The sequence below is a fragment of the Peromyscus eremicus genome, chromosome 9 (genome assembly GCF_949786415.1).
Source record: "Peromyscus eremicus chromosome 9, PerEre_H2_v1, whole genome shotgun sequence".
NCBI lineage: Eukaryota > Metazoa > Chordata > Mammalia > Rodentia > Cricetidae > Peromyscus > Peromyscus eremicus.
This window is the reverse complement of record NC_081425.1, coordinates 10,316,746-10,388,834: the sequence shown is the minus strand read 5'-3', so window position 1 is coordinate 10,388,834 and position 72,089 is coordinate 10,316,746. Positions and strand designations below refer to the sequence as shown.

The 72,089-nt window shown below is 35.6% G+C and overlaps 1 long non-coding RNA gene across 1 annotated transcript; it reads left to right on the top strand.

The window, feature by feature from the left end:
- The first annotated feature begins 27,360 nt into the window (after nucleotides 1-27,360).
- Nucleotides 27,361-46,175, top strand: LOC131919583 (uncharacterized). The gene is made up of 3 exons (XR_009381301.1): nucleotides 27,361-27,473; nucleotides 30,715-30,763; nucleotides 46,002-46,175. It is a non-coding gene; the product is annotated as an uncharacterized LOC131919583 (long non-coding RNA).
- The last annotated feature ends 25,914 nt before the right edge of the window (nucleotides 46,176-72,089 follow it).

The following is a 72,089-nucleotide window of genomic DNA, read 5'->3' as shown; positions in this document are numbered from 1 at the left end:
CTGATATGTAGAACTGAATTGTATTGCAAAATAAAAAAAAATTAATAAAAAAGATTTAATAATGTGAAATAATCATGAAGTTGTTCATAAATTAACAGTATAAAAAATAAATTGTGTCTGTTTTTCTCCTTAAAAGAAACCACTTGCCTTATGAATCTAAGGCTAGTTTCAATGAAGGATAAATATCCTGAATATATTACATTTATAACAAATGTTGATCATATTTTTTAGTAACTATTAGTTGAATTGAATGATTATACAAAGTTTGTTTATAATATATTCTCTATTCTATTTGTCTATAATCCTGAACATTTAGGTGGTTTATTAACTATGGAAAAAAGAATATGCAGTTAATTTGGGAGTGAATGGGGCATGGGTTTAAGAGTTCAATTTATTATTTCTTTTAACTTTCTTAAATTTGTGTTTCCCTCTGTTTCATAACTCTATGTTCTCATTGTGATTAATCTCACTCAAATGATAATTGTTTTACTAAGCAGCAAAAATCCACAGAAATATTGGCCCTTGGAAATTGTCAATATGTACTTTCAGAGGGAGTCTAAATTATAGGTCTCCATCTGGTCCCTTCCCTTAGATATCAGGGAACCTGTGGAAGAGGGGGAGAAAATACTGTACAATTCAGAGAGGATGGAGGATACCAAGGGACCAGGGCCAGGTGATTCAACTAAGCAGGGCTCATATGGGCCACAGAGATTAAAAGCAGCAAGGACAGGACCTGCATGGGTATACACAAAGACATTCTGCACACAAGTTACGGCTATTAGCTTCGAGTTTTTGTGGGACTCAAAGGGTGAGAGTGGGTTTGTCTCTGACTCTTTTGACTGCTCTTGGGACTCCTTTTCTCCTAGTGAGCTGCCTTGTCCAGCCTCGGTATGAGGCATTTTTTCCTTGTCTTATATGTTGTTTTGTCATGTTTGGTTGTTGTTTCTTGGGGGCCTGCTTCCTTTGTGAAGGGAATGGAGGTGTATTGGACATGGGGAGAAAACAAATGGTGGAGAGCTGGGAGGAGTGGGGGTAGGAGGAACTGTAGATGGGATGTATTGTATGAGAGAAGGATCTATTCTCAATGAAAAAAAAAGAAAAATCTAGGTGGGGAGATGACCTAGTGTATAGTGTTTGCTGCATAAGCATGGAGACCTGAATGCAGATTCCCAGACCCTACATGAAAAGCCAGGCATGGCGACACGTACCTGTAATCTCAGTTCTGGGAGGCAATGACAGGGGTATTCTAGAGGGTTTCAAGCCAGTCAATCTAGCCAATCAGTGAGTTCCAGCCAACCAGTAAGAACTCAACTAAGAAATATAGTAGAATGCATTGGAAGAAGATGCTCAGTTGACATCCTGTGCCTTCCACAGATGCCTACACAGGCATACATACTTTCCTGCACAGATATATGGTGTGGGATATTTGTATACTGTGCAAAGATATATTGCTGTGATTAGTGTAATAAATAGCTGAAAGGCCAAAATCTAGGCAGGAAGTATAGGAAGGTTTTCTGGGCCAGAGAGAGTATGGGGAACCTAGGTGCACAAGATAAGCCAGGAGACACAGAAAAGAATCAGGTGGTGCAAGACAGAAGAGAGGTAATACCACGTGGCAAGGTGTAGATTAGTAGAAATGGATTAATAAGTTATCAGCACTAGTTATGAATAAGCCTAAGCTAAAGTCAAGCTTTCATGATTAACAAGAATCCTCCATGTCATTATTTGGGAGCTGGTGGGACAGAGAAAGACTCATTACATGTGACATTCAACATGGGGGCACATATTTCCACATAGGCCCCGAGATGGCTTTTAAAAATGTTCCAAACACTCAAACATGGAACAGACATGGCTTCCTAGTCCCACAGTCTCTCAGTTTGACTGTGGCATACAGAGACACTGCTCATGGCTCATGGCTCAAGTCCACTGCCTGTGGACTTGAGCCAGTCAGCACCATGTGCAGAGCCGTTTGGTTGGTTTAAGGCTTGGCTCAGATGGTCAAAGAAGGCTTAGGAATGCAATAAATTGGTCCAGACCAAGAAAATCTTTAAACAGATACAGTTTAAAATGATTATAAACAGTCATAGAAAAAATAGTTAAAAATAATAAAGTCTTTAAAGAAAGAGTATATATATATATATATATATATATATATATATATATATATATATATATATATATATATGCCACGTAATGATGGAAAATATACAGGGCATCTGGATCCTGTTTGGTGCTTCATTGACTTTGAATTTTTAAAATTTTTAAAAATGTTAATGTACAGAAATCAATAGCTGCTGGGTGCTGTGGAATAATCTTTCTATACATTGTGGATATGCATTATTCTCATTGGTTAATAAAGAAGGTGACTGGCCAATAGCTGAACAGTATAAAGTTAGGTGGGAGAGACAAACTGAGAATGATAGGAAGAGGAGAAGAGGAAGGACAGAATCAGAGGAATCACCAGCCAGATGGAGAATGCATTGGACACACCAAATGGGATAGAGGTAAAAGCCATGAGCCTTGGGGCAGCACACAGATTAATAGAAATGAGTTATAAGAGTTAACTAGTAACAAGCCTGAGCTATTGGCTGAGCATTTATAATAATTTTAAGTCTTCGTGTTGATTATTTGAGAGCAGGCAGTTGGGAGAGGAAAACTCTGCTTTCAACTGGCATCCAACATCTAGGGTCATGTACATCCACATAAAGCCTGAGAAAGCTTTAAAAAAGAGGTTCTAAACAAACAGAAACTGAGCCAGATGTGACTTCCTAGTCTGTGTCTCTCATACCTGCTGTGATGCACAGATGCATCTCCTGGCAACTACCAGTACACCATGAGCTGAGCCACATGGCAAGTTCCTGCAGTTTCTCACAGGAGCTGCAGTACAGAGGGGCATCTCCCACCCTCATGCTGCAGGTTTAGGGTTTTGCTCATGCAGGCAGTAAAGGTTACAGATATGCAGTAAAGACAAATTCAAATGGGAAAAAACTCTAGACGTGTTACAGTATGTTTAAAAATATATAAGCTTGAGAGAGAAAATAAAAAGGGTAAAGAAAGTCTTTAGAAAAGGAATAGAGTAGTAAAAAATATAATAAGCCACATAAAGATAGCAAATACACAGAGTCAGAATCCTGTATGTCATTGTGTTGTCTTTGAATTTTTTGGCTGCTAAGAGTCTTTGGATTATAAAAAACAGCTGCTAGATTCAATCAACCAATATAATTTTAAAATATTGCAACTTCAAATCAGGTTTGATCAAAGAAGACCCCATGAAAATTCTGGCTATAAACATAAAGAAATAAACTGAAATGAACTACAATACATGTGATGTGTATTTTACCTGCTCAAACACATAATAAAAAATCTTTGGCTGACTTATGTACAGTGTATAATTGTATTAATGCAGATCTGTATGCTTCCTTTAAAAGTGTATGTATTTTCAGAGCAAGGGGACCAAATAGCAATACAAATGGATAATCCATGTGATCCAGCATTACAAAATGCCTCTGTTACAGTCTCCTCAAAATTCTGCATCCTGAACAGTTTTAGGGCTGCTGACTGAGATGATATAACATCACAGAATACCCCAGTAAGGACTTGACCATAATCCTAAATTTTCTCAGGGTCCCCCAAAGATAACAGTGCACACAAACAACAGGAAATAGTCTACAGAACTAGGTCCACATTCCCAAAAGATGGGTGATGTATATTTATTATCATATAAGAGGGGATTGTTACAAGTTGTTGTTGGTAATGGCCAGGAGAAAGCTGAACAAAAGAGATTAGATTAAGGGATCTTGTTCTGAAAAGAAAAAGGGGGGATATAAAATTGATAGAGTAAAAGAGTAGAACATTGAATCTACATTTAAACCAAAAAATTAACTACTAATTTTAAATATTTTATATTGTTATGGTTCATTGTATATTGATACAAATTTGAGATTATTTTTGTTATACTGCATATATGTTTCTACTCTTATTTAAGATATTTCTGTATATTGATACAAACATAAGGTTATTCTTTGTAGAATCTAATGTACATATGTTTCTATTTTTCTTCAAGCTATTATACCAATATACCTCATTTAACAATGTAATGTAAATTTCTAGTCCTTGAAAGTTATTATTACAAACGTCTTAGGATAATAAAGAAATGTAGGTTAATAGTCACCTATTACAATCAAACTTGTAGTCATGTTAAGTATGTTTTGAAAGTCAAATAGAGATATATTTTAGATAGACAGTTGGTCTTCAAACACTTCAGAGATCTACAGAATACGGCTTTTAAGATGTCTTAATAACAAGATTTTTGATGACAATGAGACATGTCTGTTCCTTGGCAGCACCAATCTACATTAAGAGAAGACGATGGTCATCAAAGAAACTCCATATGGAGTTTACTTTCTTTGTGGCAGAAATTATAAACTGGGCAAGAAAGTGCCCTTGCTTTGACTGCTGACAATATGCTGTCCAAATTGGACAAGCAGGACACAAAAGAAAGTGACTACTGAGACAAGATGGGACAGTCCTTCAAAAATCCTGCTTCACAGAAAAATCTGTCAGATATTATAATCCTGAAGGTAGAAGATGGATGGCCCAACATTACTGTTGAACCTTGGGTTACTTTTGAAGCAGCCATCTGTTTCTGTCATTTCTTAGTGTTGGAAGTCCCTTGCTGTGCACTTCCTGCTTACTTGGGTAATATTATATCCTTCTTGGGTCTGTAATGGAGTTGAAGACTAGATAGTTATAATGTTTTTTCTTAGTTATGATATACAGGTAGATTAGAGGTAAAACTTTAGATTCAACAAGATAAGTTAGATAAGAAAGTATTTTCTCTAATTTTGCCAAATACAAATGAACTGGATATTGTAACTGTAATTCTTCCATGCTAATTGTTACTCACGTACTATTATAACCTTCTCAGGGCCTTGAAGGAGTTGAAGACTAGTTATAGCTACAATTTTCCTCATTACCAAAATTCAGAAAAGAAACTCCCAGAAGAGGTGTAAAATGTATAAAGTTGAGAGATATAAAAGCTTAAATTGTTTATCTAAGAAAATGTTTTGAGGTCAAAAAAGGTACTTCTGTATTGGTAATACAAGTTAGGAAAGAAAGTGAATTAAGTACAAAACATTAAACTCACTAAGATAGAATAAATAACACAGTACTTTCTCTGAATTTGCCAAATATAAATGGACTGGACACTATGAATGAAATTCTTACCTGATAATTGTTGTTATTATATATAGTTTTATTATGTTAGAATTAAAACCTTTTTCTTTTTATTTAGACAAACACAGAGAAATGTTGTGAGATGCTTGTTCACTGTGTGAAGATGTACTGCTGTGATTGGTGTAATAAAAAGATGAATGGCCAACTAGGTAGAAGATATAGGTGGGATTTCAGGCTGGAAAGAGGAAGAGGAATCAAGGTGCATAGAAGCCAGGAGACACAGAGAGGAAACAGGAGGTGCAACAAGAAAGAGAAGTAATACCATGTGGCAGGATGTAGATTAACAGAAATGGGTTAATTTAAGTTAAAAGAACTAGTTAGCAACAAGCCTAAGCTATAGGCTGAGCTTTCATAATTAATAAGAAGTCTCCATGTCATTGTTTGCTAGCTGGTGAGACAGAGAAAGACTAGTTATAGATATATGTATGAAAGAGAGAAATGTATCTGATACTTATGATTGAATACATGAACGTAGCAGGTCTATTCGTGTTAGGAAACACAAAAAGTCAAGAAGAGATAGAGGAAACACAGAAGCAAATGATAGAGCATCAGGTACCAAGTGGCTTTTTGTTTCATTTGCTGTTTCTTAATTTCCCAAAACAGATGGCTGTAGCAGAATTGTTAGAAGGTCTTATTAATAAAATCAAACCTGGGGCCAGGTATTGGGATGAATGCTGGAAGATCAGAGAGACAGAACAGGCCACAGCTACCTCACCTCACCCATTCTTCAGCTGATTTGTTTACTCAGACTGGAAGCCTCTGAGTCTTCATCCAGAATGAATCTCAGCTGAACTGTTGATCAAAAGCCTAAAAGCTTAACCAGCCCTAGTTCCTGGTCCTCACGCCTTATATACCTTTCTGTTTTCTGGGATTAAAGGCTAACTTCCTGGGATTAAGGTGTGAATAAAACATGCCTGGCTATTTCCAGTGTGGCCTTGAACTCACAAAGATCCAGATGGATTTCTGCCTCTGGAATGCTAGGATTAAAGATGTGAGTGCCACCATTTTCTAGCCTCTGTATCTAGTGGCTATTCTGTTCTCTGACCCCAGATAAGTTTATTAGGGTGCACAATATTTTTGGGAACACAACATCACCAAATTTCCCCTTTTTTGTCTAAACTTTTAAAAAGCTTGTAACTAATACAAGAAAAAATTATCCAATAAGTATATACAATATATACAGTCAAGAATTACATTAACAATGTCTAGTCCACCAACATTTGACAGATTCAGACGAAAAACTCCATTAATATATAACAATGTCCATTCCAGTAACATTTGATAAACTCAGACAAAAAATTACATTACTTATCCTATTTAAAACAAGTAGTTCCTTTTTAAAAGTATATTCAATAATCTCCCTTTCTATCTTATTATTTCCATATTCTCTCTTTTTTTTGTTTTCATAATAGATTCAATAATCTACCTTTTGTCATTTTTATATCTTCTCCTGTTTCTTTTAGAGTAGATTCAATGATCTACCCATTTATCTTATTATTTCTTTTTTTTTCAAACAAAAACTCTGAATCTAATCTCCTTGTTCAGCTTTTTTCCTGACCATTAAAATTAACAATTTGTAACCAACCATCATAAACAATGACAATATCCATAACTTATTAAACAACCAAAACCTCCCATCCCACATCTTGGGAATGTGGGCGTCATCTTCTTAAAATTACTTCCTGCTTTCTGGGGGTGAAGACATCTTTAGGGAATCCTGAAAAGAAAAATTTTGGGTTAATTGTCAAGTCCTGTATCATTTGTCCAGTTTCTACATAATGGGAAAGTTCAGGGCTTATCTTAAGTGCTTGCTCCAGTAGTCTGAATCTGGATCATCTCAGCTAGCCATCTCGAAATTGTCCTGAGTAGTTTGTAGTTCAAAGTCAATCTTTTGGTGGTGTTAATCAGCTTAGTGGCTTTACCATAGTACTTGTGAAATCATCATTGTGGAGTCCTGTCATCTTTTTGAAGATTTCAAAGTCACTGTTAGGCGTGGTAATGATTCCCTTTAGAATTTTTTTTTTGTGTGTGTGCCTCCTCTGTGGTTTAGAGCAATCATAGTCTGATAAATATCTGCCTCTTGGAACCATGAATGTTCTTCCCTAGAAGAGAAAATCTTCACAGCAATTTCTCCCCACCATTTGTCATGCCAAACTTTTCCAAACTGACCTTTGTTGATGCTTTCTTGTAACATGATGGTCCTGGCAATTCTTCTCTGAACAAGCAGCAGTAAACCCTTCATCCCAGGTAGCAGCATCACCGCAGTCACCAACATGATGAAAAGCAGCCAGCAACTCAAAGCAGCAGCCGCTGCCTCCATGGTCCTGCTGCCACCGTTTGTGGAGAGGACTAGACTATGTCTAGTCCACCAACATTTGACAGATTCAGACGAAAAACTCCATTAATATATAACAATGTCCATTCCAGTAACATTTGATAAACTCAGACAAAAAATTACATTACTTATCCTATTTAAAACAAGTAGTTCCTTTTTAAAAGTAGATTCAATAATCTCCCTTTCTATCTGCCGGCCATAGCTTCTCCTTAGCAAGCCTCCTAGGCTGGCCTCAAATTTGGGATCCTCCTGCCTCTGCCTCCTTCAGTAAATCCTACCAGTGTGCCACCACAACTGGCCAAGTGTAGCTAGGGGCAGAGCAGGGGCCTGCAAGGCCACAGGAAAGCAGCTTTTTCATGAATTCATACCACAAACGTTGGGCACCAGATTAAAGGTGTGAGTACCACCATTTTCTAGCCTCTGTATCTAGTGGTTGTTCTGTTCTCTGACCCCAGATAAGTGTATTAGGGTGCAGAATATTTTGGGGAATACAATACCACCACAGATAGCCAACCGACAACTAAAAACAGTGAGAGGATTTCTAAAATTCTGTATTCAAAAACCACAATATGGTACTAAGAACCAATTCCCCATTTTAGTTAGGCCTAAAGGACAAATTGTTTCCCTCTACGCACTGTGTTTCCAGAGTGAGACATGCCTTAGAGGGGGAAAAACGTATTTTAGTAATAGCGCCTCTTTACTTTTCTCATATGCTCTAGGGATTGGAGAACAGTTTACATTCTCTCTTTCTAAGGGAAGGAAGAAGTCCTAAGAGAAATATTTAATATTGTTAAGGCTAACAGTATAGGAGGCCTGATCAGTAAAATGCTTGCTGTAAAAACATGAGGACGTGATTTGGGATTCTCAAAACCTATGGAAAAGCATAAATGCCCGTAATACTAGTAATGGGGAAAGAGAGACAGAAGGATTGGGGGAGCTTTTCTGGCTAGCTACTCTTGACAAATAATTAAGTTTCTACATTTGGTGAGACTTTGTTTCAAAAACTAAGTTGGAAAGCAATAAAGACATCCTCTCTCCCTCCCTCCCTCTCTCTCTCTCTCTCTCTCTCTCTCTCTCTCTCTCTCTCTCTCTCAATCTCTCTTTCATGCACACACACATATGCATTCATAGTCTTGTCAACATGGTATAATATACATCATATATATTAGATATACTAGATATATATAGATACATATTAGAAAATGAGGTCAATTTATGAATTTTGGATTTCATCATTTTACCACTTACTTGAAAACGAGAAGCCGTGTGGTCAATGCCATGAATCATTCAGTAAATTTAGGAGGAAGAAAATCAATCAAGCATATTGCTTCTCTAAAGTAATAAGCTTCAAAGGTAGAAAGTCAATCTGGAAATCCTGAAGAATACACACAGTCAATCATTAGGGATTATTGGAATCACCTATGAAAAGAAAAGCTATACACAGGAAAATTGCAGGTGAAGAAGTGTTTTGTGTGAAAAGCATGCTGAATTAGTAGTCAAGAGACTGCTTTAAGCATAACCAGCACAGATTCAATTAGTGAGGTTGCACAAGAAAAGAACTTTACTGGGCATTACTAATCAAAGTCATTGTAAATAGAAAGTAAAATGAAACAGTTTATAAGGTTATCTAACTGACTTTTATAAGAAATCTAACTTTTACAAGCAGCACAGTGTTTTAGACCTAGAGGCATGGGGGTAGAGCAGTCCTAATGTGCTTATCCCTCTTTGTTTCCTGAATAAACACATTTCCAAAAAGTAAATGAAATTCCATGGACCATTTAGCACTATTTATAAACTTCTCAGTGAGTTCATGTACACCAGTTCAGTCTTTTTTCAGACATTCTTTGAAGTACCTATGAAGTCTTTGAGGAAGAATGTTTTAATCATGTCCCCATTTATATTATGAATTTTAAAGTATGATGAAAACAACACTTTTATGAGTTTCTCTTCATGTGTTGTTTTGTTTCATTATAGGATCTTACTAAAATGCTAAGGCTGGCTGGCCTGAAACTGAAAATCTTCCTACCTCAGCCTAGGAAGTCTCAAGATAAGAGGCATGTACTGCCACTCTTAGTGAAGAGGTTCAATTTCTTCCTTCTCATCCCATTTTCCAAGTAAATCTCATAAGCAAATAAATAAATAAATAAACTATTTATCTGTACAACATTTTGGTTTTCCCTGGAGTCACTATACACAATTTCAAATAACTTAAATGAGTGTCATAGAAAATAAATCATTGGTCATTGTGATGCATAATTTTTCGTGTGTGTGTGTGTGTGTGTGTGTGTGTGTGTGTGTTATTCATGTGTATAATAATACAGAATGATATTGATGATACTGACATTTGATACCATTCACTCTACGTTATCAGGTTGACTGGCCTGCTATCACATTTAAGTGAACACATATTTTACTTAATACTTGCTCCACAATACAGGAGCAGGGTGTTAGCAGTTATAGTGCCGCACATTTCTTTCAATGTAATATTTTATCCTTGTAGTATTTCTCTTAATAAAGATGACATATATCTAACTTTCTCATAATTGCATATGTATGGGAAAAATAGAGAGTTTAGATGGTTCAATGCTTTGTGGTTTCACGCACTCATTGAGAGTTTGGAATAGAACGTATATGGTTAAAGAGAAACTGCCATTTATAAAATATACAAGAAAGACGATAGGTTGGTACCTGCTAACTAAAAAATGTAGACTATGTAACATTTTAAGAACTATATTGGGATAAGAGATTGATCAGCGGCTAAAGCATCTGTTGCACAAGAAAGAGAACCTTAGCTTGAATCTTAAGAACCTACATGAACCTGGACTCAGAATCATGCATCTGTAATTCCAGTGCCTCTTTGAGATAGGAAATAGAAGACAACAGAATCTTTAGAAGATATTGAACATAATCATGATGTTGGACTTAAAGGCAACCCTAACTATTGCAAAACAAGTAAATATCGTTTTCTAGATACATAGAAAGAATGACTCTGTAACTTTAAAATGCTGAAAATCCTACCAGCAATAAAACAAAGAGGAAAAAGAAAAGACACATTTGGAAGTCCTGCCCCTAAACTGTGGATTCTTTTTATTATTGGAATAAAAGAGATCGAAGACGAGCTTGGTTGTGCATGCCTATAATTGCAGTGGTAGGGAGACTGAAACAGGAGATTGTCTTGATATTTAGGTTTGCACTAGTCATACAATGTGTGCCAAGCAAGTCAAGGCTACATAGCAATACCCTCTGATTAAATGATACATTGATACATTATATATAAATAAATATTAAAAGTAAACCCAATCAGTGATATGGAAAAATAATGTTATTTATTTATTTAAAAGTAACTGTCTTAGGAAACTCAGTCTTGCCTTGAGAGAAAACATTCAAGAGTTCAAGTAGTTATTCCACTACTTACTCTAAATGTACATAAATGTAATATGTATATCTTTGTAATGTGCAGAATAATTACTGTCTAATGATGTGAGCATCTTACCACCTAGAACCTACAAACGTATCAAAGCAAATGAAAAAATGTTTTGGCAGGAGAAACTAAGGTTATAGATCATTAAATTCAAGAAGACTATTTTAGATTATCTAGACAGGCCAAATATAAACCTCAGGGTAATTAAAATACATTAGGAAGGGAAATTTTCAAAGACATGTGGCAACCATAATGTAAATCAATTTTGTTGACTTTGAAAGTGAAAGAAAAAACAAGAGTCAGAGAGACACTAGCTTGCCGATAATTCATTTTTTTTATCAGTAAGTTGTACATATGAAGCACAATGAACTATTTTGATAAAATTACATTGTAAAGCAATTAAACCAGTTAACAAGTTGCTATCATTATTCATATACTTATGATTCAGTGGTAAAAAAATTAAAATCTTAAACAATGTTTGTTGCTGCATGAAATGCTTTATCATTTAATGATGATGGTTCTGTTCAGTAGATCTCCAAAGATGATTCTAATTGGAATTTCGCGTCAGTAGATTAACACCTTTTCTTTTTAAAATTTGTCTACTGTCATAAGTTAAAGTTTGTGTGCTGCTAGTAATTCCACTTATGAGAACATGCACACAGAAATTGAAGTCAGTATGTAGAAGAGATATCTGAGCTCCAATTATAGCATTATTCTCAGTTCTAAAGATAAGAAAAACATTTGTGTGGATATGTCCATGAAGTAAGGATACCCAACCCCTGAAAAGAAATTCTGTCATCTCCTATAATATGAGGGACACAGAAGATATTACGCTTAATGTAATAAGCCAAACATATGACCACATCCTTACACAGAAATTTAAAAATGCCATGATTTTAACCTAATGAGATGCATGTCTTACTTCTTACTCATCTTCTGAGACATAATACATAATTTTTGTTGTTGTTTCACATAGTAATTATTTTATGGAAACAATAAAAAATATTGTACATACAAATTAGCATTTCAAATCTATAGGAATGAATTAAAAACCCCTCAAAAGAAATGTGCTTTTAAATCATACAATAAAAGCTTTAAAATTGTAAGTTCAGATCTGTAACAAATCTTATTACTTTTCTATGCATTTAGATATGTAGATATGTTAAGTAAGAGCAGTTTGGCTGCATGGCAAGACTGTCAAGAAGAAAAGGAAAATAATAGAAGGCTTGATTCTGGAAAGGTGGCTTAACATTTACGAGGACTGTTTGCTCTTCCAGAGGACCTGGGTCCATTTTCCATTACCCTCAGGTGGCTCACAACCATCTGTAGTGTCAACCTCATGAGATCTGAGGTTCTCCTCTGGCATCCTTGGGCATTTTGCTCATGTGGTACACATACATACACACAGGCAAAACATTCATACACATAAAACTTTTTTTTTCTACTCAAGTAATAAAATGGGACTCTCAGTTAAGAGTGGAGTTTAACAGAATCATTAACTTATATAACTAACTTAGACAATATAAAAATTTTCCATTATGATGATAATGAAATATGATGACAATTAATATATTGAAAATCTATATAATTTCAGATTAGGAATGTAGGAGAATCAACATTTCACAAGATAGTTCAGTATGAAAATATTATATATATATATAATATTTAGAAAGAAATATGTGCAAAAATATGTAATGACATTGAAATCAGTATATTAAAAACAGAATCCTACTTAGTAGAAATATTTGTAAATTACTATAATGCAATGGAATCTAATGGAGCATCAAAGATCACTTGAGAATTTTCTAATGTAGTATTACAACTGTCTGAATTGATGAAGAGTTTTAGGAACTGGATACATAAAAGAATTTACCTTAATAAATCTCTGATCATCAAATAGACAAAATGAGAACAAATTCAATTTCAAATATTATATACTATAAAATAAACTATTAAAATAGAACACAGGCAGGGTATTCATCTCTCACTATCTCCCATTCTTTCTATGTTATATTAGTCTACATTTCTTTCTTCATTAGAATATAGATTGGAAATATTATGAAGTGTCATATAAAAACTAAAACAAAAATGTGTAGGGAAAGTATCCTTAATTTAGTCTCTGAACACCTTTGTCAACCTCAAAACGTGTTATAAAATTCACATGTGATTTAGGATGCAGTAGCTTAGTTTGAATTACATAGTAAGGTCTTGATTTCCAGTTTCTCCATGGCAGCATTTGAAATAACAGAAACAGATGTGCAAACATTAGCTCCACATCAAAAATACTTGACATGCCATTTAAATGATTTTTCTTCTACTTAAAATTTATCACCTTAAATAAATAAAACATAAATACTATTAAACTTTATTGTCATACAGCCTGAAAATTAGCTCAAAAATTAGTGTCTATGTTAATCTGATTTTTGAAATCATTTCTGAAAATTATACTCTACTCAATGTGCTTGTTAATCAGCATTGGCACCACCTTATAATACTGTTTTTAATGTTATCTGTCCATAGTTCAGTATTTGAAGCCATCTGAAAATATCTAAATATTAATGCTTCTAAATATGTCCCACTGACAACCAATAAACCTATTTGGTAGATTTTGGATGATTCAGTAATTAAAAAAAATTCTCTCCATAATATGTATTTTGACTTTTAACTTCTATTAAAATTATGATGATTTTTTGTCTATCACAGTACAATCATCTAATTTGTACTATTTTCTTGTGATAATCATATTAAATTTTTTATTAGAGAATGACACTAATCTGACTCTGCAATGATATTTTATGTAAGTTGTAATTGCATGCTACTGGTTTAATATTTTTCAATTATTTTATCTTGTAATGAAAATCAATAATATCTCTGAGAGTTAAGGGTATAATGTATAGATCCTCAATTCCCAAAACTACATGAAATTCCAGAACTATATACTCAATATTACATGAGTTACAAAGATCTTACTCACTGTGATCATGTGTAAACTGGTGACAAAATTTTTCCTTCCCAAGACTTATAATTACAGTTAAAGAACAATTATTAAGATAAAAATTCTTGGTGCATGTTATTAATAAATATTAAGATTGTAAAGTTGATGTCATACTTGTGAACTATTTGATCTAACACCATGAAGATGGTTTTTGCTTCTGTTATAAATATCTTACAGATTTGTCCCTTATTTTGGTGAAAGTTTGAAGTCTAGTTTGCTTAGTGAGCTTTTGAATAATGTGAAGTCAAGTTTTGGGAGTTTTATTATTTTTATCATATAACTAAGTAAAGAAAAAGGAATATGTAAAAATACATGTTTAAAATGTATACAAATCTTTCATTATTTAGCATTTAAGAACAGGATACATGTATAGCCAAATATCAGAATATCACTGTAAGAGGGTTCTCAGAGAAAGCAGTTACAGAATAGTGAGACCTGCCCCCAGGAGGACCAGGACCAGAAGGATGCTTCAATGGCTATAGCACTTACCTAAGGATAAGGGTCCACAGGCTCATGAGGCTGGGAACAAACCTAGTGATGATGCAGATTCCTCTGAGCTAGAGGAAGAATACTTAGAAGGCTGTAAGATTCTTAGTGTTAAGCCCTGAGTTGTGTCTATACTACTTCCAGAAGAAAAGCCTACTCTATTTACCTAGATTGATGCTGCAGAATGCAACAGAATAAGATCATCACCCGTAATCACAACAAAGCAATTCAGTTAAGCCTAGATGCATCCATAAAATAGTGTGTATAATTGAGTTATACAATAAAACAGACTAGATAAAACACTGGGAAATTACAAACCTATATTAGAAAATAATCACTACATATTAGGATAGAGAAGTATTCATGAGAACTTGATTTGGGGATCTCTCGGTTCATTACAGAAATTTTCCACATCTGTAGGATGACTCTTCCCTAACAGGCTTGAGGACCAGCTGGCCCAAACCAGTAAAAAAAATACTTTCTGAGAGCCAACTTCTGTCTGCCTAAGGGCCTTAGCAACAGCAGCTGAGACATGGTCTGGAGATGACCTGGACCAATGAGAGGCAGCCATGTCACACCAGCAGATGCAGATTCATCAGACCTCCCCCAGGGTGAGGTGGAGAGTGTATAAGGCTTGCCTGTTCCTGAATAAACTGAGCTTGTTGTTTCGACATTCTCCCAGAGTCTGTGTGGTTTGACTCTGCGCCTACTTGCTCCCTCCCCCAAAGGGAACAACAGCACAGGACCCTGCCACACACATCAAACAAGATCTTTTCACCAGCTCATACTCCATTAATTTTGTTCAAAAACTAAGAAGAGCTAGACAAGATAACAATAGTTTTAAAAACAAGAGTGCTGGGAAGTTTTGTTTTATTTATAACAATATATTATTTCAGGATAGTGAGTTACCATAGTGTCCACAGCTATAAAAGTTTTATACTAAATATCATTTCTCATGCCTATAATGCTAGTGCCTGGAAAACTGAGGCAGGAAGACACTGAATAAATGACCAAGGCTAGCCTGAGGCTCAGTGAAAGATTCTGCCTCAAAATACAAGGAACAAATTAGTCTATAACACAATTTTTGATGATTAGGATTCCAAAATAAAGATTTTTTTTTGGTTGTCTGCCCTAGGGTTGATAACCAGGTTATAATTATGCTACCTGTCACAACACTTACCTTAGGCCTTAACTGAAACAGGAAATTATAGTCAGATTTTCCTTTGTGCCACCAGCTCACAAATAATGACATAGAGACTTGCTATTAATTATGAAAGCTTGGCCTTAGCTTAGGCTTTTTCCCAACTAGCTCTTATAACTTAAATTAACCTGTCTCTTTTAATCTACATCCTGCCTCATGGCTCAGTTACCTCTCCTCTGTACCATATGTGTGATGCCTTCAGTGTCTAGCTGTTGACTCCTGCTTGCCTAGATTGATGCCGAGTTCCTCGCTTTGCATGGAAGTCCCACTTATTCCCTCTTGCCTAGCTATTGACCATTCAGCTCTTTTTAAACCAATCACTGTAATACATCTTCAGACAGTGTAAAAAAATATTCTGCAACAGAAAATTCATTCTGTTAGTTATTCAAGTGGTTAATGGAATTTTCCTGGTCCTCTCTGGAATTGACTGAGACAACCTATTCTAACCATGTAGACCTATCAAAAAGTGACTGGTAGTCTCTAGGAAATGACTGATGAAATTGTTAAAAAAAAACCTATTGTGTTCCAGACTGTTCTATCCCATTCCATAATATGACTTCAGAAAGGACCACAGAGAGGTCTTGTCAAGAGGAAGGGGTTTTGCATTCACTGATACAACCAACCATGATATCTTTTAGTTTAGGTCAACTTCATGTCCTATGAAGCTTGAATAAGAATATAAGATGAATATTTTCCACTAATACAAATGTAATAGCAAATGGAGACTCTAGAATAAAAAGTGGATAAAGCTTTTCATGAGATGACTTCACTATTCTTATAAGTATTAAGCAAACATTGGAAATTATGATTTCATGTTTAAACATTTTCACAAATAAACGTACCCTTGCAGGCTCTTTCTCACTTTCTCTAAATTGTCACCATGAGGCAACATTTCCCTCACTGCTGAGTTTGGATAGTCTGTAGCATCCTTCTTCATCTTCTTTTGGTCAGTTCATTGTTTCTGCTTCCTGTGGTGGCTCATAATTGATAGCACATATATAAACAAATGGAAACTACTAGGTCAGAAACATGAGTGTCTAAATCTAAAATATGAACACTTTGAAAGAACAGCCCCACAAGGTCAAATGTGAAAATAAATATTTTGATTGTAAGATTATGTATAAAATCACTTTGAGGTTTCAATAATAGAATTATGTATAACATCACATTAGTACTGCTATTTTATACTTGCAGGCTCATTATGAGCAAATTAAACTTCAACTAATCAAGCTAACCATTTAATGACTAGTGCAGATAGGAGCAACATCTTCAGCACTATGTTAAGATGTGTTTAATTTTTCATAGTAAAGAGTGAGCAAGAAATGCAGAATTTCACTGAAAATTTATAAAGTGTACCTATCAGATTGTTGCATTAAAATGGACATAAAATGAAATCATCAAAATTATATATACTCACGAATTAGTTTATATTATATGCACCATTATGTGCTATTTGTTCAGTACTCAAAATATTAGTATTCATCATATTCACTTGGCCATCTGTATACTGATTTGATTAATGTATAATGATTTTTTTTTGAAAAATGCATTTCATTCTGAAATCCCATAACATGAATTGCATATTTTTTTTTTTTTTTAGTTATTTGGCCTCACTTATCTTTTGTGTAAATTTTGCATTTATAGTGGTTATTCTAGCAAGGTATCTGCATGAAGGCATTTTAAATTTACTTTCCAATTAGAATCACCCTGACTGGCAGAAGAACAAGAGACATGGCAGATTGGAGATTTAACATGATTTTCTATTCATCTGGGCTGCCAAGGCTAAACTCATAATTAAGGGATAATCCCACAGCATGACCAGGCACATAAGCTAGTAAACATGACACAAAACCTTGCTTATGAGAATCTTTACTTACTGTTTGATAAAGGGAAATGTTTGTAAAGGCTATAAAAATCATTGACATAAGAATTACACTTAAATAGGCAACTTTATGCTGAATCTGGACATAAAACACATTTGTGTTTAGAAGAATCTTTAAAAAAAATGAAAACAAGTCCCAACTACACTTAAAAGGTTATGTAATACCAACTTCACAGGAGCTGGACTTTTGTAGCCTTTGGAATTAACCCGACACTGGTGCTTTGCCCTCACTAACTTTTCACATAACTACTCTTTCATGATTTCTTCTTTCAGACTGACATAAAAACTCAAAGCACTATAAATACTAAGTAAATGATAACAACTTAAGTTTGGTGATGAATTATGTGTCTGACAGCCTCCTCTCACACGTGATTTTAGAGCAAAATAATATGAATGAACTCAGGGCTTTGGCACTGAATAATTGGAAGCAATGCTTTCCATAAGAAAACCAAATGGCTAAAACTCCATAGTCACTCTAATATTCCCTCCCACTGGGGATCCTTACTCCAGCATACAGGAACTAAGCCAAAACTGACAGTAATGTTCTCTCTAGACAGAAGAAACTAAAATCAAATTGTGGGCTGGTAATGCAGTTAGAATGTAAAGTAATGTCTATAGGTACAATAAATAATAGTCTTTAAGTTTCATGAAGTAAAATTTGTTTTACTTTTGATTGCCCTATCACACACCTTTGGTTTAGCTAAGATCACATATTTTTTTCTCTTATATCTCTCTTGTAGTTTTATATGAAATCAACATTCTAGTCTATAATCAAAGCCAAATTGATTTTTAGATCTCACACATTATAAGGATTGAGTTTCCTTCCTTCATTGATCCCTTCTTTCCTTGTTCATCCTTTTCATCTTTTCTTTCCTCCTTCCCTGCTTTCTTACTTCCCTTCTGATACTATTTCTTCCATTTTTCTCTACATGATCAATTATTCCAACAACATGTCATTATAAACCACCATATCTCTAATCAATCAATCTGACATAATCATTGAGAGACATTATGATTATGTTTACAAAACAATCTTTCTGGAGTCTGCTCTAAAAGGCTTATAAACATCATACTGCCTTGATATGACAAGTATATTTTCCTAAGTACATGGTATTTTGCAACTTAATACAAAAGAAAACCATATCCATTTAGGGAAAACTATTAAAAATATATAATACAATACATATAATGTAGTAAAAGTATTTTGGAGACACCCACAAAAAGATTGAGTCTAAATATGTGAAGCCTCTAGAAGATGACTTACAGACATTATCTTACATTAGGAGAGGAAATTACAAGGTAAAAAATTAGTCAGAAAAGGAATTTAAGAAAAGTTTAAAATAATCACAAATATCTCAATATCATTAGTTATTTTGGAAATGAGAAATCAAAACACAATGATATTGTTATGCTTAAAGAATAACTAAGCTTAAAATTATTGGGCACATCCATATTGATAGTTTATAGATGAATAGAATGTGTCATATATTGTTGACAGGTATTTACAATGGTATGTATATGGGTGCAAACTTAATAGTAATTTTAATAAAGTTAAATTTGCAACATATTCTACAACTCAGCATTTGTATTCATATATGCAGACACAGAACAAATGATAACTCTGAGCCACAAACTTTTATGATCGTTTTAATATTGGCTTCTTTCAGAATAGCAAAAATGTACAGACACAATATTCAGAAACAGTGGGATGAAAAGAAAATTCATAATCCTACAAACCACTGATAATTAAAATGATGATGATAAATTTAAACACATTACAGTGGGAGTAAAACGCCAGATACACAAATGTGCAATTTGTTTGATTTGATTTCTGTGAAGTTTTGAAACAAGCTAAACTGATTCATGATGATGGCAATTTGTAATGCTGTTACTTTTCCTGGAATAAGAGGAATTCCTAGGAAGATGTCTGATGAAAAATTCTGAGGCAGAGAAAGGATCCTATACCTCACCTGGGTAGCCCAATAGAACTGACCCTGTTCTGAGGGGCAAGGGCGAACTGGCCCCGAGGGCGTGAGAATGGGAAAGAGGGTGGCACCTGCCACATGGTGATGGAAATATGCCTCCCCTTTCTCCTCGCCACCGGCAGCAGGTGGGGGACCTGGCTCAGCTCAACACCAGCTGCAACACTTAGGAGAATGTGCTCTGTGCCTTGCCTGGGCAAATCAGTAGAGCTGACCCTGTAAACAAGGACAAATGAGCCAGCCCTGAGGGCGTAAGTTCAGCATAGTCGGTACCTCCTTCTTCATCTGTGGTGTAGTAGTAAGGGTGAAGGAAAGATGCCCCTTCTTGCCCCCACCACTTCCAGCTGGGAAGGGAGCTCACCCGCTCCCTTACCAGCTGTAGAACCCAGGAAAGTGGGCCCTGGACCTCGCCTGGGAAGCACAGCAGAGCTGATCCTACTGACGGGAGTGCAGGTGAACCCGCCCAGAACACGAGCTTGGGAGATCTAGCCCTGCCCCTCATCTGCCATGTGGTGGTATGTGAAGGAGGGGGAGACATGCCCTCCTTCCAACCCCTTGCAGACTGTGGCAAGTGGGAGAACTGGGCACGGGGTCATAAAAGTAAGGAGAGCTGACCTTGCCCCTCACTAGCTGGAGCACTTGGGAGTGTGGCCCTTGCACCTCCTCTGGGCAACACAATAGAGCTGGCCCTGGTTGTGTAGGTGTTAAAGAACTGACCCTGAAGTGAAAGCAGAACAGGCCCCACCACTTGCTCATAGCTGCAACCCTTGAACTAGTCAGTAGTTGGAGCAATGCTGGAGAACTCACCCTGGTGATAAGGACAAAGGAGAGCTGAAGGCTGATCAACTCTGCAACTACCCAAGCCCATAGCCAGCATGATAAGCTGGCCCATCCCCACATGTACCCTATCTATGATCTGCTGAAGCATGATAAAGAAGCTGGTCCTGTAGACCCAAAGCTGCAGGATCTCCAAGACAAAGATGTCTTAGGGTTTTAATTGCTGTGAAGAGACACAATGACCACAGCAACTCTTTTAAAGAAAACATTTAATTGGTGTGGCTCACTTACACTTTCAACCGGTAGTCAGTCCCTTATCATCATGGTGGGGAGCATAGGGGCATGCAGGCAGACATGGTGCTGGAGCTGAGAGTGCTACGTCTTTCAGGCAACGGAAAATCAACTGACACATTGGGTGGTATCCTGAGCATATGAAACCTCAAAGCCCGCCCACACAGTGACCTACTTTCTCCAACAAGGCCATACTTCCTAATAGTGCCACTCCTTTTGGGGGCCATTTTCTTTCAAACCACCGCATTCTATTCCCTGGCTTCCAGAAGCTTTTAATAACATCATTATGTAAAATGCATTTAGTCCAACTTCAAAAGTCCCCATGGTCTATCACAGTCTCAACAATGTTTAAAAGTCCAAAGTTCAAAGTCTCTTCTGAGATTCATGAAATCTCTTAATTATAATCCCCTATAAGATCAAATTAAAAAAATAGATCACATACTCTCAATATATAATTACCATTCCCGAATATAAGGAAGGGAGCGTAGTAAAAATTAAAAAAACTGGACCAAAGCAAGACTGAGAACCAGATGGACAAACTCCAAACTTTGCATCTCCATGTCTGAGTCAAAAGGCTCTCATCTCCAACACCATTCAGCTTTGTTGACTGCAACACACTTCTTTCTCTTGGGCTGTTTCCACTCCATGTTAGCAGCTTTCCTTGGTGGGTATCCCACAACTCTGGCATCTTTAACACATCATGGGGTCTCCAAGGCAGTCCAGGTTTCAACTTTACAGCTTTACTAAATAGCCTTTCTGACCCTCCATTCAAGGATACTGCTGACACATGCCTGGCCTCAGCAGCTTTATTCCATAACTCCTTTCTTATACCCTTAACTCTATAGCCAGAACCACATGGCCAAAGCTTCCAAGTTCTGCTGCTTACTGGGGCTGGAACACGGCCTGCTTGTTCAATTACATCTTCACCAGCATTCTTTTTTTCGCTGCCTAAGCTAGGCTGTTCTGAAACTCGCTCTTTAGACCAGGCTGGCCTCAAAGTCAGAGATTCACCACCCTCTGCCTTCCCAGTGCTGGGATTAAAAGTGTGCCCCACCAAACCTGGTTCTAAGCTTTTTTTCGGTTCCCTTTCACAAGTTGGAAATTTAGCTGGGTGGGATCTTGCCCTGAGGTAACCACTCCATGTATTCCATTTCTTAATCGGTTTATCTCCTTGAAGAAAGGATTTAGCTCCATTCTACTTTCTGGTGCCCTTTTTGTCCTCCAATATTTTTCCTTGCTCAGCTTGCTCCTCTTTATTCTACATTGTTATTAGAGTTACCATTAACATCCACACACAACAGAGTCTATACTAGGCTCTTTTGAGATTTCCTCTGCCAATGGAATTAATTCAAAACTCTTCACTTTAGCCTCAGGCAAACTCTTCCAATAAGGGCAAAAGGCAGCCACTCACTTCTTCAAATTATCACAAGAACAATCTCTAGGCAACATACTAAAATTCTGCTCTTCTGAAACCTCTTGATTCAGCCATGGATAATTCATCAAGTCACCATCAGCACCACCATCTTCCATGCTTCTACTAGTATGGTCCATTAAGTGGTGCTAAAAGCATTCCACTGCTTTCCTAACCCAAAGTACCAAAGTCCATATTTCTCCAAACAATGTCATGGCCAGGCCCTGGTATCATCTTCTGTCTTAGTTAGGTATAGGCAGAGTTTTCTTGTCCCAACCACCTGCTCTGAAATAACAGACACAGAGATGCAACATTAATGTCAAATGCTCAGGTGATAGCTCAGGCTTGTTACTAGCTAATGTTACACTGAAATTAACCCATATTTATCTATGCTTTGCCACATGATTTTGTACCTTTTCTCAGTACAGCATGCCTATCTTGCTGCATCTCCCAGTGACTCACTCTGTTCCTCTTTATCCCAGTATCCCCAGTTTGATTGTTCTGCTTAACTTTATCCTGCCTTGCTGTAGGCCAATCAGCTCCTTTATTAACTAATGAGAATAATACATATTCAGTGTACAGACAGATCATTCCATAGCAGTTATGGTTTTTATTTCTGTGAAGAGACACCATGACCACAACAACTCTTTTAAAGAAAACATTTAATTGGGGTGGCTCATTTACAGTTTCAGATGGTCAGTCCTTTATCATCATGGTGGCAATCGTGGTAGCATGCACGCAGACATGGTTCAGGAGCTCAGAGTGCTACATCTTACAGGCAACAGGACACTGACACAGTGAGTATATAAAACCTCAAAACTTGTACTCACAGTGACACACTTCCTCCAACAAGGCCACACCTCCTAATAGTGCCACTCCATTTGGGGGTCATTTTCTTTCAAACCACCACAGAGGGCAACAAAAGAATATCCAAGAGCAGTCCGGGGCGGGGGGGCAGGGGGCAAAATAGAGAGTGTAGCAGAAACCAGAGGCCTCAAACTACACCAATGACTCTTTGCAATGAACATTTGCAAGTAAAGATATATGGATGAAAGGGTTCACTGTGTGATTCACTGTGTCACACTACAGCTTCCATGATGAGATTGATTTTTTCCTTGTTTTTTCTTTTTTTCTTTTAATTTTTATTTTCCTTTATTGGGTGGGGTTTGCAAGGGCAGAGGGCACATACAGAGAGATGGAGAAAGGAATGGGACTGAGATACACGATGTAAAAGATAAAGAATAAATAAAAAGAAAGTAAAAAAAATTCTGAAATGATGAAATAATTTTATCATGATAACAATGTGTTTTTCAGAGGTGTTACTTTGTTACAAATCAGAATTTACACTTAATACATGCTTGTTTTGATTTTCCTCCCTTCAGACTTGTGTGAGTAATGTAGTATCATCACTTTCTAGTTTCATATATATTTTTATATAATTCTACATATTTTAAATCATGCCAACATTACTTGTAAAATACAATATAGTGGAAATAGTATGGTACTAGTCCCAATTTTGTTTTCTTTTTGGAATAATATTAAGGAAAATTGTATACATTCATCCTAGGTACAATTTTAAAAATTTATATATAGCAGGTTCATTGTGCAGGTACATCATCTAATATGAAATGAAGAATACCTGTGAGCTAATATTCAATATAGTAAAAAAGTACATAGCACAATAAAAAAGTACAGCAAAGAAACATGGAACAATGGTTAGTGTGTGTGTGTGTGTGTGTGTGTGTGTGTGTGTGTGTGTGCATACATGGATTGAGAAAACATACTGTATTGTAAAATTGACATTAAAGCAAATTGATACCATCCCTCAGAGACTAAAGTAGCACAGATATCCATTACTTTCAACTACATACAATTGTCTTTCTTTGCAAATTTTATGGTGAAGAATTTTTGTAATTCCCCAGAGCTTGCAGTCTTTCCTTCCTGGCTCATTTGTGAGCAGAAAGTCTGTATGTTACATAGTTACATCATAGTCATAGGTAAGTTCAAACCTGAATTTAGCATGAAATCACACTGACATCATGAAGTATTGTCATAAAAAAATGTGAGACTGTATAAGAGAAACAGAGGTTTTATTAGAGGCCAGAAGAGTAGCTTTTCATTTGATAAAAATATAAGGGCAGAAAAAAGATATAGTACTAGTTTGGAGAACTGACTCTTTTTAAGGTGACTATGAAAAATATCCATATGCGTTGTGCCTGAGAGTTTCTTAATGGTCAGCTCAGACTGACTGAGCTTTATGAAAATAAAGTGTCTTATAGAAAGCAGGCTCCTCAATGCTCTTTCCCTAGAGCATTTATTTTTGAAAACTCATACTTGCAAATTCTTTCTCTGTCCTTTTGAAACATCTGCATGTTTCCCTTACCTCATAGGAGAGTTAAAATCCAAGAGATGTCTTTCTCAAAGACTGATAACCATTTACTGGAAATATAAATGTTGAAAGAAACAGTATCTCTGTGTGTGTGTGTGTGAGAATTAGACTAATACAATACTGAGTATTTTGTCTCGAACTGTTGAGTTATTTCCTATCATGAAGATGGGAGGAAGTAGATTCTCATAGGAGAAAGTCAATTGGCACAGACAGGAAACGAACCAATGACCCCACTCCATTTATTATAACTTCTTCACCTTTTGTTTTCAAAGAGTCTGTGTTGAATGAAGTGTCCCTTGACCATTTAGTGTGTAATTTTCACACTGACAATTGCTTCTCTTCTTTTCATTCTTCTAGAAAACTGCAGTTCCCCAAAAGGGGAATGCATAAATGCCTTTGTGCCAGTGGAGATCTTGATTGCTTTCTTTAGATATAGGGAATTTCCTTAAGCAATGTTCCTTGAAAACATGATGACGTCCTGATAGAAAATAGTGATAAGTAGATTTCGGCAATTGACTAGAGAAGAGGCGCATTATCTCCTAGCAGTCAGAATGTGTCTTAGAGTAAGAAACTCATATGACAGTCTCTGCTTCCATGTTACTGTATGGCATCTCTCTCCAGATGCTGACAAGTAATATTTGAGAAATTGTGTAAGCAGGTGTTGACTGACTGTTAATGAAGCTGCTTCCATGAGCCGCAAATATGTGCAATTCTCATTTCCTTATGAGCACAGCTTCATAATCACAAGAATCTTAGTGACCCATATTGCAAGATGCACCAAAGCTGCTGCTCTCTTAAATAATGCTGCATTATCTATCCAGGCAGTTGGAAACTGACTGCTTCATTAGCAAGTCAATGTACTTCCAAGCTTCCTACTGATGCTCTGATGTTTCCATCAGTGCGAATTGTTCTCTAATTGGAACTGGCATTCGCTGTTTAAATGCTATAAAGTGGAATATAACCAGGTAAATCAATAGATACCCTTAGAAATTATGTAAATTTGCAAATATATGTGTCTTTTATGCATCTTTTCCTTAGTCAAGAATATTCAACTTGGAAATTAAGCAAATTGGAATGGTTTAATTATTCCATTTGCTTTGAAGAACTAGAAAGAGACAATGCCTCAAACAATAATGTTCAATTATTAAGAATGATGCGGTTAGAATCACTACAAGAAATTGGTTTCAGCATCTAGTACTTTTTAAAAAAAATTTTGAAACAAATATATTTTCTTTGATTTTCAGGCTTTGATGCTTTTTCAAAAGGAGAACTTGTTCTATTGCATCTGATAAATTTTATTATGGGAATAGGTCACTCTTCATATCATTTGACTTTACTAATTTCTTTTAGCATTTCTTAATTTTTGTCTTTGAGTGTTCTTGTATTAGGAATTTTCTCCCAAGTAGTCCATTCCATCTTAGAGGTAAGCATGTTAATACTAAGTGTGCTCTAAAAAGAGGTGACAGACACATTGTCATGCTGTGAAGCTCTTTAGGACATGAGATGGTCCAAAGGAAGGCTTCTTAAGAATCTGGAAGCCAAAAGCTTAGAACCCTTAGGAGGTCTATTCCTATCCTTCTTTGAGCCTATAAAAGCAATAAGAACAGCTGAGAGGTATTCTCAAAAAGCTTCCTGCAGGAGGTTTCCATTAAGCTCCCTGCCAGGAGACAGATCAGCCAAGCATCTAGGACAGGCTAGGGACAAATTAGGGAGCAGCCTACATGTGTGGAGTGAGATCCAGTTGTCTTGCTTTTGTGAGTTGACACCCTTGTGGTCCTGACATTGGATAATATAGCTGTCTGATCTTGCAGGCCACCCCCAAGAAACTTGCTGTTTTACAAACTGGACATTGGTGGTATCCTTTAAAAACAAACTCTATTTATTTTTTATTCAAATTTTTCTTATTTATTTTATATATCAACTACAATTTCCCCTCCTTCCTCTCATCCCACTCCCTCCCCCCACCTCCTTCCTTCCCTCTCCCTCATCCACTCCTCAGAAAGGGTAAGGTCTCCCATGGGAGTCAACAAAGCGTGGCATGCCAAGTTGAGGTAGGACCAAGCTCCTCCCCACTGCATCAAGAGTGAAGGAGGCATCCCACCATAGAGAATTATAGCTAGAAGTTTCTTCTTTCCTGCGTAGGCCCTGCTGTTCCGTGGCCTGCTTATACAATAATCACACAGAGGCGTAATATTATTTATAACTGTGGTGATATTGTGTTCCCCAAAATATTGTGCACCCTAATAAACTCATCAGGGGTCAGAGAACAGAACAGCCACTAGATATAGAGGCCAGAAAATGGTGGCACACATGCCTTTAATCCTATCAGTTGGGAGGCAGAGATCCATCTGGATCTCTGTGAGTTTAAAGCCACACTGGAAACAGCCAGGCATGGTGACTCACGACTTTAATCCCAGGAAGTGATGGCAGAAAGCAGAAAGGTATTTAAGGCATGAAAACCAGGAACTAGCTGGTTAAACTTTCAGGCTTTCAAAAAGCAGTTCAGCTGAGATTCATTTTGGATGAAGACTCAGAGGCTTCCAATCTGAGGAAACAGGATCAGCTGAGGAACTGGCGAGGTGAGGAAGCTGTGGCCTGTTCTGTCTCTCTGATCTTCCAGCATTCGCCCCAATACCTGGCTCCAGGTTTGTTTTTATTAATAAGAACTTGTAAGATTCATGCTACATAACTGCTTGGCCATTAGCTCAGGCCTACCACTGACTCTTACATTTAAACTCAGTCCATTTCTGTTAATCTATATGTTGCCACATGTTCTGTGGCTTTACCTGCGTGTCATTACATGTTGCTCACTGGATGGCGGGCTGGCATCTCCCCTTGCCTTCTTCCTGCCTTTCCTTTTGAATTTCCCGCCTGCTTCTAAGCTGCCTTGCCATAGGCCAAACGGCTTTATTTATCAACCAATCAGAGAAACACATATTCACAATGTACTGAAAGGGAATAGGTTCAAAAACGCCAGCTAATGTACCAGAGACAGATCTTGGGCCCACTGCTAGGGGCCCACGAATAGACCAAGCTGCACAACTATCACCCACATGCAGAGGGCCTAGGTAGGTCCCATGCAAGCTCCTAAGCTGTAGGTCTAGAGTTCTTGAGCTTACATGAGCTCAGGTCAGTTGTTTCTGTGGTTTTTCCCGTCATTATCTTGACCCCGCCCCCTTGCTCCTATAGTCTCTCCTCCTCCTCTTCAACTGGTCTCCGGGAACTTGGCCCAGTGCTTGGCTGTGGGTGTCTGCATCTGCTTCTTGGTGGTATCTTTACACTGATCTGCCAGTAGTTTCGTAACTGGGATGAGCAGATGGTTGTTTACTTCTCCATAGAAATAGCGTGGCACTCAAAAATGTTTTTTGTTTGTTTGTTTGTTTGTTTTCTATTTAATTTTGACTTGTCACTTACTTTCTTAATGGTCATAAGGTTATACTCAGCACTAAGGACATGAAATACAATTTAAAATTTAAATTAAAGCAAATTTCTCATTTACATAATTATTTTTTGAAAGTGCAATTACTTAAGATTTTTGAGATAAATTTTAATTAGTTAAGTAAAGTGAAAAAATAGTTTGAAAAACTGCAATGTCAAAATAAACTTAAAATTTTAATTTTTTCATTACTATGGACATTAAAAGAGAGATGATATGCCTATATAATGTCAAGTCATTTCTAAATAAATGGCCTTGCCCACATTGCTGAACCGTAAATTGGAGAAAGTTTGGTGAAACCAAAATTTACTCAAATGTGGCCCTAAAAAACTTACATGCATTATTTCCTAACTGTCCATCTTAGGAAGTTACAGAGTGTGAAGGACTTTTGCAAGAGACAAAGGATGCTTAATAGGAGTAAGTAGGACACCTATTAAGTGGTTTAGGTAGGATTTTTGACATAAATGTGGGTGTTACCTCTCCTCCTGGAGGGACCATTGAATAAAGGAGTCAAGTGATCCAGATATTACACTAGAAGAGAAGACTCCTTTCTTCATAAAGTAGTGTCTGGAACATGGCCATCTGTATGAGAGAAGGAAGGAAAGAAGGAAACAAGGGAAGAAGGAAGGAAGGAAGGAAGCAAGGAAGGAAAAAAGGAAGGAAGGAACAAAGAAAGGAAGAGAAAAGAAAGCTTAAAATCTATCATATGCAACACAATACACACACAAGTAGCAAGTAGATTAAACAGCTACTTGCAAGAAGATCTGATACTGCGTATTAACTGAAAGCACAAGGACAAAGATTCTTGGTACTAGTGCTGATCCCTTGGGCTTAAACAAAAATGGATAAAGAGCACAAGAAAAACATACACAAATTATACTACATCAAACTTTTTAGTCTTTGCAAACCAGTTGACATTAAAAATTAGAGGTAATCTACATACTGCAAAAAATGCAGACTGCATTTTAGATCACCAGCCAATATCTAAGATTTAAGAATAAATCCCTATTACTCAGTATCAAGAACACAAAGAACCTGATAAGAAAATGACTGAGAAACTTGAAACATTTTTTCACGAATGATATAAACATGTCCAGTGATTAGAAGAAAGGGTATCAGTATCGTTATGTGGCAGTGAAATATAAATCATTCTATAAGAATAAAAGCAAGCACTACTGTGTACAGCAGCACAGACAAACAAGTAATATCATGTCAAATGAAATAGGCATTTCAGGAAGAGGATGGGAATGGGTGTCACCTGACAATATGCTGTAATAAAGGAAGCTACATTGCACAATGTCATTAAGTTTTTAACCACTATACTTTTCTACATCAAATACAACTGAACACTGGCAATGCAATAATATTGAAGAAAATGCTAAAATTGAAATATTATTTCCTGCTTGTAACATATCTGAAATCTAAAATTATCCACTATTTAAATTGCTAACAGAAGGTGAATTTTCCAACAAAAGAAAAGTATAATTTCCCTTTGAAAAAAAATGCTACTTGTACATTTTTTCCAAGTGGAAATATTAAGAAATAACAAAAGTATATTACTTGAAGATATGTGAGCAATTTATAGGAAAATATATTATACTTTTGTCCCTTTCTTTGGTCCAAGCAATATAAAGTTTGAAAGGGATTGGAAATACTCAGATTCAATTTGAACAGGGGAAAATAGATATGAGGTTTTTAAACTCAACTTTGTGTTGCTGACAACATGACTCAAATTGGAAAAATAGTCTCCTCATTTCACAGTCTTTCAATTTCATAGTCTACTACACAGTAATGTGTTATTATTGATAATAAATATTTATCAAGTGTTTTTAAGACATTGCTATGAACAGAAATAAATGTTTTTGAAGTGTTTTCCTCTTAGAGCTTACATCACTATTAAATTTTGTATTTATTCATGTATGTGCATGTGTTTATGTGTGCACATGTGCCACAGTGTGTATAGAGAACTCAGATGACAACTTGCTAGAGTCAGTTCTCTTCTTCTACCAAGGGTACTCAGAGATGGATCACAGGATTTTAGGAGTTGTAGAGGGCACAGTTTACAGAAAACACTGGATACCAGAATTGTGATTCATGCAAACATTTTTTATTCAAAAGAAGAAAATGACACCTGTTCACCAGGAAGGCTGGTGTGGATGTTGTTCTAACAACCTGGTGATCTTTTGCTGTTCTGTGGAGCCAGCCTTTATTGAATCCCCCATAATCCTGAGCAATAGTCTCAGTCAATAGAACCCATCTTATGCTTATTGCAAACCACCCTTGCTCCTTAGACCCTTATCCTGAGCACTGTTTCTCTGTCAACAGAACCCATTCTTAAATAAAGGTCACAGACATTTTGCTATAGAGATGTACTCTGCCAGGGAGTCTCTATGTAGCCATGCTTAAAGCTTTGTCATGACAATTGTCACTTGGAAACTTTCCCCAAGGTTTTACTGTGTTTACATGTGCAAAAATAAATAAATAAATAAAGCTGGGTCAGACTCCAGAAGCTTCTGACCCAGCATCAGCTAAAGCAGTGCTGACCCAAGTTTCAGTCTTTACTTTACATGGATCATTTCTCTGCTGTCTGTGATGCTTTCACGAATCCCACTGAAGGCATGGCAGTAGACATACTTATCCACCAAGCCATCTTTCCAGTTTCCTCCATTTTTTTCTTTTTTCCATAATAATAAAAACACAATAAACAATAGAATTGCATGTATTTGTGCAATATATTTTGATATACATATCTAGCATCATATAATGTTTAACATGATCAAGCTAATATGTATCACCACTTATAGATATCTATATAACATTTTGGCACATGTACTTAGATAGAAACAAGATTAACTTTTTTTTCCATGTTGTAGTCCACCATCAAAGGAAATCGGGGAAGGAACTCAAGGCAGGAACCTAGAGGTAAGAACTGAAGAAGAGACCACAGAGGAAGGATTCTTACTGGTTTGCTCCGTAAACTAATTCTTACTCAGCTTGCTTTCTTATAGCACCCAGAACCACGAAATCTGTGGTGACACCACCATCTACATTAAGCTATAGCAAATCAATCATCAATCAAGAAAATACTTTAGAGGCTTTGCCTATAGGCCAATCTGGTGGTAGCACTTTCGAAACTCGATTTCTTCCTTGTGAGTAACTCCAGAGTGTGTTAAATTGACAAGAAAAACAACAAACAAAAAACTAGCCTAAAACTAGTCTGCAGCATATTTAAATTTTGATTTTTCTATCCATCTATCATTTCACACTTAGATTGGTTCTGAAACTTGGCTACTGAAACTAGTGAAGCTACCTATAACAGTTATTTTAATGTAGGCCTTGAAAAGCTCATTCTATAATCTATCCTTTAGTAATTCTTTTTGAAAATCTACTGTATACATAAATGAGATTTGTTTCTATAAATGGGTTTACCCTTTGCTTTCTATATTATTTTAGTTATGATTTTTTAGAATTCATTTATTTTTTTCAAAAATGCATCTTCTCTCACATTTATTCAGAATTTCATGCAGTTCAATATCTTTGGAGACATTTCCAAGAAAATTATCTCCACACAGAGGAGTCAAGTATCTCACATTTCTACATTTCACTGTGTTTTGTACCTTTGTGTCAATATCTGAGAATACGTTGTGCTGGGTATCTCTTCCTTTCTTAGCTGAGAGCTTTTTTTAGTTATCAGCATTCTTTCAGTGCTGTGCCCACTGCTGTAAAGTGGACTACATTTCCCTTTACAGTTTTCAGGTGTTCTGTTACATCTTTGGAAGAAAAAGTGACAAAAGAAAAAATAAATAAAAAGCCTGCCTACAATGAGCAATTATCTGTTACCCCTACTTTTGGACCAGGCTGAGAAATATTCACTCTTTCTGGCAATCTCTCTTCACTCTTTTTCATCCAGTATTAAACTTCAAAGTGCTGCCTCAGTCAACCCTTCACTGGGAAGGTGTGTTGTGGCTCCTTTTATATAGGACGTGGAGAAGCTGGAGTATATGACTTGCTTCTAATTAGCCACACTTTGTCTTCCTCATGTTACCTATATTGAATAAAGGATGATCTCTTTCACACAAAAAATTCACTCAAGATCAAATATTTCTTTTCATTATTGAATATATGTATGTATTTTAGTACAATATATTCTGATTATTATTTTCCTTCCTCCAGTTCCTCCCAGCTCCTCCTCACTTCTCCACCCACCCAAATGCAAACGCTTTCTTTTGCTCTTATAGGACATTTTCCTTAGGCTGAGAAAGTGACATAAACAATGAAAAATAATGTTTCCAACACAAATAGACTGATGAGAATTTAGATGCCTAGTATCTCTGCAGGCATCTAGGGAATGGTGAAGCACACCTGCATCCTCAGTGTGGTGTGGACAGAGAAAAGAGGGACATTTGGGCTCTCCTGCTCTCAGCCTAGCACCATGTTCCACATGGATGACCCATAAATACACTTTATATAGGCTCATATACAATTTTTTAAAAATAAGCAATTTTTCCTCATTATTTTCCATTATTCACCTATTATTCTTGAACTTTCTACAGGTGTGTGTGTGTGTGTGTGTGTGTGTGTGTATGTGTGTTTATATACATATTAAAGTTATAGATGCTTCCTTCCAAAACAAAATTTAGTAGTGTACAATTCAAAAAAAAGGAAGGTCTGTCTTTAAAAAAAATGTAACAATAATAGTATAATATAATCTGTAACAATACAGCAGATTTTCTTTCTGTTTCAAAACTTTAGCACATTGGAATATCTCAAAATAGTTACCTATTATTATTTGATAATAGGTGTGAATAATTCCATTTACATTATATAATTAATTTTAACTCCTTGACATGTTGCAGTCTTATCCTGACACACTGAAGTCTATGATTATACGCTTTGTTTCTTTCATTTGCTCCATTTCTGAAAATTATTATTTGCCTGCATTGATGCTAAAATCTTGGATCAGAAAAATGTCACGACTATGAAATTTTCCTGCTGAAACCTGCTGCATTGACAAAGAAAGCTTACTGAAAGTGCATACATTATTTCACTTATTTACTTTCCACTGAACGTGCGTATCTTGCCGCCCCTACATAGCTTGTCATGTAAACAAATAGTGGCCTATATTTTCATTATTCTTTTAATTTTTCAATCTTAGCTTTTTAAGAGTTCATATTAGCATTTCTAGTTTCCTTGACGTTTCTGTGATAAACATCATGACCAAAAGCAAAGGGTTTATTTTAGCTTTGAAGTTACAGTCCATCATCATGGGAAGCCAAGGGTGGTAACTTAAGAAAGCATCTTGAAGCAGAAACCAATGAGGAATTCTCCGTACTGGCATTCTGAGTTCCACTTGTTACACAACCCTGGCTCACCTACATGGAGATGACACTGCCCATATTGGATTGGTCCCCCTTGTGTTCATTAGGGATTATGAAAATGCCACATAGACATGGCCACAACACTATCTGACCTAGGCAATTCTTCAGTTGAGGTTCCCTCTTCCAAGGTGGGTGTCAACTAATTGTGGTAGGAGCTTTGTATTTCCAATTTTTTCCACCCTCTCTGTAATCAGCCTTAAACTTATTCTGTAATTCTTTCTTCTTTCTTTGTACCGGTTTCATTTGTTAAGACAATCTGTAAATCTGATTTCAAATTTACATGTTGAAATTTATGTTTTAACTAAATACAAAATAAGCCATAGACTTCACATATTATTTATTTGTCAGTGTGTTCTTAGCAAAAATACACAATTTGTGTGTTCCTAGAATAAAATTTAAGAGGTAGAAAATGATTTAAAAAAAGACTTTCATTTCTTAAAATTTTTATATTCCTGGAATCACTTTTTTTTGTCATTGTTGAGGTAAAATTTAGTTTGAAAGAGAGAGGTGTTTCTGTGCAGCTACATAAGCTGTTTGATAGGTCTCTGACTCTCTTTGTTTGGCCAAGTAACTGAGCAGCAGGGGAGCATTCTATTTCTTGCTTTGTATTTGACCTCAGTTTCATTGCAGGAGCAACGTGTGGTTATGTCTGGTCCCCTTCCTTGTGCTCTAACTCTCCATGCTATTGAAGAGCATCTGGAAAAGTCCATTAACCTAGTTTCATCTTGGTTCCTCCACCTTTGTCCTCAGGTCTCCCGGCACACAGTCAGGCAAGTGTAACTAGCTGCCAGCACAGTCTCCTCTGGCCTCTTTGACTTATTGACCACCCTGGGCTTCTGAAGTAGTGAACAGCACTTATAGTTCCATTGGGCACCTTTTCTGGCCTATGACACAACCTCTCTAGTCACTAAAATTTCAGCACCACTGTCACTTAGACTTCTGAGTACCTTGTTTCTCATTCTAGTGCAGCTATCCTACACAGTGTCTCTCTAGTTTTCTGTCCTAAGTTTGAATAGAAAGTTTAAAGGTAAGTACTTATATTAAGAAGATAGAATCAATGGTACTTACATTAAGAAGATAGAATCAATGTTCTTGGGATAATCACCAACAAATGGCAAGAGAGATTATGGTCATTAATGTACCAGTTTCCAATCTCCATCAGGACTGCTTTTAAAACACAGTCTTTGAGGACCTCTTACATTTTGAATTTTCTCCTTTTGTTACTTTCAAATAAATAAGTAGCTCTTATCAAATGACAGGTGCTACACTTTAACAAATTTGACCCGAGTTCCTCTTATGATCAGAACTTCCTGTCTCTTTTTCAGCCACAACTATTGACTGTTCTGTCCTCTTCTACTTTTTAGTGATCCACATAATTGCATTAAAGCCACATACATAACCCAGGATAATTTCCCTATTTTAAATTAAATGATGATAAATCTGCATTCTCAACATAGAATGCCTTATTCCATGTCAGTGGATATTATATGCAGAAGTAGTTTAAATATGTCTTATTGTTCTATTAGCGTAAACTAATTTCACATAATAATGGATTTTATATATGTCCACAATTTATTTATATCACAGTCATCTATTACCCTCTCTTGCCCTCCACACATAAACTCATTAATTCCCTTTGTCAACCTATCTAACACCTTTTATGTTCATTTTGTTTGTTTATTTGTTTCTGACCCAGTGAATTTCATTCCTATTGATTGCAGGAGCACGGATGAGGGTTCAGTTATTAGAGTATATATACCATACCAGACCATGCAAAAAAATGTTTCTTCCTCCTTTACTGACCATTAAATGCACACCAATATTAAAGAGGATCAGGGCACCAGGACCTTTCTCCTGATTCTGAACAAGGGTATTTATGGGACCAATGTTGTGCAGATATTGTATGGATGTTATGAGCTCAAGAATGCAATAGCTATGTCATATTCCATAGTGCCCCCATTTCTCTGGTTCTAATACATTTTTCTTCCTCTTTTTCTGTGATATTCTTTAAGCATTGAAGCAGGTGATGCAGATGTCCCATTTACGGCTAGGCATTTGACAGTCATGTATTTTCACTACTCTGAGCACTTATGTGTCTTCATAAATTGTTGTCCAGAGCAAAAGAGATTTACATGACCAAATCTGATAGCAGAAGCATTCTATGGTCATAAACATAGTTATTTGGGAAGCAATTTGACAGTGTCCTTTAAGGGAAACCATGGCAGTAGCTTACTCCCTGAGACTTCCAACTCCCCAGGCTTTTGTTTCTCTTGAATTCTGTTATAGGGTGTGTGTGCTTTTTTTATTTGTTTGTTTGTTTGCTTGGTGTGTGTGTGTGTGTGTGTGTGTGTGTGTGTGTGTGTGCACTCATCTCTGTGGGTCTGGTCCCACACATGGTGCAGTACTCATGGAGATCAGAAGATAAACATTAGGTACTGGTCCACTCTTTTCCACCTATTTTATATATATTCTCTTTGCCATTGTGTAAGTGAGTATAGTTGTAATGTGACTGGATTTTCAGTGTGATATGCAAATTCTTTATTATGGAGCAGGCATCAAATATATTTTTAATGAGTATATTGTAACAAAACCTGACTTGATGCTTAGGACATGGCTCAATTAGCCAATGAGCTTGCCATACAAAACTGATGACCTAATTTCTGAGCCACAGATCACATGCAAAAGATAGGTACTGGAGCAAAATCATCTTCAGCCCCAGTGTGCCTCTAGAGGTTAATGAAAAACTGTGACAAGTCACCAGAAGCTTACAGAGCAGCTACACTCACACAATGACAGAAATTATATATGAAACAAGGTGGAAAGGAGTGGAGCAATTTTGGAGCACCATCCAAGAATGAAGTCCTGTTAGCAGAATTCTTAGAGCATGTGAGAAAACTCCAAGAAATAAAGACAAGAGTCTTATGAGCTCAGTTTCTTAAAAAAATATAGAATTATTCTTAGATTATGCTTTCATACACATCCCAGGTGTAGGAAATAGGAGTGAGGTTACTTCAGATTATTCATTAAAACTGACTATTGTAATTTATTTATGTGCCTCTAAAAAAACATGTTTTTGTCATGTGAAGCTTGTCCTTGTGATTGTACACTTTACTCATGTGATTCCCCTTAACTCTCAGAGTATAAATGTTCTGATGCTCTGAATAATGACGGCTATTGCATGAGACTTTAGTCTGCCTCATATGTCAGCTCCATTCTCCCAGGTACCACTTCTATAGCAGTAAACAGATCAGCATCTACATATTGTCCTCTGATCTCTATGAACACCACAGCATGTGTGTGACTAGACCCATAGAGAGGAATGCACAAACATGCATTCTCTCTCTGTCTCTCTCTGTCTCTCTCTCTCTCTCTCTCTCTCTCTCTCTCTCTCTCTCTCTCTCTCTGTCTCTCTCTCTCTCTCCCTCTCTCCCTCTCTCTCTTTTTCTCTCTCTCCCCCTCCCTCTTCCTCCCTCACTTTCACACACACACACAACACACACATACACACACACACACACCACAAACAAAAACATGCAGGAATGCATGCACACATACACATAATATCTGCATTTAAGAGAATTAAAAGTGATTTACAAAAGGTAGTCAAATTAATTATAAAATTTTAAAAAAGGTAGTCATAAACATTTTGAGGTTTCGCTTAACTCTCATAACTGTGTGACATATTCACTGGGAAATTCCAGATGGTTCTTCAAGATGTTCTAGTCGTTAGTCTTAAGCCAGTGGTTCTCATGACCACATAGGGGATTGTATATCAGATATTTACATTACAATTCATAACAGCAGCAAATTTACAGTTATTAAGTAGCAATGAAATAATTTTATGATTGGAGGTTACCACAACATGAGGAACTGTATTAAGGACAATTGCAGACACATATCAGTGGTGGAGACAGCATGAGCCAAGAAATCAATTCAATAAGATTAATGGTGTTACCTTCTTGCCAAGGATACTCCTGGGACTTTTTATTTTTTAAATATTGTTTTTTTTAATTCAACCAGTATCATTGTTTCCAAATGTTCAAATTATGAAGACATATATTCCCAAAAGCATTATGAAGCATTTTTATCTTCACACTACTGTGCCTCATGCATTCCAAAGGAAGCAGTGCCACAAAGCCCAGTGGAAAGAGTCACTTTGAACTCAGCTTGCATTTACAAGTGCACTAGTCACTTTTGTTGTTGTTGTGAGCAAATGCCTGACAACAGCTAGATAGGGTGGGGAGGCTTACTCTTGGCTGGTGGTTTGCAGATACAGCCCAGTGTTGTGAAGACGTGATGGTTAGTAAGAACCGGCAGGAGCTCTGGTTCCTAACTGGGTAAGGTTCTCAGCTTGCTTTATTTTTTTCCATTCATGGTGGGACTCTAAACACCCGTATTCAGGATGAGAATTTCTACCTCAATAACATCTCTAGAATGTGTTATCAGACAAAGGTATGTCTGCTGTGACTCTAAATCCTTCAAAGTTGACTTTCAAGATTAACCATCATGAACTTGACTTAGTGAATAGAGGTGCTTACCCAACCATGATGACCTGAGTTGTATCCCCAGGACTCACTTGGTGGAATGAGGCAACAATTTTGAACAATGAGAGTTGTTCTCTGACTTCCAGTTATACATTGCTGTATGCTTTACTCACACAGAGATACATACATATTGACACACATCATAAGTAAATAAAATACAATAGAAAATTTAAGATTCAACATGATAATTTAATTTTTTAGTTTATTCCAAAGAATAGACAAATAGCTTTTGCCATATTTTCAAGGAACAATGTAGTTTAACTTATTTTTTTCAAGAATTTTACTGTGTATATAGACACTCAAAGACATATTTCCAAATCATTTAGACCCCAAGGCAGTAAAGGATTTAAAACACATGTTTTTGGGTAAGATATGATAAAGTACAGATCATGAGAGAAATGTAGGCTATGGCATTATTATATTCCTAGGTCTCTGATGAAAACACAGCATGCCACACAAGGCCATTGGCAAAACATCACAAGTCACAAGGCAGAAAGAGAATAAAACTCTGAGTGACTCCCTTCACTGTGACTCTCACAGGAACATATTGCATGAAAAGCTGCAGTGAAGTACTATGAAGTTATATTCATGAATATGTGATGAAAGATATAAAACTTGAAAAGGGGCTAGACAAAGAACACAATTTTAACTGAATTATATGGTTAGATGAATTGAAGTCAATGGTCTAGCAATAAAAATAGTCAATACTGATACTGGAAATGATCAATAAAAGAAACTGAACAAGGAGACTTCCACTAAATTGGAGAGTTTGTGAGAAGCACCTTTGTTGTTGGACGCTATCATGGTTTGTGAATTACAAGAATAGAAAGCATGGTATTAACATTTAGCTTCACATGTATAGAAAGAATTTGGTTCAGAAGTAACAGCTCACAAATATAAAAATGAATTTTCCATCTGACCTGGCAGAAAATTAAACAAAGACTATACTTACACAGGATATAATAGTGAATGGAATTATAGTGAATGGAATTCAAATTTGCAATTTTCTAACTTTCAATGAATGGATTATATATTATTTTGTTTTTTTACTGCTTACTCATACGGAAACTAGAAAAATTATATTCTTGGTAAAGAATAAAATTAAGTTTACTGTAATAAATGCCTTTCTTCATAACGTAAGTACAAAAAAAAATTAAAGTTTTCTTTTCTCATGTCAACAACTGAAAATGTAAATAAGATATCTCTCCCAATGTGTAGGGAGATGAGTGAGGTGTCTTGAAAGGAACAGTACTGATATAACACACATACAAACACACACAGAGAGAAGGAGAAAGACAGACAGGGACAGAGAGAAAGAGAGAGAAAAAGAGAGACACACAGAAAGGAGGAAGAGAGATTAAAAGGGGATTTATGAGACTGGCTTGCAAGATGCAGTCCAGGTGCTCCAACAATGACTGTGTTGTACTGGAGAGAATCAAGTAGTTGCTCAGTCTGTGAGTTTGGTGGATGTCTCAGCATCCAAAGCTGGCCCTGATGGCCTGGAAGAACCCAGAAGTGAACTGCTGATCTTCAGTCTGAATTAAAATACTAAATGAGTAGGTTTTAATATCAATAAGGAAATACCCCAACAGCAACATAGATGAACTTGGCACCCATGTATTGGGTGTGTCTTCCTACTTCAAATAATATGAATATCCTTCACAAGAGTGATCAGAAATTAAGCTTTAGTTGCCTAGATGTAGTCAAATTGACAATATGATTAGTCACAATACATTGGAACTTTAAGCCATGATGACCTCAACTTAATGCAGTATAGCTCAAAGGATGATTGATTGTTCTTTTAAGCAAAACAACATAGTATAGTCTAGACTTGATTCTTCAGAATACAAGACCTCAGCTTAATGCAGTATGGCTCAAAGGATGATTGATTGTTCTTTTAAGCAAAGCAACATAGTATAGTCTAGACTTGATTCTTCAGAATACAAGAACACAGAGTTTCCATGGGAAGATGGGAGCTTGTCTTTTCTCTACATATGGCTTCTCCTAAGAAGATTGATTTTTGACTCAGTTATTGGAAGTAATTCAAAAGCAACAATATAACCAACTTCTCCCTTTAAATTCTTGGTTCACAGGTAATAAAAATCATCCCAAATTCCAAAGTAAATAGACATTTCCCTTCTAATTCGAACCATAGTACTCTAGAACTGGAATAGTTATATTAATATAAATTAGTCTTTAAGTAAATGGTGGATTTATTCAACATTTGTGTATTCTTCAAAACTTTGAGAGAACAACATGAGAATAAAGAGAAAAGCAAATTCTAAACAACCACAAAAAACACATAGTTCCAAATCTGTTTGAATGAGGATATTTTTGTTTTTCATAGTCTATGTTGAAATTTCTTACCTATGTTCCTTCAGATGCCAAGGCACTCTTTCTTATTCATTGTATTTTAAAACCATTTCTCTCCCCATGGCTCCATATAGCTTTTGCTAAGAAACTTGTTTTCTCATTGGGGATTCTATTCCTCCTCTCAATAAATTGTTTCTCTTTGCAGAAGCTCGTGCCCACGCACATATTCAGCATTTCTGATCTTATAAACAGGCTTGAGATTTCTCCATTGGTTCATATAATGTTCGGAAAGAGCAGTTTATGTATAAAATGCTTAGTCCATGTATAGATAAGTATATACATGCCAGTATGTGCCATATACCTTAAGGATTTTTTTTGCATCATTAATGACTTATATTTTTAAATACTGTAGTCTTTAGTAGCTACATTGGAAAGACAACTATGTAGGAATATATTTTTATTTCATAAATTTTATAAGAAAAAGTAGATAGATGGAATGAAAATGAAGAAACAAAGATAGATCTATACTCTATGTCGCTAGACAAGGCTTAAGGAACTTTTGTTTCCATTAGAGACATACTGAGGGATCATATGCCTTTAACATGGGAGATCCATTTTGACAAGGTGATGACAGACATAAATACTATTTCTATAGCACAAGGAAGTCAATGTTTACAAATCTTTTTTTTTTTTTAAGATCCCAGCATTGATTTTTTTTTGAAGGAAACCATACAACTTTGTCTCATATATTCCTTGACCTTTCATGTCTTACAGAAGATTATACAAAACTTATATTTTAAGACATTCAAAAGTCACAGGCAAAATATAAAATGAATAAGGCCTGTAATTCCTGCTTTTTACCCACATATATTTCCTACATTGAGACAGAAATGCATTGTCTTGTACATTATTCAGTTGTCATTAATTGGCTATGTATCAAATTGTTTTGTAAATATCTGTGTTGCTTTTCAAAGTGTTTATTTTGTTTTACTGTAAGATTCTGGGCACTAACACTAATATAGGTATTGTAGATAGTATTATTAAATATTTGTATACATAAATTTAGGTTTTGTATGTAGATATTATTTCAACTTACAAAATCCAAATCTTACACATACATTTTCTACCTTATGAGTCAAAAAATGCTGCCAGACAGGCTTTATCTCTTTTATAAATATATTTTTTACTTGAACTATCATCCATCAGAACCCCCTCTTTCCTCACCTTCATATTCACTCATTCCCTCTTACTGTATCTTGTTTAAAGCTGAAGACACTAAAACTAATAAGTTAGATATGCTTGTCCAACTTCAAACCAATCCAAACAACTTAAAAATTCCACTTTCTGAACTTCAATTTAGTCTCATAAGAGCACTGAAATCAAGCTTTCCCCAGATAAAACATGAATCCAATCTTGTCAGATCCTTGAGTGTATTGCTGTTTATTCTAACCAATGGGTTGTATTGAAACAAATTGAATTTGTATTAATTAAACATATTATAGCCATTCACTAAAAGTAAATTTGCTTTATAGTCCAAGAGAGAAATTTTGCCTGAACTTATCTAAAGATAGCTCCTTTAGAAAGGGCAATCAGAGTGTAATCTCTCTGTGTATCTTCTGTTAGTTGGACTTTTAGGTAAACAGCTGTCTGATGTAACAGGTAGAACAGCATGCTGTGTTTAAAGCTCTCAAAAGGAGACTGCAAAGTCCCATGAGATTAATGGCATAGTGGTAATTGGATTTATAAATGTAAATATCTAATGTCTAAGAACTTTAACCCATTGACTTGTGTATAAATGGAACAAGAAGAACTGGTTAGTCAGTATAATACTTGAAATGTGTTTTGTTCACCTAAAGAGACCTCTGAAATAGAGAAAGCTGCCAATCGGTAGGATTTGTTTCCTGCTTTAAGCTCTGACCATAGAGAGCAACCACTGGATACTCATTATTACAACTACTATTGACTGGTTTTTAAACTTCAAAGACAGAACAGAGTTGATTCAACTCAAAATTGATGTACATTTTATGAGAAACAGTGTAGTCTTCCCTTTCTAGTCATGTCATTTAATCATTACTGAGTATCTCTATTATCTTACTCCTGTCATTTGTATTTATTCTTGAATATTATTGTCTACATTATTACCTACTCTCATCAGAAACCTTACATTTTAAGATCTACACAGATAGTTTTGTACTTATTTGATACATTATTTCTAACTGCTATATAATATTTTATTGTATTTATTGACCAGTTTTCACAAGTCTACTATCTCTTACGAAATCATGCATTCTATTATGCAGTTACTACAACATGTGTTTGATGACTCTATTCTTCTACCATACTTCTTTTTACATTAATGAAAGGACACAATAAGGCCAAATACGTTAACATCATTACATCTATCTATCAATCAATCTATCTATCTATCTATCATCTATTTATCTATCTATCTATATCTACTTACATATAGATATATGCAAAGCAGAAACAGTATCACCGTGGTTCCATTTTCTGGTAACTCACAGAGCCAGGTGACAGATTCCTAATGAGGTGCTCTATTATTAGGATTTAGGTTACTCTACAGCCTGCTGATGTACCTAAAATTCTGTTCAAAGATGAAACATTCTATATCCCTCTAACAAGAAGATGGGTAGAAAACTGAATCTGCTACATACCAGCATATGTCTCCAGCATGAGAAAATAATGAATAAGTAAAAGACTTTGGCAAACCTATAATGGGGAAAACACAGGGCATTAGGCCCAGTGGTAAATCAGGTTGAGGCTGGTCTTTGCCAGCAGGGCCTGGTTAGAGGAGCAGGAACTCTGGAGGATGATATGACCCAGCTATTTTCTTACATTTACTTGCTGAGAGATAGCGAGGTTCTCTATAACTCCATATATACTTGCTCATCTGTCTCCCCAACATGACCTGAAATTCACCTTGGGAAAAAACAAAGATTGGGTCAGCCATCCTTTGGTTGTGGCTTGTTCTTAGGACTCCCGCCCACCCCCTCCACCCCCCCGCTGTGGATATCAACAGCTGGATTTGCTTAGCTCTTCTATAAAACAGCATCAAGTTTGCATATATCCTGTATGCAATTTTCTATGTGCTTTAAATCACCTCCAGATTACCCAAAATGCACAACTATCATTTTTGTTGTTTTTTTGTTTTGTTTTGTTTTTGTTTACATTTTGTAAGGGAAAAATAAAGAACAAAGTAATAAACTGTTAAGCTCTATTTGATTTCTATCTTCCATCTCTTACAACATAAATTTTCATCAGCAACACTGCTGCTTCTCTCTTCTATTGGGCACCAACAATTCACTGGGACCATATTTAGCTAAACACTTAGAACTTTATTCATTGTATCTAACACCTAGCCCTTTTTAAAATACTTCATTATGTTTCACTTTTACTGCTGGTTAATGTCAACACTATTCTATTATAAATGTAGGATAGTTCATTATTTTTAATCAAGAGTACCTAAAAGTTTTCCTTTTAGATCAGGTACACAATAATACAAGCTGTTTCAACTTCTACATTCATTTAATGTTTTACTTGCTATTTTGAGTAATGCTGTCAGGAAATCAGATTATAACAAGAATGATATTAATATTGATTAAGTTGAAAGAAAAATTATAGATACTATTATGAATCAACTGAGAAAAACCACACTTTGGTAAACTAATTAATCGTGACAATAAAAATTCAGAAGAGAGGTCCTGGTTGGAGATTTAAGTTAGTGACTTTTTATTATCCAAGTTTCCTCATTCATGAAATTGGATGTTCACTCATGGAAAGAAGTTTGTATAAAAGATATCTAAGATGGAGCCTAAGGCTCTTAAGTGTTCAGGGAAGAACATTGTGAAGAACCATGAAAGGAATTTCAACGCAAGGATTCATAACTTCAAGCAAGAACCACTTGAATGTGTTCCTGGAAATAAGAAAAAAAAAGTTCTTCAAAATCAGAGTGAACAAGCCTACCAACTACTGCTCAACAAAAGAAATGAAGTTGGGAGTCACATTAAAATTGTAAACTAATGCTGTCTCAAAGGTCCAACCTCTAAGGCAGCATTCAGGGATCAAAGAGAAATGCACAACATGGCAAAGCTATGACTTTTCCATCTGAGGGGTTTTAAGAAAAAAAATACCCACATATGCTCAGAATGGTTGTTTTTTGTTTATTCTTTCATGTTGTTCTCTCTTGTTGCTCTGTACTCTCATGTCTTTTTACAGCTTACATATCCCAACAACTCTTTCAGGCAATATGAGTCATAAAAAGTTGCATTCCTAGATATAGACATGACTAAAAACAGAGACATCCTAACAACTCTTATGCAATATGTCTAAGTAGCCTGTCATGAGCAAGCAAGGAGCATATTATCACAGTCAATTCTTTTAATTAACAGGCTATAAATTACATTTATAAAGAAGGAATCAATTACTTCATGATCTATTTTGAGAGGTAATCTTATTCCGAGATCCTTGCACAGGGTGCTGGGGTTTTGGGCAAAGAGAACTAAGGGAGTCACAGAATCTCTTGTTCAGGCTAGGTTACTGTATATCTTGTAATATCAGCGTAGCCAGGCAGTTTTTGTGATATTATGGCCATATCATCTAAAACTTAAAGTGTATTTTCTGTCCTATGTATAACTTCTGATTATCCAAGAACACCTGCAGCCCTCATTTGAAGCTACAGAGTCAAATTATTTTTTGAAGCCTTAATTAGTCAGAATTAGTTTTCACAATTTGAGGTCAACAATGAGTGAAAATAATTAGTCATTTGCCAACTATCAATAACTGGGGTGTTTTTGTATTTATAACCTAGCCAGATAGTACAGCTGTGTGTTCTTGTGAACTAAGATAGGGAATGCTTATCTAAAAAACCATTAACAAGGCATCTGGTCTAATCTAAAGCTCTTTTGAAGCTTTATATCAGCTACTGGTTCTCAAAATAAAATTAAAGGAATTTAAGCTATACTAGCTCCTGGACACAAATGTTTTCCTAAATCATAGTTCTGAGCTGTGATCTAAAGAAGCTCCTATATGTGACTCACAAGCCTAGTAGGACAATAGGTCTTAGCTATGAAACATATCCTAGTATTTATTTTATTCATCTAAATCCTGTGTCATAATTATATAGGATCTTCCTGACAATCCACGGATACAAATGCCCAGTAGATTGGGATGTTTCCATAGGATAAACATACTATAAAATAGGCAGTGGGAGAACTCCCTATATCCATATACGTCATATAAAATACCAGAGAAAATATTGTAGCAGTAACATGTGAAGGCACAGCAGAAGCAAAAGGCATTCTTGAGTAGGTATTCTTGTAAGCCTTGCTTAAACGAGATACACCCATCAGAGAGTTTTTTTTCTGGTGGGCTGACAACTGAGCTTCAATTGCCACCTGACATTCGTCTGACATGGCCATGGCCACCAGCAATAAACTTTGACGCCATTAGTGACTGTGAAAGTAGCTATTTTGTTGATAGAAGGATAAAAGAATAATTTAAGAGAGTTGAGGCATATAGAACTAAATATAATAAACATCTCTGGGAAGTTTGGATTATTGTTAAAATGAGAGAAAGAATAATTTACTTAGTTTGTGAGGACAGCATACCCTTGCAGTTTGAATCTGAATGAATTCCTATGTTTGAACAATTGGTTCCCTAGCTGGTGGCATTGTGTCAGAAGGTTGTAGACACTAAGTACAGCCTCACTCCTAGGCGTGTTTGTAGCCCACATTCACTTTCTGTGTATAATCTGCTTGTGAGTGTAGACCCAGTGTAACCAGCTGTCACATGCCATGTGCACCTCCTGGCATTCTTTTCTGCCACAACAAATTGCAACCACTTAAACCACAGTCAACAACAATCTATCCTCTCTAAAATTGTTTCCTGTCTGTTTTTCTCTCTCAGACACAGTAAAATAACTAACATCTCCAGTGAAGAAGAGGAAAAGTGTTTGAAGATGCCAGAGAGAAGAACAAAAGTCATGAATCTATGCCTTTTTGTGATTTTTTTCTGTAAATTATATGCTGTAATATGGCTATTAATACAGGATTTTTGCAGAAAATTCTGAGAATTAAAGACTATAGGCAGGGAAAGCTACATAGTACATGTCTTGTGATAATGCTTGGAGCTCATAAAATTTTATATAGTTTCAAACAATGAGGCCCCAAATTTTTATTTGCACTGGGATTTAAACTCAGTGGGTTATAAACATAAAAAGTGTAAAAGTGGGAAGAGCCATGGGAAGAAAAGGGTTTCCACAGAACGGAGGGGAACAAATAGGGTAAAGGGAGTGAGCAGGAAAAATGTTCATTCCATGTATGAACACGTCAAAATTTTTTAAAGTTATTTTTAAAAAGATACCTTGTTCTTGGGAGGGTGAAGTTTGGATGATTGAGTCAAAATTGACCCAATAGTGACTTTCAGTTTGCCCAAAATTCTTATGAATGGGAGTTGGGAGTGATCTAGCTGTTCATTTGTCCCTTCCACTGAAGCTAACAGGAATGGAACGAGCGCAGCTCAGGGAAAATGACTTTTCTTAGCATTTCTGAGAGTACAAATAAGAAATAGTAGCTACCAAGATCACCAGAAAACAGGGAGTGTGTCACCTTAACTGTCGCTCTTTGCTTTATGGGTTTGCAAAGTACATAGTTCTCTCTTGTGCACTCAGTACTCACTTTTATCACTATGACACAAATGGTTTCAATGAATTAAAATATAGCAAAGGAGCAAATTCACAGAAAGTGTCAGAAAAATCACAATTTCTGGTCTAATGAATTTTAAAAAGCAACCTTTCAGAAAGCTTTATGTATACTAATTGCTAAAACCTACATTATGCATACATGCATGTTTCAAATCTGAGTAGACATAAAATCTAACAAATGTTTTTGATAAAATTAATGATGATTGTGAATGAAAATAACAATAGGAAAGTGCTATGGAAAGTTAATTCCACCACAATTGAGAATATTTAAGAATACCATTTTGTGACAAAATTTTACATTTAAATTTAAATTATGATGACAAAATTATTTTAAATTTCCACATGCGTTGAAACAATATTGCTGCCAGAAGCCTTGCCTACATCACTTGAATATGACATGGACAAAAAGAGTAATGAAAACAGTGAAATAGCAGAGTCAGAAAAATTGTTTACCTCATTCCTTTTAATTTTCAAAAGTGCTCTCCCCAGCGATATCATTAAAAGTATAATTAGAATGCCTTAATTAATCAGTTGAAAGTTAAATATTATGTGTAGCTACAATGTTAAATAACTGTGGTCAACAAGAGTATTGAATTATCCATTTAGATTATCTTCGAAGTTATTCTGGTGGAAACTCCACCTCAGCCCTCACTCCCTGGCACCCATATCCCAAAGAGTCTGGAATGTTCTGGTGGAAGCCCCACCTCTCTGCTCAGACCCTGCCCCCCCAAAAGTCCCACCAAACATGGATCCTCCCCCAGAGATGCTCAATACCACTCCCATGGGACATTTAAACTGCCTCCCAGAAACATACACGTTGTCTTTTGGTCTCTCTTTCTCAATTTCTCTCTGGGGGCTGGAAGACTACCCAGGAATGCTTTACCTATTAAATCAGGATGTTTTCTAATTTGGTTTGATTTGGTCTGATTAGGGTTGCTGTATCAACAGATAGGCTTATAGGGGTGCAAAAACTTTTCAGATGTCTCTTTATCACTGTCCTAGAGATAAAATTGAGGATGTATCTCATTAATTTCTGATTAATGTTAAGAAATATATTGTTTTGCTCAGTTTATAATGTAAAATAACAGATACCAAATATTCTATTATATATCAGTGTCTTGTTCAGCCATCATCAGAGATGCTCTGGTGTCTTAAATTATACAGAGATTCACTTTCTCATGCTTCTAGAAAATCAGCTTCAGTTTATAGAAAGCAACCTATAGTCTTGGCAACAGCCTGGATTGTTTGGGGATTTCCATGGGACTACAGATTGCTCTCCACAAATTGACAGAAAGGCCCCATTGCTGAAGACAACACCTACACAACTCATTGAACATGGAGAAGTTCAGCTGGTGCCTACATAGATTTTTTACTCTATGGCTAGCATCTTTGGTACAGGAAGGTATTTTGCACAGTACTAAAAGAGAAACAACAACACCAAGCCAACCACAACCCCCATTTGATCTACAGTGATGCCCTCCCTGTATGATATGCTAGGGCAATGGTAGTACAAAGATTGTGGGAGTAACCAATCAATATCTGATTGAGCTTAGGGCCCACTGCATAAATTCTAAAGCATACCTGACATTGCTTGAGTAAACAAGAACCAGAGTCCTGATATCCTAGGGACTTGGATACTACTGGTCTAAAAACAAATAACAACAAAACATAGCAATAAAATGACTCCCCCAAATATTCTATTATATATCAGTGTCATGTTCAGCCATCATCAGAGATGCTCTCCCCTGGAGCAAATGGGAACAAATATAGAAACCCACAGATACACATTATGTATGCAAATATTTAAGAGACCTTGGAATACTCAGCCCTAAACAGGATGTCTCCTTCAAATCCCTCACCTCAGGACCCTGGAAACCCTGCAGAACAGAAAGCATGATGAGTGTCCTTTGTAAATATATTATGGCTTTCTGTTAGCATTTTTATGGGATTGCTAAATGTGTGGACAGGGGGGATCTGTGTTTCTTGTGTCTTCTCTTTGGCTCTTTTCCTTCTTTTGTTTGTTTGATCCAATTCCAATGTGTTAGATTTTGTTTTTGTTTGTTTTATATTATTATTTTATTTTATTTTTGTCCCTTAGAAGCCCATTTGTTTTCTAATAAAAGACAGAAAGGAGTGAATCCAGATGGGAGGGGAGGTGGGAAGGAACTGGAAGGAATAGAGAGAAGGAAAACTGTAATCAATTTATATTAAGTCAAAAAAATTTCTGTCTTCAGTAAAAGGGAAAATAATATGAGAGAGAAGGAGTGTGGATTTGGGCTAGTGAACTGGGGAGTTATCTAGGAGGAGCTGAGAGAGGAGAAACAAATAATCAAAACACATTGTATTACAGTCTATTTTCAGTTTTAAAAAATCTTTAAAAAAGGAAAGAAAAAGAAAGAGAAAATCAGAGTCCAGAATCTATGTAAAATCAGGTTCATTTTCTCTGAGGCCAGTTCTGGATTATAGACAGACACAGTTTCCTTCTGTTGAGATGGATTGTGGATGACCATGCCTAGCGTATCTTCCTCATTCTGTAGAGACAATTATCAGATTTGTAAAGATGTATACATTCATCTAATTTTATTGTTTACTTAAAAGACTTTAGTTCTCCATACAGAAAATTGGAGATTAAGTCTTCAGCATTTGAATTTTGAGGCGACACAGGTCACTCCTTAATAGAAAATGAGAGGCTTTCAGCAACTGTGATCAATAGTTTCTTGGCAGCAATTAAATATTGATAAAACCTAGATCAGTTAGTAAAATGTCAGATCAGCTCCACATGTCACAGTGCTGTGGATATCACTCTGTTTGCTGTGAATATGTTGCTCTGATTTGTTAATAAATAAAGTACAGATTGGCCAGTAGCCAGGCAGGAAGTATAGGTGGGACAAAGAGAGAGGAGAATTCTGGGAACAGGAAGGCTGAGTCAGGAGATGCTGCTAGCCGCTGCTGCCAGGAGAAACAAGGTGTAAAGATACTGGTAAGCCACGAGCCACGTGGCAAGATATAGATATATACAAATGGGTTAATTTAAGATGTAAGATCTAGCTAGCAAGAAGCCTGAGCCATTAGGCCATACAGTTTTAATTAATATAAGCCTCTGTGTATTTACTTGGGTCCAAGCAGCTGCAGAACTGGTGGTGAGAGAGATTTGTCCTGACCACAGGCCAGGTGGGACACAGGAAAACTTCAATACAAATGGCACCCAATGGCTTGAGTTTCCACCTAAGTTCCTGCTTCATGTCTCATGTGGGCAGCGAGATACCACGATATGTGGGCTTGAGCTACTCTATGGCGGGTTCATTGTATGCAGGCTTAACCAACAACATGGCAGGAATGAGGTGTCTCCAAACCACACATTACACTGAGTGGTTGATTTAGCCTTTGCTAGTACAGACACACACACACACACAAAAGAGGTTTCTGGGCCACATGCTGCTTTGATAGAAGCATAGATCCACTGCTTCTGAGAGTTGATGGTACACTTGGCGTCAAGATCCAGAGCTGGTGGTAAACATAGTCCCACCATGTTGGAAAGCTGAGGTGGGCAGAGCCAGCAACCACAGCTGCCATTTCAGTCTTAGTAATGCTGCAGTTTAAAGCAAGAGATTCACAATAAGACAGATTCAGATGGAATAGTTTATGATGTGTGTAAAAATGTACATAGGATTGAAAGAGAATAAAAAGTAATATATGCAGTTATATAAAGAAATAGATAGTTTTAAAAAATAAAGTCTTTAAAGAGAAAGTAAAAGTAATATAAAAAGTAAGCCACATAAAGATGGATATCACACAGAGAATCTGGATTGTGTTGTCTTTGGGATTTTTAACTGCAGAAAGACATTTGATTGTAAAGGTTGCTCAGTTAAACCAATATGTATATTGTAAAGGTACCTTGACTTCAAAATTTGCATGTAAGGATATGTTACTTTGGAAAGGAGGCTCTGCTTTTGGTTCCACAGAAAGTAAGAGGCAAGGGATTTGTTCCAGATTAAGATACATCAGGTTTGACCAGTCAAGACCCTTGAAAGGTCTCTGATGACACCATGGCCCAGATGATCCAACATCCAGAATGGTTTCAAGGCAACTGGCTCAGACAATACAGCCTAATGAATTACTCCATAATTCTGAAATTTTCTTTTTATCCCCATAAGAATACAGCACTCTCATCCAGCAGGAAGTAGTATAAAAAGTTACGCCCAAATTCCCAATTATACCAAGCTGGCTTTGGAGATGGAATTGTTCACTCCTTCTCTAAACCCAACCATATTGCTAAAAGAAGAAGTTGAGAGATTGTTCTGTCCCATATCATAAGAGTCCTCCAGTATGGGACAGAGAAAAACTAATATTTTTATTTAAAACAGGTTGATTATAAATGCAATCTCTTTCTAAAGAAAAAAAGGGGATAGTATAGATATAATAGGATGAAAGGGTAGATTAATGAACCTACTTTTAAAGAGCAACAACTTGTTTAGAAATGTTTTATATTGCTATAGATTTTAGTTTATTCATATACGTTTAAACTTAATTTTGTTATACTGTATATGTATTTCTACTCTCATTTGAGGTATTATGTTTATGTATCTCATTTAGATTGTAATGGATAATTTAAAAATATAAATAGTTAGTCTTCTATGATAGTCAAACTTATAGTCATGTTAAGATTTCTAGGTATACATAGATATAATTCAATTAGGTAGGTAATCTTTAACACTTCAAAGACCTACAGAATATAGCATTTAAAATGTTTTAAAAATTTAGACTTTCTGGACAGTGAGACATGTCTGCTCCTGGCAGCACCGATTTACTTCAGAAAGGAGGATGGGCATCAAAGAAACTCTAAATGAAGTTTATCTTCTTCTTGACAAAAACAGCCATTTGGGCAAGAAACTGTTCTTGCCTGGACTGCTTGATCGACTGGACATACAGGACCCATAGGAAGGTGACCTCTGAACTTTGCTTGGCAAAATGGTCCTTCAGGTTCCTTCTTCACAGAGGAAACTGCCAGACATTCTACAGGACACAGAGAGAAGTGACTGAGAAACTCTAGGCAAGTGGACTGAAAACAGATGCCCCAGTTTTACAAAGGAACTTTGGATGACTGTCCAGGCTGCCACCTGTCTCTGTCTACTCTTGTAAGACTCCCGAAAGTTGCTTACACCCTTCTCCTGTTTCACAGGTAATATTATATTCTTCTGAGGTCTTTGATGTAGTTGAACACTAGATAGTTATAATTTCCTTAGTTATGATAAAAGATAAGTTAGATATGAAACCTTAGACTCACAAATATAGGATAGATAGGATATCTTCTTTAATTTTGCCAAATACAAATAGACTAGATATTATAAATAGACTAAATATTATAACTGTAATTCTTGCTTGATAATTGTTTTGTTATATGTAATTTTACTATGTTAAAGTTAAAACCTTTCTTTTTGAAAAAAAAAAGAATAGAAAAGGAGAAGTGCTGTGGATATTGCTCTGTATGCCGTGAATGTGTTTCTCTGATTGGTTAATAATTAAAGTGCTGATTGGCCAGTAGCCAGGCAGGAAGTATAGGCAGGACAAAGAGAGAAAAATTCTGGGAACTGCTGTGGGATGGTCTGTATGTCAAGTGTGTTGCTGATTGGTCAGTAAATAAATCACTGATTGGCCATTGGCTAGGCAGGAAGTATAGGCGGGACAAGGAAAAGAATTCTGGGAAGTGGAAGGCTGAGAGGGGACACTGCCAGCCGCCATCAGGACAAGGAAGATGTAAAGTACCAGTAAGCCACAAGCCATGTGGCAAGGTATAGATTTATAGAAATGGATTAACTTAAGCTGTAAGAACAGTTAGCAGAAGCCTGCCATGGCCATAAGTTTGTAAGCAATATAAGCCTCTGTGTTTATTTGATCGGGCCTGAGTGGCTGTGGGACTGGCGGGTGAGAGAGATTTGTCCTGACTGTGGGCCAGGCAGGAAAACTCTAGCTACAGGGAACAGGAAGGCTGGGTCAGAAGTCACCAGCCAGACACAGAGGAAGCAAGATGTAAAAGTACCAGTAAGCCACAAGCCACATGGTAATTTATAGATTAATAGAAATTGGTTAATTTAGGATATAGAACTAGACAGCAAGAAACCTGACATGGCCATACAGTTTATAAGTAATATAAGTCTCTGTGTGTTTACTTGGGTCTGAGTGGCTGCACAAGTGGGGTGGACACAAGAAAACTTCAGCAACATCACAATTACTTTAACGTTCAGTTTCCCCTCTCACAGTGAATCTTCAGCAGACACTGAGCACTGTGCATGGACATGAAAGACACTGATGGTACATAACCTTTCTTACTAAAGTCTTAGTCAAAATATGCAGTTGTTGGGCATAATTCTCCCACAATGAGTGCTTGCATTCATGCATATGTGTGTGTATGTGCATGTGTGCCTGTGCCTGTGTGTGTATATGTATGTGTGTGTGTCTATGGTTTATTCAATGTTCACTTCCCTCTAAACTGGCATAGTATTTTAGATGAGCTTATATTGAAGTGTATTTCAGTGTGTACTCCCTTGTTTAATGGAAATATAAATGTGGGTGCAGTATATGTGTAGGTTAGCCACCAATCACAATACTTGCATCCTGCCCAGATTTTGTCTATTATGTGTTTATTTGCTTTCATGTATTTTTATCTACTTGGAAATAATCCAAATAGTAAAATTGCCACACTGTAGATTAAATTCTTTTTAACGTTTTAAGAATCTGGTAAACTTCCAAATTTCTATGTGAGATTATTTTATCACCAAGAATGTATTAAATGTTTCTATTTATCTACATCATTATCAGCATTTGCATGTCTGTCATTTGATTATATTCATTCCAGGTGGTATAGTCTAGATTTTGTTTTCATTTTCATAGTGATTAAGGTTGATGAGTGTCTCTTCACATGCTTATTAGCCATTTGAATATCTTCCTCATAAAAGTCTACAAATGTATCGCCAATAACTAGGCCATCTTTTTAACAATCTGCAAAATTTCTATGTATGCCATAAATAGGTCTTTATCAAACTGGTGCTTAGAAATGTTGGTCCTATTTCATAGACTTGCACTTTTATTTTTTCTTAATGGTGCTTTTTGAACTTCAAGAGATATGAATTTTAAGCTGAGAAGTGGTGGCACACGCCTTTATTCCCAGTACTCAGGAGGCAGAGCCAGGCAGATCTCTGTGAGTTAGAGGCCAGCCTGGTTTACAGAGAGAGGTCCAGAACAGGCATCAAAACTACACAGAGAAACCTTGTCTTGAAAAACCAAAAAAAAAAAAAAAATGAATTTTGAACAAGAACAGTCAATCTTGTTTGTATACTGGATTGGGCTTTTAATCTTATTTGAAACATGCATGTCACAAAGATTTTATAGCATGTTTTCCCAACAATTTTTAGCATTTGGATTTTTATATTTATTTCAGTGATCCATATGAATTAGTTATACATATGATATGAAATACCAGTCTAAGTTGATTTCCTTGCAAGTATATATCCAGTTATCCCAGAAACATCTGTAGGAAAAAAAAGCCCTACTTTTGTTATAAAATTGTCTTGCATCATTATAAAAAATCTGCCACAGACTGGCCTATCAGGGGTACCACGACCGTAGGGGAATCAGGGCTTGGGTAGTCAGGAAGGCAAGGATTCGGTGAATGACAGACAGACAACACACTCAGAAGTGGTTTGAATCTGCTGCAATTTTACTTCTGCAAATCAGTAGTTTATATACAGAAAAGAAAACTATCAAGTCATACAAGGAACAATGAGAGCTTGGCAATCATTCAATTACATCATTTTTTTTTTAAAGCAAGCACACAATTATTAATTGGTGCTAGACACAGGAACTTTATAACCCAAAGAGCAGTCTGTGGTTTTTAAACTTAGTACAGTCCCCAGACTTGTGTAGGCTTCCTTGTGGTTGCAGCTGTGTCCTTCATCTTATCTAGTTTATTATGCACTTCTACTTTTCTGGTTCTCATGACCCACTTAGCCAATTTGGATGCTGCAGACCCTCTCTAAGTCTTTCTTCAGTTCTTTTATCACATATCTCTTTTAATATAAAACCTTTTCATCTGCTGGAATATGGACTCTTGCACTTTTACGCCTGTAAGGGGAATGGGTTTTGCTGTAGTCCTTAAGTTTCCCATGTTGAACTTCCTCAACGGAGGGGCCCACCATCTGCCTCCTATGAGATAACGTCTTCTGCCATAAATCACTTTAGTTGGGATTCCTAGTAGGTGAGTGTTCATTCCCGAGAAGTGCCTGAACTATTATACTTTCTTTATCTAGCAGCTTGGAGTCTTAAAAAATAGCTCATTCTGCTATATTTGATTAAGATCCATGTCCAGCTTCTCCTTTCCTCCATAGTTCACAACCCAAGCATTCATTAATTTTGGCTGTGCTTCATAGATTAATTAGAACATTATCAGAAAAGTAGTTATACAGAATCCATAGCCCAGGAAGCTCCTGATCTGTGAAGTACATCTCTGAGAAGGAAGCATAATGCGGGCACTCTGCTAGGGACCTCCAGGGAGCTTAGTCCCATGGGACACGTATCTCCCATCTGCTATTACAGACATAACTGTTCATGTCACACGGATGACACTGGAGTTGGTGTTGCAAAAATCAGCTTATCTATAAATATGACAAATTTCTGAACTCTTAGTTCTGTTACACTGTGTGCTTTGCTTATTCTGTGACAATACTCCATGTGTTATCAGTTTTGCTTCCTGTTAAGTTTGAACATTATTTAAAGAAGTCCTTCAACTTGGTTTCAAATATCTTAGGAAATTCTACATCATGAGAGTATGCATTCATGAGGAGTTGGACAAATATAGAGAAATTTTGCCAGAATTTCTGCTTAAAATGTTCTGATTTCATAGAGTAATTTGGTCATTGACATCTTGAAAATAGTAAATTTTTAATAGGCTAATATGGATGTCTATTAGAATGTTATTATCTTCCTAAATTTAATAGCAATATGTATTTGTGATGAGGGCAGATGAATGTACAGTTTCCTTTGGAACTTTTCTAAAAAAGAAATGCTATTACTTACTGTCTTAGCTAGGGTTTCTATTGTTTTGAAGAGTCATGATGACCATGGCAACACATATAAAGGAAAAATATTTAATTGGAGCTGGTTTACAGTTTCTGAGGTAAAGTCCATTATCTTCATGGCAAAAAGCAAGGCAGCATGCAGGCAGATATGGTGCTGGAGAAGGAGCTGAGAATTCTACATCTTGATCCTCAAGCAACAGGAAATAAACTGTGTCCCACACTGAGGATAGCTTGAACATAGGTGAGATCTCAATGCCCACCTCCACAGTGACCCACTTCCTTCAAAAGGCTACACCAACTCCAACAAGACAATACCTCCTAATAGTGCCACTATGGCTAAGAATTTGAACACAGCATCTTTGGGAGCTATACCACATTTACAAATAAAATTTATTTTTCCTCCCAAATTAGACAACTGCATTTATTATTTATTGCCTTTCCCCAGAGCCTCCATTAAAAAGTAGAAGCAGAAGTTTGTGACTTCATTCTTCACTCATTGAGAGAAACACACTAACTCTTGATTGGTGCATTAGTTGCCAACTTTTCTGGTCACTTTTTATCAAGTTATTCAACACTCACATTTGTTTCCTTAGTTCCAACAGCAGCTTCTTAGAGAGTTTTTTGAAGTTTGAGTTCTATTATAAATAATGGACCAGAATAGTTATTTTATAATAAAAAAATTAAAATTAAATACAGAAAACTCTAAAATTGGATGTGTAGGTATTCTCTTAGATTGTTAGATAAAGATAATAGCATAATCATATATATATTCACCAAGTATGTTTATTAATGCCTATATATATGAGTATTAATAAACAAACTTGGTAAATAAAGCCAAAAGTGACTTCTGTGAAAAAAAAGTAGTAACTTGTTGAAAGTTTTGTCATATAATATTAAAAAGAAACAAAACAAATACATTTCTTAGCTGTCAGACTTTATATAAGGGGAGGTGCTTAGTCTTATTGCATGTTGATATGCCAAGCTTTGTTGATACTCATGGAAGGCCTACGTCTTTCTGAACAGAAACAGAGGAGGAATGGATTGAAGGGGGAGGAGATGGAGGAGAGCATGGGAGGAGAGGATGGAGGGGAAACTATGGTGAGGATGTAAAATAAATAATTTTAAATTAAATTAAAAATATATTTACATTAAAAATGCATTTCATTAGGTAAATTAGTAATAGTCAAAACAGGAAAACAGTTATAAGTCAGCAATTTAAATTTTCTTAAGTGACTGGTATTTGATTCATTTGGTGAAGTATTTGCTATAAAACCATGAAGATATGTTTGGATCCTTAGGTAGAAGCAGGATATAATAATGATTATCTACAACTCCAGAATCCTATCATGAGATGGAAGGCAATAACAGAAGGATCCCAGTGATACACAGCTGGGCACGAGATAAATTATGTCTTAAATAAAATGAAAGACAAGGACAAATATTCAAAGCTGTCACTGACCTTCGCACAAGCACCATGTCACTCCTAGTTTGTCATTGTCTCTCTGTATCTCTGTGTCTCCTTCAAACACACACACACACACACACACACACACACACACACACACAGGCATGTAAGGTTTCTATACCCTGATATTGGGTTGCCAATTGATGTAATAAATCAGACCAGGCTGAATTAAATGTCCAGGTTTAATGAGCAAAGCACCCCTGGGTGATTCTTGGGGGAGAAAGCAGGAGAGAAATCACAAGGCAGGTCTAGAGACTGTCTTAAATACCCTATAGGCGTGGTCTTGAGCATCTCCAGGGGAGGAGGTGACCCTTGGTGGGCTTTCTGATGGGAAGGATCTGGAATTGGAAGAGTGGGGCCACAGTAGAGCTTCTCAACAACATATATACATATATACTTAACATATATAACATAACATTATATTTGAATACTATAATATATAATAATATAACATTGAATTTGAAATATCAAAGCATTTTCTATCATCCACATTCTTGAGCTTTGAATTCAAGCTCTTATGTAAGACTGGAAATACGTTAATTTCTGAATTAGTGTTAATATTACAAGGTAATCTTTAAACTAGTGATGTGCTGTTACTAGCGCCCTTATGTGAGTAAGGGCCTACTATTTATTCTTAGTTCTTCATAGCTACAAGATTTAGACTCAAAGTCCTATTTTAACAAAAATCAATACACCGGACTATAAGAAGTAAAAAAAAAAAAATAACTACCTCCAAAAGACTCACTCAACTTATCAAGTAATATTTTAAAAATCAACTTCATTATTTTGCGTTAATAGTGCTTCATGTCTTCAATTTAGCCGCTACAAGAGCTAGCCTCCACTTAGTTCAGAATCACCCACTTATCACATTTAAAAAAATTGTGAATTGTTAATCCTTTAGTAGTTGATTAGCCTGTTTTAGGAATAATAATCTCAACTCACCAATGACATATTAATATATACACATATTTATATCATCCCGAAATTTAACATGAATTTTGGAGTTTTACACAGGCTTTAAGAATGAATTCTGGCCAGGCAGTGGTGGCAAATGCCTTTAATCCCAGCAGAGGCAGGTGGGTCTCGGTAAGTTCAAGGTCAGCCTGGTCTACAGAGAGAGTTACAGGATAGCCAGGACTGTTACACAGAGAAACCCTGTCTCAAAACAAACAAACAAACAACAACAACAAAATGAATGCATTCTGAAATTGTACCTAATAAATCGATCATGCTTTTCTCTAGAAAAATGGGCAGAAGATTTTGTCAGTGATTATGGTCAGAGAATTTTATGCTTAATGTACATTTTAAAAGCTTACATAATTATTTGACATTTGTGTAAGTTTTATCAATGTAGAAAATAAAATGTATACATCTATCTCCTACCATTACAAACTCAAATAAAAATGAAATCCTTTTAAAACAATAATATTAGCACTGTTGTCATTTATACATAGTTGTGTCCACATAAAAGGGAAAACTGACTCACTGACTCATTGTAAATGATAGGGTAGACACATAAATAATATCAACTAATTACCCTATTATTGAGATTATTTTTATTTGCTGTATCAATTTCCTTAAATGTCACATTTTTTTCTTAACACTTACCTGTAATAGTTTGCCTACTATTAAGACATTTTTATTGGCCGATGGGTTTAATATTCTTGAAGCCTCCTTTACATTGCATTGACTTAAAGACACAGCATTAGCAACAAAAATGGTTCTTGAACTTCATAATTGTTTGAGATATGAAATAGGATGCAAAAGGATGTATGTTTAACCTTGACATAAGTGGCATGAAGTTCATTAAGCCAACTGTTTAGTCTTTTAAGATAGTTGAATACAAAAGTGAGCACTGTAAAAATGTGTATTAATGTTGTTATGGAATAATATATTAATCAATAAGTAGAATTATCTAGCTACTTATCTCAAGGAACACTATACATCAAGGAAATGAGAGTTTTGTCCTTCATCTGTTGCCTGTGATTCAGTGTTTTGATGAGGATCACTGCCAATTACACATGTAATGGCGTATGTTGCAGTTATCACTGAATTAAAATTTGTCATTACCATTTGCAAATGACCAATCCTCCTTGACAATTGTGTAGTAATTGTTGTGAAATTGGAACATCAGGACAACCACTTAAACACATTATCTATGTTTTTTTTTATTTACAAAAAACAAATGGTCTCTAAAATCAGCTATTACTAGCAATGAACACTTTTCCATAACACAAAGATAATCAGAATTTCCCTGTGGACTATTCTCATTAAGTCCAAAGCACAACACAACTTATATGCCTAGGTTATTTTCCACTGTATAACTTTACAGTAGAAGGCATATTTGGAATATTGCAGAAAACACTGATTTCTTGCTTTTCCAGGCTTGTATACTCTTGTTTCTCCATATTCAGAGGTTATAAAGTAAGGGCCATTATTTTATTCCTTTCCAATCCTCCCCATTCTTGGCAGTAGTATCAACACCCTTCTCAACATCTTCAGTAGAGTAAACAAAAAGAATTACTAGTTCATCTCTATATACTTAGTCTTCCAGCATGCAATTGTAAATTAAATATTTTATATTTAATAATTAAAAAAAATTCTTTCTCTGCTTAAATATCTATTCATTAGAGTTGAACTAATAAGTTTTGGACATTATTGCCAGTACTGTATACTACCAGTCAAATTATTGCAATTAACTACAACATATTTATTCATTTATTCCAGCAGTATTTCTGAAGTGCCTTTCTTTCTTGCTTTTCTATAAAACTCAATTTTTTCTTTATTACAGAGTTTCTATGTCAGAATTATGGAATGAGAATCTTAAAACAAAATATCTTTTATTCAAAGGTAAGATTAAATTAGATTTATCCCTGGCCACTCATTCCATTTTCAGCATGTTTATTTACAATATGAGACTCACCTGCATTTCCAGTTCATATATATATACATATATATATATATGTATGTATATATATATATTAGTAATGATACATATTCATTGTACAGAGTACTTGATTTCATAAGAACCTATTCATACTAGTATGAAATATACTTTTTCCCTACTTCCTACTCTTTTCTCTTCCTAATATTCCTTTCTTTTCTTTCTTATCATCTATTAGTCATCTTTATTCTACTAAACTGTTTTACATATATATAAATTTTTTATATAAAATATAAATATAAGAAAATGTAATATTTGTCTTTCTGAGACTATTAACTTAATATGATGATTTCCAAATGTACTTATTTTCTAACAAGTAACATAACTTCATTATTTTTTGTGGCAAAATTTTTTATTGTATTCCATTATATACACATCCTATGTTTTCATTGTCCTTACTCTGATGATGGATGTTTAACTTGGTTCCACAACTTCACTGTGGTGAATAGTTCTTCAGTTAGCTTCAATCAGTAACTACCTCTGTGATATGTTGGCTTAGAGTTCTTTGAGCAAATTCTCAGACATAGTGTACCTGGGCCACATATAACAAGGAAATCAAGTTATATCAGGACATCTAGCAAAGACCTGAAAAAGGCTCCAATTTCTCAGGATGTCAACATTTGATAAATTAGATTGCAAAAAAATTAAGAAAAATTCTTCACAACAAAGGAAAAAATTCAGTGAAAAGATTGCTAACAGAATGGAAAAATATTTGCTAGCATCTGACAGAGGATGAATATGTAGAACATATAAAAAACACAAAGAGTAAACAACAATAGGATAAGCAATAGATTAAGTACTAGTAAAAGTGTGCTAATGAAATAGATGATTCTCAAAATATAAAGGACAAATGGTCAAAGAACATATGAAAAAAGTTCAATGTCATAAAAAGCTATCAAGAAAAGGCAAATTAATCTGTCTGAAATACGATCTCACTCCAGCAGCAATGGTTATCACTATAGAAACAACAAATTCTGTTCGGGATACAGAGAAAAGGCATGAATATTTTTATGGGTTGCTGTTATTTATTGCATAGATCAATGAAAGTATTTGGAATGAAAATATGACTCAATTATTTCAAATTTTTGTTTCATATTTCTTTACTTGCTTATGTAATATCATCCTGATGATCAATTATATCTTTGCTTTTGTGTCTCCTTCATATCTTACATGGAAAGTGAGAAGTTATTAAGACTAAGTAGTTGATCATGTTTTGTTCTTCTTTAAACATCTGCCTGACTTTTCATAATTAAAATTAATTCCGAACTAGATTTAAGTTTACAAAATTAGTATGAACACATTGCAGTCTTCAGACATCAAACACCATTGTTAACAAATAAGTAAATGATCTTTTATTAGAAAGTTAAGTTTAAATGGATATCATAAACTTAAATATATGTATGTATTATAATTTAAATATATATCATATATTTAAATATATCATATATCAATATGTATATGTTTTATTTTTGTTCTTTAGCAATAGCATGTTTATTGGTATCTTCCTTATTTAGATCTTGTTTAGGCAGCCATGTTGTTGAAACCTTGTGGGTGTAATGTTTCTTTGTAGATGAATTTCTAAATAGTCTTATTAAATAAGAAACACAGAGCCAAATACAGGGATAATAACCGAAGAGATCAGAGAAATAGTGAATAGCCACGACTAGCCTTATCTTAACACTTCGCTGTCTTTTCCCCAGAGAGCTTCTTCCTTCTAAACTGCACTTTAATTGCCTTCCTGTTCTGCCTTCTCATTGGCTCTAAGCCCAGCCATATCACTTCCTCATCACTGCCTGTCTATACAGACCTCCAGGTCTCTATGGTTGGTACTAGGATTAAAGGTGTGTGTCACCATGCTTGGCTGTGTCCTTGACCACACAGAGACTCTGTCTGCCATGAGATCAGATTAAGGGTGTGTGCTACCACCACTTGACTTCTGTTTATGGCCTATGTGACCTCTGATCTCCAGGCAAACTTTATTTATTAATGTACAAATAAAATCACATTTCAGCACAATTAAAGTATCACCACATTTCTGACATTTTTAGGCTATGGCATTTTACAGTACATTCCTGTTCCTCTGGCTCTTAGAATCTCTCCACTGCATCTTCTGCTATGATCCCTAATTTTAGGTGCAGGAGTGATGTCGTAAATGTATCAGTTGGAGCTGAGCAACACACAGTTTCTTTTACTTTGCATTTTTAGTGGTAGTGGTTTTCTGTAATGTTCTCCATCTGTTTCAGGGAGATATTTCTTTGATGATTGGTAAGATCTAAACTTCTCTGTGGGCACAAAGATAAATATTTAGATATAGTAAGTAATTACGCTGGTTTATTAAAATGATGGTTGTAGGTTCTCCTCCAAGACCCATGACTACACTAGCCCTGTGTAGTTTTCTAGGTTTCTAGTACCAGATATGATTATCCTCTTGTTGAGTAGTCCTTAAGTCCAATTAGAAAATTTTTGGCCCAATTTTCCTCATGAACTTTGATACAAAAATACATCAAAAAGACTATCCACCATGATCAAGTACGCTTCATCTTAAATTGTCAATGTAATTCACCATAGAAACAAACTGAATGAAAAAAAAACATATAATAGTCTCATTAAATACTGATGAAGCCTTTAACAAAATCCAACACTGTAGCAGGAATCTTAAAAGTTCTTATTAATAAAAATCAAACCTGAGCCAGGTATTGGGGTGAACACTGGAAGATCAGAGAGACAGAACAAGCCACAGCTAACCTCACCTGGCCAACTTCTCAGCTGATCTTGTTTCCTCAGACTGGAAGCTTCTGTGTCCTCATCCCAATGGCTCTCAGCTGAACTGCTGCTAGAAGCCTGAAAGCTTAACCAGCCAAATGCTTAACCAGGCCAAATGCTTCTACTTTCTGGTCCTCACGCCTTACATATCTTTCTGCTTTCTGCCTCACTCTCTGGGATTAAAGGCTTGCTTTCTGGGATTAAAGGCGTGAGTCACCATGCTTGGCTGTGTCCTTGAACACATGGATTTCTGCCTCTGGAATGCTAGGATTAAAGGCATGTGCTACCACTGCCTTTCCTCTGTTTAATATTGTGGCTGTCATGTTCTCTGACCCCAGATATGTTTGTTAGGGTAAACAATATTTTGGGGAACACAATACCACCACATTTCCTCTATTTTTGTCTAAACTTTTAAAAAAAGCTTATAGCTAATACAAGAAAAATTATATCCAATAAGGATATGCAATATACACAGTCAAGATTACATTAACAATGTCCTGTCCAGTAACATTTGATAAACTCAGACAAAAAATTTCACTACTTATCCTATTTAAAACAAGCAGTTCTTTTTTAAAAGTAGATTCAAAAATTGACTTTTTTTATCTTACCATATTCATATTTTCATAAAAGTTTCAATAATCTACCTTTTGTCATTTTTATATCTTCCTCTTTTTCTTTTTAGTGTAGATTCAGTGATCTACCCATTTATCCTATTATTCTTTATCTTTTTTCTCAGAATAGATTCAGTGATCTATCTCATATCTATATTCTTTTCTCTTTTTTCTTTCTTTTTTAAACAAAACCTCTGAATCTAATCTCCATGTTCAGCTTTTTTCCTGACCATTAACAATTAACAACTTATAACCAACCATCATAAACAATGACAATATCCTCAGCCTTCTAAGTATATATGACATGTGTATAGCTGGATCTTCTTGTGGGACTCATAATAGTAGGAGCAGGGGCTGTCTTTGGCTCTTTTTCTGGCTTTTGGGGACTACATTCCTCATATTAGGTTGCCTTGTCCAGCCTTAGTAAGAGGGGAGGTACCTAGTCTCACCATAAATTGATATGCCGTGTTTTGTTCATATTCATGGAGGTCTGCCTTTTTTGAATAGAAAGGGAGGAAGAAGAGTGGATGGAGGTGGCAGAGAGGTGATGGGGGAGGGACTAGAAGGAGAGATATTGGAAGGAGGGAATTCTCTTTGTTATTTCCAACAGTTTTACTGGTTTTTTTTTTTCCTTTTATTCTGTCAGAATGACTAGGTAGACAATAATGTCACCAAGAAATAGAGACAGTTTTATTCTTTTTTTATTTTTAATAGTTTTTATAGTGTGTTTTGATCATGTTTTTCTTCTTCAACTCCTAGTAGATCCTCCTCACCTATTTACCCAACTTCTTATAAATCTCTCTCTCTCTCTCTCTCTCTCTCTCTCTCTCTCTCTCTCTCTCTCTCTCTCTCTTTTCCCACTCCTCCCCTCTCTCCTTCCCTCTCCTTTTTAGAGATTTCTGGGTATCCATAGAATACTTATTTCATTTTTTTGCTTTATTGGCCAGGAGAATATTGGATAAGGATGACAAGACTCAACCATCTTGAAATGCTCATGGTAGAAAGTGTACACATTCACATCTCTGTTTGCATAGTATCATACCTGGGTGTTTGGCTTTTCAAATGATTTTTTCTATATTTGCTGCTATGATTAGAAAAGTCTTATTATTTTTGTGGTCTTGCTTTCACTGGGTGATTTTTCAACAGGCAACTGACTTTGCTTACCTAAGATCTCTCTCTTCATTGTAAACCACTATTTTATACACATTTGATTCTTTTCACTGGTGTTTTGTGAAAGATCTGTTTTATTTTTATGGAAGAGTTCACTCTGGGGTTTTGCAGATTTGCAATATTTCCATTTCTTCCTGACATTGGAGCAATGCTCCTCTTATGACATTAATTCAGAAATGGTTCCTCTTTTCATACTTTGTAGAATAGTTAATGTCACTGTTCTTGTGGGATTTGCATCCCCAGAGGAGAATGAAGCTATAAATGTTTGTAAATGTTTAGAGGCTATCATTTTAGAAATACAATTTGAAGAAATATGAAAGTACAGATTTTTCCTTAATATTTCAAATATTTCCTCATATGTCTTATTTGCATATGTTTTGCCAGAAAAAAATCTGCTTTAGTTCTCGGACTTCTCACTTCACAGACTTTTTTCTTCTCACTTCTACCACCAACTGACTCCCTTAAGACTTTCCCCTCCATTTTAGTTTCCTGCAACTTATGGTGTTCCCTGTAACCCTTCCTTTTTGTCTTGTGAGCTTTTCTTGTAAGTCTTGGTTTTTGTCTTCTTCTGTCCCAGTTCATGGTTTGATATATTTTCCAGCCATTCAAATGTTGTCTTCCTTTTCATGTTATTGTTAGTATCTAATACTATTAAAATTATGTGCATAATTCCTATTTCATGGGTTTCAAGTTTCTAGATGCTCTGATTTTGTACATTCTGACTTACTTCCTATTCAGTTTCAGTAGTTATAATGACTTTCTTGATGCTCATTGATTCTTTCTTCAGTTTTGGATCCCACCAATGTAACCATCAATGATAAACCTAATCTGTTACAGCACTTTGATTTCTCTCATCTCCTTGCTATTTTGTCCTAAAATTGCTTCATTACTTCTCACATTGCATATTCCAATATGTCCTATTCCTTCCATCAATGTCCTTTTAATATTAAATACTGTTATCAAAAAGCTGATAACCCACCATCTATGACATTAACTTGATCAAGCCTTAGTGACTATTACCTTGTTCATTCATTTGTTTGTCTTTTCATTTTGGTCTCAATTATAGTCTTTGTTGAAAGCTAATAATGTTAATTTGAATAATGGTATTTGAAGTAAATACATATATGTTTCAGATATTTGATATTAATCTGATAAATTAAAAAATTAATTTTGTTTAATACACACTGTCATTTTTGTTCTAATATCTTAAAATCCTATTTTTCCCTTTTAATGCTGGGTTTTCAAAAGAATCCTTCAGAAAGAGTGTCTGTTTTTTGGCTCTTAAGTAACAACTCACTATTATCGTAAAATGTCTCTGCTCTTTGAAGTATGAGTGAGAAGCTTTCTACACTTTATCAAATAATATCACTAGTTCTCATTGTCTGTACTTCTAACTTGTATCCTTTATAAGTTGTTATCCTATTGTACCTAGCCCTATCTTGGGATGACAGGAGGTGTATGTGGGATTGAAATAAAATGCATTTGGTAAGGTCTTTTTCTTAGAGTGTGGGTCTGTTTTGTGATTTTTTTTCCTAGAGAGATAATAAACTTTGGTTCACACAAGACATAACACCAATATTAAATCAAGGGATGACTCTACTCAAATCTATCTTGATCAGCTTAATTTATTTGATTTATATATAGAAACAGAGGTGAGAGTTAGGGACAGGAGTATGAGTGATTCAAAGTAACTGTATCACCAAAGTTCCTCCACAAGCATGGATAATGATTTATAAATCTGCATCTGTGGAGTTCATGGAATATCAATGGGTTAACCAGAGAGTCTCTTTTCCCCAACAGTTGTTACTGTTTATAAAACTGTGGTGTGCAGGTTTGTGAATTCTGTAATTTTTAGCATCTTCCTGAATCTTGTAAGTTTGACTTCCTTCATGAACCTTGGCATTCTCTTTCCTCCTTCCAGGTAGCAAGATTCTGTTCTGAAGATTACTTTCTATTCATACTTTCTGTAGTGGATCTCTATTAGCTCTTATGACAAGTTCCTGCAGGAATTTTTAGGGGAAAGACAAAACACAGAACCTCTCCTGAGACTGCCTAACCAGTGATTTCTTCTTTAAAATCTAGTACCATTTTTGCCTAACAATTTGTCAGACAAGTGTCATTTATGAGTGTATAAAGTTTATAATCCTTGTAGCTCTAGTTCCATGCTAGCTATGACCTTTGGCATTATCCTGTTGTTGATTCCTGAGAGGTTGAGGAGCCTCCAGGTCTGGTGGAACATGCATGATCCCAGACCAAGGAATCTGAGGCAAGTGGATTATAGATCACAGATTCTTTGACTGTGCTTTGTTACAGATTTGTCTGAGCTATAAAGTAATAGGTGAGTATGAACCAGAGAGTTATCTCAGTACTACTGAATAGAACAAGAAAAGTCAAATACAAAGCCATTTAGAATAGGAAAAATAGCACTGCATGGAAGGAGGCTCAATTGTTTTCTTTGTGTGTATGAACAGCTTCTTTGGCTTTTCTAAGCAAATGTTAATGCTCACACTAGGTTTTCACCTCTAATGTCTTCATTGAAAAAGGATTTACAGTGAAAAAGGATTTACAATGAAAACCAACAACATACATACATTGAAAGAGTTGAATTATGGTGTGCAATTTACATGAATGGAAATATATTAAAGTTTTCTTAGTTACTTAACTACATCTTTTTCTGACTATTCAACATTGTAGTCAAATTTCTAAATGGTCTTACTAAATAAAAAACATGGAGCCAGATGTAGGGGTTAAACCTGAGAGAGATCAAGGAATAGGAACAGCCACAAGCTAACCTCACCTCACCAATACCTCATCTTCCAAATGCAAGATACTTCCTGTCTACCCATGCCTATAAGCCTTGCTGTTCTGCCATCTGATTTGCTCTCTCTGTCCATCTATATCACTTCCTCTTCCTGCGCAGCTATGTCACTTCCTGTCTGTCTGTACAGACCTCCAGAACTCCATGGTTAATTAGTGTTAGAATTTAAGGCATGTGCCACCACATCTGGCTCTGTTTCCAGTGTGGCCTTGAACTCACAGAGATCCAGACAGATCTCTGCCTGCCAAGTGATAGGACTAAAAGTGTGTGCTACCAATGCCTGACTTCTTTGTTTACTTAAAATGGCTGACTTTTCCCTCTGATCTCCAGGCAAGCTTTATTTATTAAAGCACAAATAAAATATTACCACACAACATTGTACAAAACTTTCAAAAAAACCTTTCAATTCTTTTTAACATAGTTTAAGCAGTTACCTATGGATAGATATTTGTTTCTAAGTTTGTTGTTTAGAGGAGTCATATGATCATTCTGTTATATTGATCTTTCATTCACTGTTTGCACAAACTAAGTATAATGATGAATAAAACTGTCTTTTCAAAAATATTTCTACAATGATTTCATGTGAGGATGCTGTGTATTTTTTGGTGAGATGACATGATAATGATATTAAAGGTATAAAATGCAAGTAAGAGATCTTTGTGTTAAAAGGATTTTAAAAGTAAAAATAAAAAAGATGTCAAGAATATAGCTCATAGGTAGAATGTCTGTCTACCACTATTACACCAAAACTTCAGGAGGGACAGAGAAACAGACAGAAATACAACATCCCACACACACACACACATGGGGGTAGGGAAGACTGTGGTGGTTTGCAATACAAATTCACTTGCCTTTTTTTTGAGAAAAGCTCCACAATTGACCTTTAGTTTTGAGGTTTCTGCTTCTGTTTTAAGATGAACTTTTCATACATTATAGCTAAAATCAAATGTCTATGCAATCATTTTCCAAAACATTGTTAATCTTTTTTTTTTTGTATTTTTTTTTCAAGACAGGGTTTCTCTGTATAGTTTTGATGCCTGTTCTGTATCTCATTTTGTAGATCAGGCTGGCCTTGAACTCACAGAGATCCACCTGGCTCTGCTCCCCGAGTGCTGGGATTAATGGCGTGCACCACTACCACATGGCAGATAAACAAAATTTTAAGGACCTGTTGGTGAATTGTGAAAGATAAAGACAAAATAATGCTATAATTTTGGAGTAATATCAAGTGGTTTGCTAAAACCAGGCAAAGCAGTATAACATTGTCTATCCTTGGAACATGTAGACCTAAGACAATAAGATAAATGTTGACCTTGTCATCTCTATAATATATCATGACATCAGTAACATAATTTGTAGAAATCATGAGCAATGTCATGGCTAAATATTTGCTATGGCTATGGTATTTTGGACACTACAATATTTTAGAATATGATGCCCCCCCCCCACACACACACCCCAAAAAATAAACCTCATGTAGATTAGATTATTTTCAATAATTCTTACTATTTCCAAAGGAAATGCATTCTTTGTTGGTATGATTTTTATATTTCATTTTTATAAATGCTTGAAGGTTTAGCAGCTAAACTTAGTTAAATTATATGTATTTTCAGTATAACATACCGATTAGTTTCCATTCTGTCTATTTTATCTCAAGAGTGAGAATAATGGTATTCACTGATATGTTTTGTAGTGTTGAGAATGATTTCACATTTTGCCACAGCATGATGAAATCTCTAAATATTTAGTAAGTCATAAATTCAATTAGTGTTTTGCAAGGTTGACAGATCACTGAGAACACCTGTAGAGTCTATATTGTACCAGTAAGTTTTAACATAATGATTTACATACTGCATATAAAGAAATCAAGTAAGCTCCATCTATATGAAATGATTAGTATATCTTGGCTAAAATTATTTGAAAAAATCAGTTACTACAAAGGTGTAGCTGGGTGAATATAAGATCAACATCAAGAAAAGTATTTCAAAATGTCCCTTGTGCAAAGTAATGGTTTACTAGTTAAGTACTTGGTATGCAAATACAGGAACTTCAGTTTGGATTAGCATCCAAATAAATTCCTATGCTTAAACAGAGTAAAGTGGGAATTCCTAGAGCAAGCTAACTAACCAGTCTACCCTAATCAGCAAGTTGTGGGTTCAAGTGAGAGAGATCCTGGCTGAATATATAAAGTGTGAAATGATTAAGGAAGAAACTCAACATGAACCTCTGGCCTCCACATAAATACACACTCCTGTGTCCATGCATGCATACTACACACACACACACACACACACACACACACACACACACACACACTATCCTCTTCAAGATCATATTTTGTTGTACAAATATCAGCTGAGCAACCTAACTGGTACGTTTTTATGGACAACATGGTCTTGATTTTCATTTAGAAAATGCAGTAGTGCAACTTGTTAATGATTTGGAGGAATAAAATATATTGTGTCTCTAATTGGAAAGTAAAAGGCAGCTATGTGTTTTTACCTAGGGGCATTCTGTAGAAAAATATCTCCTTGTGATTGACATTAATGGGGCTGCACATGTGTATTTGGGAAAGGAAATCTCTCTAATTAGTGTTTTCCTCACATATATTTCATCTCATATGGTTTCTTTGATGAGCTGTATCAGCAGTACAGTTTTAGAAATGTTTGCTACAGAAAGAATGCATCATGAAAACATTTCTTTCTTTGCATTTAGCAAGAAACCCAATGTAATTTCGTGCATAATTAGAGTGTAAATGATGCTACTAAAGTACATAGTGGAAAAAGTGAGCGTGGGCACTTCCTATTCCAGTGCTTTCTTCCTTAGAACCTAAAATTACGTTTCAAATAGGTGAGAAATTACATAAGTAGTCATCACTGAGTATAGACTCAGCTTTTGATCTATTCTGTGAAATATGCAACTTTTACCATTGAAAACTATGACAATGTGCATTCTAATTACTTTTAAATCACTTTTCAAAGACCCTGCAAGAATTTTATATATCAAGTAAATTTATAATGAATCATATGTGATTAAATTGCAAGTTATTACTGCTTTTAGTTATAGTAGTAATATTTCTGTCCAATATTCTTAAGCTTCACTGATTTTTAAACCTTTTAAATATTTAGATTTCAATTATTAAGAAATCATTAAACATGCTTACCCATGAGAATATTCAAGATACATATTCTTCATACAGTTGTGAAGAACGAAGTTTATTAGAGAGTTTTGAGTCCACTGGCACTTTTCTCTTTCATCCCTATTCTCTACCACATTGTTTTGATTTCATGACAGCTCTCATTTTTATTGTGAGAATTTTCTTGTTACTTATGCACTAGATATCTTTTCAAAATGAAAAACATCCTTCCAGCCATGTTCACTTCTTACTCTGAAGTCTGACTTCTTTTGGGGGATGAGTGTGGAAGAAGACATATAAATAGGATATAGAAATGAGATTTCTGATCACCTAATCTGAAAATAAATGTATTGTCCTTGATTATAAAGATGGGTCTAATATGACATAGGTTTATAAATTAAAGAATGTAGGAAGAAGAGAGACAGTGCTCCTTCAGTGCTGCAAGAAAAACTAACTTTCAAGAGGAAACCAAACCATATTTTTCTCCCTGAGTCTCAGAAGGAATTCCAACAACAGTTTGATTGTAGCATAGAAAGATCTATTCAGGATTTTCTATAAACAGGACTGTAAAGCTATAAGCTTATGTTGTTTATTTCACCAGCCTACCAAATGATTATAGCACTAACAGGAAGTGAATACCATCTAATCTCAATTAATACTTATAAATTACTAATAATCATTTATGCAACAGAAGAATAACTATCCAGGGACCTGACAATAACTAGAACATAGCTGCTTCCTCTCTTCTGGCTCTTTCTTCTGAACTACAGAGAAATCTGTCTTTGGTTTCTTGGTTTCAGTTTGTCTTTATCCATCCCGTATAGTTTTATATTCAATCAAATATATTTTATAAATGCATTCATTTTGTCTGCTTCTGGGCCCATATTACATCATAAACAGGTTTTGATCTTTCTTCACCTAGCATAATACAAAGGCTTCCAGAACAAACTCCAAGCCATTTTTTCTTCTTTATAGTAAACTGTGTTCCCTGTATCCAGCAGAACTATATAGTCACCAAAAAAGACCAGAGATTAAAACAACTCATTTCATAAATGTTGGGAAAATCTTCATATATTTCTACCACTATTAAATTCATAATAATACTTATATTACTATTTATTGAATGTTGTGTTTTGTGAATAACAACTACTATCCTCAATATTTTCCTGTCAGTAGTTTCCATTATTTACTCTTAGTTATGTTCTCAGATGTCATATGTTAGTTATTTTTATATAATATGGATGAAGACATTGGAATTCAAACAACAAATTAAGTAACCCAAGTGTCATGCAGACAGATAATTGAAAAACTACA